The sequence below is a fragment of the Thunnus maccoyii genome, chromosome 12 (genome assembly GCF_910596095.1).
Source record: "Thunnus maccoyii chromosome 12, fThuMac1.1, whole genome shotgun sequence".
Classification (NCBI taxonomy): Eukaryota; Metazoa; Chordata; class Actinopteri; order Scombriformes; family Scombridae; genus Thunnus; species Thunnus maccoyii.
The window spans coordinates 21,528,729-21,588,254 of record NC_056544.1 but is presented as its reverse complement, the minus strand read 5'-3'; the positions used below and the strand labels follow the sequence as shown (position 1 = coordinate 21,588,254).

The window sequence follows — 59,526 nt, the reverse complement described above, 5'->3', positions numbered from 1 at the left end:
TCTCTGATGTTCTCTCTCCAAGCAGAGCTGAAATTTGCAGATAATTCTGATTATACAGATTCAGTCATATGCATTGATAGACTTTTGTTTTAGTAATATTAAATAATGTATAAACAGTTAATTCCTGACTAACTTTAGAACCACTTCAGATGCATGTGTTTGGCTGTTGATTCAGTTATCTACATGTGTAAAAATAGATGTGTTAAAAGGGGAAGAGGGCCTACTGGGAAATGTTGGCAATGCTTGTTTCCCTGTTTCTTATAGTAAGTACTACGGGTGTACCCAATACATTAGTCGGCACAAATAGTGGATTTTTTACAAATATTTGTTTCATACAAATATTTTAAAAATTATTTGTTTTCAGGGAAGAAAAAAAAAACTCATGTCAAATACCAGCACGCAGGTTGGCTACATCGCTATCTCAGTCTCTCTCCACTGCTCCGCTGTTACGTCTATCAACAGAAGTGCGCACGTGAAGTGCTCCCAAGGGACTTTCCATAACCTGTTGTTCCCTTTCTCTTTTCCACAAAGTTAAGTTGTAAAAAATAGGCAATAAATGAAAAGTGCAAAGCAATAATGACCTTTGAAGTTCTTCTTTACATATTATACGGTGTGCTGTCTCTGTATAGATAGGTCTGTCTGCAAGGAGGCAATGAGAAAAGTTTTAGTTCAGTAGTCAGCGCAGTCGTCTATGATCTGGGAGACTCGAGTTCGAGACCTGGTGTGGGAGCCTCTTCGTAAGGTAGTTTATTCATTAACACTTATTTTTCTATCTATCTATTTATCTTTAACTTTCTAAAATTAAAAGCGTAGTAAAAACAAAACCAGGATTTTTAAGCTTCTTTCCACTTTTATTTGAATACAAATACAAATATAAATAATTTTGCTGCCTCAACAAATACAAATACAAATACTTGGCTCTCTGCACATCCCTTGTAAGTACATTACTTGGAACTATATGTAATAATGTGTTATACAAGTATGTGGTGTATATTTAGATATACAGTATGGATGTACATTTGTTTGTGCATGAACAGTTCTTTCCATGGTGTTGATGCCATGCATGATGTGTTTGTATTGAAAGAGAAAGGCGTTATTTGACAAACAAGATACAAATACTTGATCAACAGCTTTTTAGGAAAAAAATTAAACTGTCCAAGTCTGTTATCCCATCCTTTTTGTTATTTGTTGTTATTAAGCACAAAGATTTCCTCAGCAGAACTTTTCGGGGGAACAACTTATGTATGAGTGTCTTCCACTCTAAATATTGAGTATTTCTCAATATTTACATGTCAGTGTAACAGGCCAGACTCCAATTACCCTGGGCAACGTGTCTGTTTCCTGTGTATTTCTGCATCAGAATGTAGATTAAGAGATATGATATTTGTAAGAAATGCTACCCCTCACTCCTACACATGCATGTTGTTCCTTTTTTCCCAGTTTCCTAAGATTATTACAGATTGTCATTGCACAACATTTCTGGCTCTAATTGCACTTGTTTTACTTTTGTTTTAGTATTCCCAGCTCTCTGTCAATGAAACTCCTATAGGGGGGAACATGGTAAAATGAATATTTAAATTCAGTAACACACTAATCTAGAGAGAAAAGGCTAAAAAAACAACAACCCTTCACCCCCCCCAAAAAACCCATCAATGTCTTGTTAAAAGAAAAAAGAAAGATGAGCTGAGGTGCAAAGGTGAGTAACATGAAACCTGGCAAAATGCCCATGAGTGCTTTATAAGAGTGCCGCGCCTGCACAGGTTGACAGACACAAGAAGAGAGCTTCACAATACATCTGGAGCATTAGAGGTGAGTAACCTGTAATGTCACAGTAACATGTTATCTGTTTTTACCTGGAGTTTCCTCAATAATTTGTCTTTATAGAAATAGATGCTGCTTTGTAATGGTCATTAGTGTTGTCATTAGTATTGGTATGGTCATTAGTTTATTTGCATCACCAAACAGCAATGAAATGAATTTTGGTTGTTTACCAAGAAAGTCCAAGAAAGCAGAAATACAGCAAACATCTGTGAACATCAACAAACAAATGTTTTAATGTTTTAGAACCATGATAGCTTGATTCAACAAGTGCAAAAATGGTCTGCAATGTAAAAGGCACTGAGATTCGTTCAAGAATGCATATAAATAACAAACAAAGGCACTGTAAAATATTTGCTCAAAGTTCAGACTTTCATGTGTGAATAGGGAAGGCGTGGGAGGAACTGAAGCACAATAATCACATCGCGATAAGGCTGATTGCAGGTAAACTTTCTTATTCTTTGCGTCCATCTTTTTTTTCAGAGCTGCAACTATACCTACTGCACCATGAGGTTCAACACGTTGTTCTTTTTGCTGATCCTATCCGGTCTCTGTCTTGCATTGGCACAAGGTAAGACATAGTAAAGCACTGTATCTGGCATTAGTGTCACATAGGCGGCATGTAATACAAAGCTGTGAACACACAGCAGAGATAAAATGAGGGTCTATGAGGCTTCTTTATTGGCTAAGTACCTGCTTGGGAGGATATGGCCTTTAAGAACTTCAGCATACCCTGATTGCATAAATTGCCTTTTATTAGCAGAGTTATTTTAATTAACTTTGAATACTGTATAAATTATATCATACATACTGTGGTGGCACTGGAACGTATACGTCTGACTGTACTGTACTGGATTTCTGATCCTTCAGTTTCCTATGATGACTGTTGTCTAAAGTATGTGAGAAGATTGAGCAAAGGCACTCAGAAACATGCAGTGAAATACAGAGAACAGAAAACAGATGGAGGTTGCAACATCCCTGCAATAATGTAAGTACACATGCAATAAAAGACAATAAAAGCCTTCCCGAAGACTTAATGTTTCTATTTAAAAACATTTTCTATTATTGCTATTGAAAATTAATATTTGTTTGCATCACTTATTGTTTAGCTTCACCATGAGGCGGGGCCGTATGATTTGCGCAAACCCAAAGGAGACATGGGTGATAGAACTGATGAAGAGAATGAAGACAAAACAGAATGACGATAAAACCCCCAACAAGGTGATTACTGAAGACAGTTTTTGGCCTGAGCATATAAATTCAAATAAATGAGTGTAAAGTGATGTTCAAACGGATGTCTTTGTTCTTCACAGCACCATCCACAAGGACAGAGAGGCTGAGGGTGATTGCCAGCTATGGTGGCCCCCATTCATATCTCCCTCCTCTGTAATATCTTATCATTAAGTGTCAAGAGGTTTTATGGGGGTGTTAGGACATCCCTCTGGAAGGCAATCAAGGAGGCTTGCCAAGGAAATCTTGTCGCATTACTTTTGCTTTCATTCTGAACTAAGATAAACATCAAGAGCTTTATCAAGATGATTGTTTAGGGTGGAACAGCTGATGCTGACCAGCCATCACACGTTGAAGTGCCTTTAATAGTATGGCTGCTACAATGAGAATATTTGTGCCCATTTTCTTGCCTTTTGAGACAATAATTAAGCTGTTTAATTATCTAAATGGTGATGATCTAAATAACTGAATGATATGTGTGTCATAGAAAGGGAGAAATCTAAACTTCTAAATTGTTTAAATGTCTGTCTTTTAATACATTTCTGTAAAGGTTTGTAATATGCATTCCCACAAAATATTATTACAATAAATCTGTTAATCACCTCCGGCTCTGTGTCATTTAACAGGATAAGATTATGTACACATAAATGTTTTTATCCATTCTTTGATAGTTTATTCTATGTGTCAACACTTTTTAAGCAGTCTCCTCTTAAACATGTTAGATTATGTAAAAAAAAAAAAAAAAAAAAAAAAGAATGAGCGACACCCCCTTAAAAAATTATGAGGAGAGTTCGAAAATTCCTGAAAATTGTATGGCATGGGGCACAGTTCAGAGATGTGAAGCATACAGCAATAACAGTCTAAATATTTATCTTCAGGCTGAGCTCCCTATACAGCTCTCACTTAACGCACTGGGTACCCCTTTAACGTCATTTTTTAACGTGCAGGGTAGTCCGATAGACTTCTGTTGAGCTCCCACATCGTCTGAAATAGACGCCATGAGACCGATGACATCTATATAAGGTGACAAATTTTAGCCTCGTCGCCAGAATAAAATGTTGGCATTGTACGTTTCTATACACCTGTAATACGGAGCATATTAACATTTCAACAATACGTATCATATCAAGATTTCTGAAGTGACGTACTACACATGACATCTTTATAAGCTGACTTGCTTTCTTATTATGAGGTGGAGGGGTCGGTGGATGGATGTACTGTTGTTGGCAGAAAGTTGGAAATCAGCACAGAGTCAGCACGGTTCGAGGCCACCTTAACATTTTTATTTTATTTTTTATTTTAACTCAAACCGTGATCTTTCCCTAACCCTAACCAAGTGGTTGTTGTGCCTAAACCTAACCAGACCTTAACCACCACATTGTCACACCATAAAATGTAATTATTTTTTAACAGTGACTACCTTGATAGTGCGCATTGAAAAACAACGCTAAAGGGGTACCCTGTGTGTTAAAAAGTGACGCCACGGGGTCCTGACCAAGTTTCGATATGTGACGAGTTGGGAGTGAGAATGTGTTGCCCTATATTGTCTGCACAATCTGGTCTCGAGTTTCCTTATTACTAGACTACTTTCATTCTTTCTCATCGCCTGATAATCTCATTAAACAATTTGGAGTTTTGATTGGTACTACACCTTAAATACAACAGGTGTGTAACTACTCACTTGTGCCGATTTTATTGGAGTGCAATAAAAAGAAATCAAATCAGAACTCTTGATATCTAGACAGTCATTAACAGTGAATTGCTGCAGTGACACATTCACTATTTACCGTAATGCTTCCACATATTCATGTATACGGATTTACTAAACATTTAGCATAAATTTGGCTTGCTTTTCACATGTTTCATGCCATAGTTTCGCACATTATTTCCCTTTTAAGATGATATTTTTATGCCTTTTATCTATACAATCATACATTTTCATGCTGTTGTATTGAAATTTTGTGTTGCTTTCTTTTGTTTCCCTGCTTCTTGGCAAATGCACAATCTCTATCACTTTCCCATGACCTTAAACAGAATAAGCTGATAAAGAAAATGTGTCAATGAATATTTAATTTATTTATTGCTATATTCTTGTTTTATCCTTTTGTATTAAAGATGAAAATGGGCGTGCAGTTATTTTTTAATGCCCTTATCTGAAGTTCACAAGTTAAATTATCTTGTTATCTCAAGAAAACAAAAGGCCGATTTCTCAAGATAACGAGAGATAATTTATTATGACATTTATCACGGGTGGAGCTCATTCTCATTTCTTCATTCCTGCCTCTCAAGGACATGGGTTCAAATCTGTCACATGTTAGCTCTTTTTCCCTCTCTCCACCCCACTTTTGTTTCTCTCATTAAGTCTAATAAAATAAAAATGCTTGAAAGGTATTGTTTGGTACCTCTCCTACATGAAACATCCCATCATATTATGAGCAGGAGTCAACTTGCCATTTGGCCACGACACAGATGTCTTAAAGTCGAGATGAAATGAAAAATGCCTTTTTAACCCTTTTAGATCACGTCCCTGGTTGTATTGTGCAACTATTTAATTTAATATATGACAAAAAAAGTACAAAAAAATCAATTTCTTTGTATTGTTATATTAAAATCCAATCATGTTTTCTTCCTGTAAAACAAAATATGACGTGTGCTTACGTAGGCTTGAACCAACCAATTTCAAACAATGATATCATGACATCCACCCATCCATCAACTTTTAGCAGCACGGAGCCCACTTTTCAACGTTCAAATCAAAGTCCTCCTAATGTTATGTCCCGCCTGTCTATCCTGTTTCACTCGGAAATATGTCATGATACGGAAGTTAGATATCCCCGAAATGCCGTTTCATCTGGACTTAAATGAAGGTGCTGTTAATAATAATGGGTACTCCTTGATCTGACATTTTCAGCTTAAATCAACTGCTACAGTTGTCAAGATGGCATCTATACATACTGATACGGCACTCCTGATCTTACTTGTATGACTCACATTATGAGTCATAAGAGTAAATGACCTTTTGTCTACCCGTGATGATGGGTTGATGATCACATTACCATGAGATAACGGCACTATAAAAAATTGCGAGCATGGTCGTTGTCGGCTTCTGTATGTTTCCTGTCATACAATGTAACTGTAAATTTTACAGCCTCCAGGATTTTGTCTGCAGTTAATTTCCATTACACAGAATGCAAAGCTAATTATATGTAACTAAATCAGCAAAATCACAAGATTCAAATGTTCCGCTTTAAAATGCAGATTGAAATACCTTCAGGGAGAGAGCGGACATATATAAAACACCAGTGAGTCCGATGCGATATGCTGATTTACAACCAACAGTATCTGATCTGATATGGTGCTGGATTTACTCAATGATCTATGTACTTTAATGTCTCATTTTCACCGGTATTCACAGGAACTGCTGAGACATGCAGCTGATGAAATCTTACTGTGAGGAACGCAGTGTGTTTGACAGTGTTGTCTTTGGAGATTGATGACTTCCACAAATTGGTGCCTGGCAGAGGCACTGCACCGCAAACCCTGTGTTAAAATATGCCTCAATAGCAACGTTATCAAACAATAGGGGCACTGCTATCTGATGACCTAATTATCTGATGTCTGCTAATTAAAGGAACATGTCCTCTGAGCTAATGTACATGTGACGAAAAGGTAAGAGTTATGTGATTATTGACAAAAAAGTGTTAAAGTATAAGGCAATCAACATTTAAAACCAGAGTCTTCTGTGTACGCAGTTGAAGTATGTGTTTGAATAGGCTGCCAACTTAGCCCCAAGGCAATGGTGATAGATAACCTGACAAATATATAATAATTACCTTTACATTAATGGCATATACATTATTGATGGACATCCAAAATTGCATTGAGTATCAGGGCGCCCTGGTGGGCTAATGGCTAAGGTGCATACCACACAACCATAACGGTCACGGCTTGACTCCTGGCTGGGGGACTTGTGCCATGTGTCATACCCCTCTGACAGACGGTGTAGACTAGTTTCCTGTCTACACTGTCTGTCAAATAAAGGCAAAAATCCTGAAAGAAACAGTCTGTATGACTAGTAAAGATGCACCACCTTTGAGGTCAAAGAATTGGGTTGCAACTTGAAGAAGATTGCAGTGCTGAGGCTTTGTTTCTTCTTGTTTATATCACAGCAATGCTGGCAAATGTGCTGCGCTCTTCACTTTGCATGCCGGGGCAAAAAGAAATGGCTGATTGGCATTGTGAGCAGAAACTTAACCTTTCTTTTATCAAAGGGGAAAACCATGAAAGGAAAGTATGAAACCGGAAAACAATATGTGGAAAAATCGCTTTACACTGAGACAAATGATGAATTACAAGGGTGTTTGAGTACAGATTAGGACACGAAGAAAAAAAAGCTATCAAATGTGACAGGAAGCTTTAAACAAGACTAAGAGGCTACAGCCTTGATAGCAGCTCTGTGAAACTGTACAGTGGTGCTTGGAGCTAAATGCATCAACTATCATACTTGTGAATGATTGTGAATGATTTATGTCCTTCTATATTTTGATCCTTACAATCCTATATCAGAGTGATCCTTTTATGTTTAGATTATTGTTTCAGAGTAAGTATTACTGTATATAAGTGGTGTATAGCTAAAAACTACAGTGCTCAGCTGTTTTAGGAAGTAATTTAGTTTTTCTTAAATATGAAAGTATATATTTTGGACCCATTTTTAAAAATATCTTCAGTAGGAACAAAGGTTTGAGAGCCACAGAGATGCTGGGGAAGTCTGGTCTGTTCTGATATGGACTATCCATATCTTATTCCCTAAACTTAAGAAGTAATCGCATTAAAAATTGTATTGTGTTTATTTATCGGGACAGTGTACAGATTTTAACATAAATGACGCACTGCACCAGAGTTAGCGCAAAGCTAATTTACATCTGTAGTCCCCCACAATCAAAACATACAACAGCACAACAACAAACAGTACAAAGCAAAAAACACACAGAACACAATGACAAAATACAAAGCTACACACAAAAGCATGTCACTTACACCCACAATGTCAACCGGAAAACAACAATACAAGCATGTCAAACTGAAAGCAAAATTATTTGAGAAGACCATGAGATCAAGCTGGGAGACACTTGAGGGATCTCAAGCTGAAACAGCTGTGGTGCTTCAAATATATTACTGGGGGGGGGAGTTGTTATATAAAGAGGTTGACCTTTATCTGACCAATGTAGCATTTCTTTGAAACTTTTATGGCAATGACTCTGTTGCATAATTAATTGCAGCCATTGCAGACCTTGCTTTATAAGAGCGCCTCGCCTGCAAAGGTTGACAGACACAAGAAGAGAGCTTCACTATACGTCTGGAGCAGAGGTGAGTAACTTGTAATGACACAGTACTCTGTTTTTACTTGAGGTTTCCTCAATAATTTGTCTTTTAAAGACATAAATGCTGCTTTGTAATGGCCATGATATTCCATCAGAACAAGATTTATTTAACTGGTAACACTTTCTTTTATTTTCCTTTATCAATGACAGGACACATTAAATCACATTAATTTTATGCACATGTATGGCATCCATATAAATGTGCCTGTTTTAGCCAAAAGGGTCATTTTTATGATGTTAAGGTTACAATTATATGCTTTAACTCATACAGATTTTTCAAGTATAGAGCAAGGACTCAGTGAACATTTTGATTTTTTTAAATTATTGTTTATTTGCATCAGCAAACAGCAATTGTATACAAGCATTAAATACATCATTTGAGCTTTAAATGGTCACTATGTCTAATAAAAAGTCTTGTAATATAGATTTTAATTTTGTCAGTAATTTTACCTTTATTTAATAGTTGCAAGGTGTACATATTTGTATTATTTTCATATTTTTATGCTGTTATCTTATATTTCATATTTAATATTAGGCTACACAGTATCCAAGGTAACGATGCAGCTATATAGCCCATCACCGGGGGAACAAGTCAGACCGGGCTTGTATCCCCCAGGTGAGTGTGTGACTGTTAAATGGAAACCTGTAAATAATAATGTATAGCTGATCTGAGAGAGACTTCATTACTAATTATAACTATATTGACATTCAGCGTGATTATCTATGTGAACTGATTCATCTGTATGAATAGTGTCTTTTATGTAATTTGTAATATAGTAAGTCTTTGATCCTGGTCAAGGTTAGACCGTTGGCCCTGTAATTTGTTATTTAACGGTTATTAAGCTTTGTCACAGAAATCATTTATTAGTATTGTAAGTTTCCTTTGATTATGATTTTTTTTATATTAAATAGTTTTACTGAGACCGGGCTTGTATCCCCCAGATCCCGAAGTGCTTGTAAGCAAGAACCAGTTATCATTGAATCGACATCATAGCTGTCTGTGTGTCTTCGTTGGAGTCGTCTACTAACTGTCAGCCATTAGTCTGCCATTATCATCATCACAACACAATGCAGAGACTGTAGGCTGTCACTATTATCAGCAATATAAAGGAGACTTAACGAGGGCGTTATGAACTGTGAGGATAATATAATCCCCCGTTACTCAATGAAATTAATTTTGGTTCTTTACCAAAAGACCAAGAAAGCAGAAATACAGCAAACATCTGTGAACATCAACAAACAAGTGTTTTAATGTTTTAGAACCATGATAGCTTGATTCAACAAGTGCAAAAATGGTCCGCAATGTAAAAGAGACTGAGATTCATTCAAGAATGCATATAGATAACAAATGAAGTCACCATAAAATATTTGTTCAAAGTTCAGACTTTCATGTGTGAATAGGGAAGGCGTGGGAGGAACTGAAGCACAATAATCACATCGCGATAAGGTTGATTGCAGGTAAACTTTCTTATTTTTTGCATCCATCTTTTTTTTTCAGAGCTGCAACTATACCTACTGCACCATGAGGTTCAACACGTTGTTCTTTTTGCTGATCCTATCCGGTCTCTGTCTTGCATTGGCACAAGGTAAGACATAGTAAAGCACTGTATCTGGCATTAGTGTCACATAGGCGGCATGTAATACATAGCTGTGAACACACAGCAAAGATAAAGTGAGGGTCTATGAGGCTTCTTTATTGCCTAAGTACCTGCTTGGGAGGATATGGCCTTTAAGAACTTCAGCATACCCTGATTGCATAAATTGCCTTTTATTAGGCAATTAACTTTGAATACTGTATAAATTATATCATACATACTGTGGTGGCACTGGAACATATATGTCTGACTGTACTGTACTGGATTTCTGATCCTTCAGTTTCCTATGATGACTGTTGTCTAAAGTATGTGAGAAGATTGAGCAAAGGCACTCAGAAACATGCAGTGAAATACAGAGAACAGAAAACAGATGGAGGTTGCAACATCCCTGCAATAATGTAAGTACACATGCAATAAAAGACAATAAAAGCCTTTCCGAAGTCTTAATGTTTCTATTTAAAAACATTTTCTATTATTGCTATTGAAAATTAATATTTGTTTGCATCACTTATTCTTTAGCTTCACCATGAGGAGGGGCCGTATGATTTGCGCAAACCCAAAGGATACATGGGTGATAGAACTGATGGAGAGAATTGACAACAAAAAACCCCACAACAAGGTGATTACTGAAGACAGTTTTTGGCCTGAGCATATAAATTCAAATTAATAAGTGTAAAGTGATGTTCAAACGGATGTCTTTGTTCTTCACAGCACCATCTACAAGGACAGAAAAGCTGAGGGTGATTGTAATATCTTATCATTAAGTATCAAGAGGTTTTATGGGGAAGTTAGCGCATCCTTCTGGAAGGCAATCAAGGAAGTTTGCCAAGGAAATCTTTTAGCATTGCTTTTGCTTTCATTCTGCTTTATCACAATAATGACATTGTTTAGGGTGGAACAGCTGATGCTGACCAGCCACCACACATTAAAGTGCCTTTAATAGTATGGCTGCTACAATGAGAATATTTGTGCCCATTTTCTTGCTTTTTAAGACAATAATTAAGCTGTTTAATCATCTAAATGGTGATGGAGTGTAAAAGATAATTATGCATAAATATAATATTTAGAGTATTTTTTGCATGTGTCCATGTGATATCCATCAAATAGTTGTATAACTGCAAACATAAATTGTTGAATGTAAATGACTGAATGATATGTGTGTCATAGTAAAGGAAAAATCTTAATTTCTAAATTGTTTAAATGTCTGTCTTTTAATACATTTCTGTAAAGGTTTGTAATATGCATCTCCACAAAATATTATTACAATAAATCTGTTAATCACCTCCAGCTCTGTGTCATTTAAAAGGACAAGATTATGTACACATAAATGTTTTTATCCATTCTTTGATAGTTTATTATACGTGTTATTTGATCTTTGACAGTTTTTACGCAGTCTCTGAGGATGAGGGACACCCCCTTTCTTTTCTTAAAAACTTATGAAGAGTTGTGGAAAATAAGCTTCCTGAAAATTGTATGGTGTGAGGCAAAGTTCAGAAATGTGTAGCATATAGCAATAACAGTCTAAATATTTATCTTAAGGCTGAGCTCCCTATAATGTTTGCACAATCTGGTCTTAAGTTTCCTTATTACTAGGCTGCTTTCTTTCTTCCTCATCAGTGTATAATCTCATTAAACAGTTTGGACACACCTTCAAGTGTGTCTTAACTCCAAACATCATACAGATTTTAGGCAGGTATAATATTTACCATTTTCACCATCTTAGTTTAGCATGTTAGCATGCTAGCATTTGCTAAATAACGCTTAACACAAAGTACAGCTGAGGAAGTCATAGATTTTGTTTGTATTTGGTTATAAACCAAAGTATTGGATGAACTGAAATTTTAACCAGATATTGATGAAAGATCAAACTTAGTACAATTCATCCTGTGGGGACCATGAATGTCTGCACTAAATTTAATGGCAATCCATCCAGTAGTTGTGGAGATATTTCAATAACATCCAAAAGCATCAACCTGCAGGTGGCGCTACAGGAAAAGTCAAGGAATCACCAAAGTCATTAGGACACATCGTCCGGGAACCATGAAATTCTGTACAATATTGTGTGCCAATCCATGAAGTAGATGTTGGGATATTTAATCAAATAAGTGACACTAAAGGAAAAGTCAGAGGATCACCAAAGTCATGAGAATGTGTCCTCTAAGGAGTTTGAATATCTGTAGGAAATTTAATGACAGTTTACCCAATAGTTGTTAAGATAGTTCACTCTGAACCACAAATAACAACCGCAAGAGGAAAAGTCAGGTGATCACCAAAGTAAGTACAATTCATCTTCTGGGGAACATGAATGCTTTCACAAGATTTCATGGCAATCCATCCAATAATTGTTGAGTTATTTCAGTCTAGACCAAAGTGGTGGACCAACATCATTATCCCTAGAGTCATGCTGCTAGCATAGCTAAAAACAGAAATGAAAACATTAAAAGTGCAGAGCACAGACTTGTTCCCTATTTTTGTATCTCTGCCACCTTAAAAAAAAAAAAAACCCTTTGAGATTCATGTTAACAGAAGTCTTGTGCAAGTTCTAACACACGTGCTGGAATCATAAATCATAACTCCTTTCAGAGTGTGCGATGGGAAATGAAACAGAAAGATGAAAGCAGTCATAAAACACGGCATACCACAAAGTAATTTGATAATGACATTATATTTATTGCCATAATACTTTGTACCGTTCACATTTGACCAAAAAGCTGTCATAACAGCTACCTTCTTGCACCACAAGCAGTGAAATATGCTCTCATGATTGTAAATTATTGTTTGCCTGTCAACATTATTTAAATATATGACACATCAATTTTGCAGCACCATAAATGTAGTGATTTAATAATTGTCTATTCTTTATCAGTAAAGGTCAATTTTCTATTGCAGGCTAAGTGAAATCTGTGAACTGATTCAGGAAGCCTCTTGAGATGCTTTAAAAATAAATATCACTACAATTACACAAATACACATACTGTTTCAACTATTTTAATATAATGAAAGATACACACAGTATGAAACACAAGGAGATACAAGAGTTGAAAGTTCAGAAATAGAGAGTCCCTTTTAGTTTTACAGAAATAAAAAAACAACCTAATTTCATCATTTACTGACTCCTCATCCTCCTTTAAATATAAGGTCAGTATGTAATTTCTGGGGCAGTTACACATTGTTAAGCCCACGTTATTAACCCTGTCTTTCCTTTTAAACAAATAGCCTGTAACCTATTGGCCTGCTAATTTATTTGTTTGATTATTTCTATTAATAAGTCTATTATTAAGTTTTTTCCTGTTTCTCATCGAAAAATTATTATGGAGTATAAATAACAAGGAAGAAAAGGATATCAGTATCTCAAAAACACATTAATAACCCGGAAAAGTCATGGAAATGTGATTGAAATGTTTCACAAGTCCAAGCTCTTGAATATCAAAGAAATCTGGATCTGGAAAGAAAACTGAAATGAAATCGATCCTTTCTGGCCGTTGCTATTGCTCACTTTTCTTTGACATTTCACTCATTTATTTAAAAAAAAATGGATGTGGTTTTGTTATTGTCATGTTCCTGTTGCCTTACTGGAAGAGGGATCATTTCTTCTTTTTCAGCCCCCATGTGAAATTTCTTTCATGCTCAGTTAGTTTAAATGTAGCTCACACTATAAAAACTTTAGATGTTATGCTAGTGGACAGAAGAGTGCCAAGTCTGGTCACAGAATCTGCCACTAGGTCTATACTTTTATCCACAGTGACTTCCAGTAATATGAGAGCATGTATTCATAGACAAAGTCAAATCTGAAGCCAAGGTCTGCCCTTTTTAGCTTTGCTACAACAATAGGAATACTATTAAAGGAATAATTTACATTTTGTTTGACATTACAGTTTGACATTTTGCAAATGCTTATTTGCTTTGTTTATTCTAAGAGTTGGATGAGGAGACCAACATAAATCTCATGTCTGACAGTTGCACCAATGTTCTCATTTAATTCTCGGAAAGAAGGCAAAAATATATGATCTAATTCTGTTAAGAAAAAAACTACATAATGATACAGACCACAGAGTGGCGTTTATTCAGCAGGCCATCTGAGCCTGCTCTCCATCTGAGTCTGTTCTGGGACTCTTTGGTGCACGTCTGATTGTAGCCCACAGCTTCCACAGACCTTCTCTTCTGGATGCGATGTAACAAAATCCGGTAAGCCCCAGTAACGGGGCTTCTCAAATCTAAGCCATTGTTGATGAGATGGACCTTTGTGATACCAAGATCCTCCAAAGCTGCCTTAACATTTAGTTCATCTGAGCTGAGGTTGTAGGAGGGCTCGGCCAGGTGGGAGGGTGTAGTGCTACAAGTAGGGTAGGCCTGAGGGTACTCAATGCCTCTCATCCAGTCACTGGCCATGATCTGTTTCACAGTGAGGCGATCCACAGGCACGGGCCTCAGGAGGCCTTTAATGATCTCCTGGCAGGATGCGGGTACATAAGAGGGAATGGCATAGGAACCCTGCAGGATACAACACTTAAGCCTGCCTGTGTTGGTAGCTTTGAATGGCATAGTGGCAGTCACCATGAAGTAAAGTAAGATACCCAGAGCCCAAATATCTGCATATTGACCGATGTAGCCTTTCTCTTTGAACAGCTCGGGGGCTGCGTAAGGTGGAGAGCCACAGGAAGTGTGAAGGACATCGTTAGGTTGGCAGCAGAATGTGCTGAAACCAAAGTCACCCACTTTAATGCAGTAGGTGCTGGTGTAGAAGACATTCTCTGCTTTCAGGTCCCTGTGGACGATATTACTATCATGCTGGGAAAAGAGAAAGGAGGTAAATGTTTAAAGAGGAATTAGAAAGTTAAAAAGATCTTCTGCACAGCTGGTTTAAGGTACGAGAACTTTAAAAAGCAAAGCCAACTGAAAAGCTGTATTCTTAAGTGTTATCATTGCCTGGATTCATTACACAACAGCTCTAAAATATTAGATACAAAAAATAAAAAGTATTATTAAATGATGTGTTATCATTTTACTGTGCTAGGTATCACTTCTTTGATTTTTCTCACTGTGTTTACCTGAAGGCTACTGCTGACTTACCATGTGTTTGACTGCAGACAAGACCTGAGAAAACACAAGCTTGCTCTCCAGGTCAGAGAGGCGCCCCCTGGTGCTGATCCGACAGAACAGCTCTCCCCCACTGGCATACTCCATCACCAGATAGAGCCTCTTGAACGTCTCCACCACCTCATACAGACGCACTATGTTGGGGTGGGCAAGCTTCTCCATGCAAGATATTTCAGAGGCAAAAAGTGCCTGTGATTGCTTGTTCAGACGCACCTTATCCAGGATTTTAACTGCCACTCTCTCTATCAGGGCGAGACAGATATGGACAGTGAGTCATCAAGAATTAAACACATCTTATTCCTAAGTTGTGAATGATTTATGTCCTTCTATATTTTCATACTTACAATTCTGTGCCAGAGTGATCCTTTCATGTTTAGATTATTGTTTCAGAGTAAGTAGTAGTGTACATAAGTAGTGTTGTTTGACAGTTATTACATTTTTTATAGCACATTAATACATTTGCATTTTGAATACATCTGATGATAATGTTTTATTATTATTATTATTATTATTATTATTATTATTATTATTATTATTATTATTATTATTATTATTATTATTGTCAACAAATCCAATGAAAAGATAAAAACATAAAGATAAAAATGAACTCATCCAACAGGTATTATTTCTGTAGCAAAGGCCTGCTATATCATATTCCCATACAACTCAATTTTTGTGTAAAATGTTTTTAAACACACATTAAAATCACAGTTACACTGGATGACATCTTCCTTCATGAATATGAACATGAGCACTGCAGTTTATTTTTAGTCAATCCTACATGAATCATCCTGCTGCTGGAAATACTCACTGAAGTTCCCAATAAACACAAATACTCCTTTTTGAGAAATGTTTGCCAAAAACTACAGTGCCCAGCTGTTTGAGGAAATTATTAAGTTTCCCTTAATATGAAAGTATATATTTCTGACCCATTTTTAAACATATCTTAAGTAGTAGTAAGGAGGTAGGTAGTACGAACAAAGGTTTGAGAGTCACAGAGATGCTGGGAAAGTCTGAAAGTGTTTAGAGATGAACACTGCTGGTTTTGGTCTCTTTGTGGGATTTTTTGACAGTTAGAAAAATAGAAACTATATCCAGCATTATTCCTCAAACTTAAGAAGTAATTGTTCTAAAAAGTGGGAGGTATTGGGGGAGTCCCAAACTGAAACAGCAGTGGTGCTTCAGATGTTTTACTGGGGAGGGATATAAAGGGGTGTGACCTTTTCTGGCCAACGTAACATTTCTTTGGAACATTTATGGCAATAACTCTTGTACAGGCCTTGAAACCAACTAGATTGATATATTTATGTTAGTAAACACTGATCACACATTTTCTGTGATCAATTTCAATAAGTCGTATAACTAAAAAAGAGCATCAACTGTCCATTTACAGCCTGTGTTCTGCCTGCTTACTGTTGCTGTGAAAATGGGGGTAAAAGGCAAAGCATGGAATATCTCACCTTTGGTCAGGTCATGTATTCCCAATCTAACCTGGGAGAAGTTGCCGGAGCCGATCTCCCCTCTCAGCTCGTAGAGCCCAACCCGCCGTCCAAATATCAGATCATTCATCACCTTCTCTGAATGGCTCAGATCATAGAGGGCCTTCCCAAACGTGGTACGCTGCATCGCCTCCTGCTCCTCCGTCATGTTCTCCTTTGTCTCCACATTTTTATTCCTTTCCCTAACTTTTGGAGAAGTCAGGGTGATGAATTCCTGATGTGGAGTTGATTTCAGCTGAGCCCCTGAGAAGGAAAGAAGAATCAGACTGGTGTTAAACTTTGGGATGCAACAGGAATGTTTATGTATTTAAATATTTACAGCATCATAATATGTTTAACCAAAGTCTATCCAAATCATTAAATGCGAACATTTAAATTTAGCTCTGCGTCTGTACTCACATGTTTTCCCTTTTACGTTCTTCTTACTCCTTTCTGTGTTGATGGCATTATTTCTGTTGTTCAAATACATGATTCCTATCCCAGGCACTGGAAGAAACTCTGTTTTTCTTTGTTATATGAGTTCTTGAGAAGTTTAAAAAACAAGAAGGTGGTAAATTACAGAGAAAACTAATTTCCACAAACCAAAAACTGAAGGAAAAGAGTAACCTGAAAAGACATGAGCTGCATGATGTGAATTCAAAAGCATCTGTATGCATCAGGAAAATATTCCTCAGAAAACCAACTGCGTGTCCAGATGCTGCTGTAGTGCCACTGCTCTTTGTCCCCAGCTCTGTCCCTCTGCTATGGTATTGTCTCCTGTTGTATAATCCAGAATATGTCACCCTGTAATCCCTGAGTGTTGGACTCCTCCCACACAGACAAGACAACAGACAGGCTTTACAGAGGCTACTTTAACCCCTAGACATGAATCTCCAGCCGGATGCAGGTGCTTGTAAAGGACACTGATAGGATTACCTTTACAATGCGACCATCATTATTGTTCGGGGTCAAGGGGCTGGGACAAGGTTATAATGGAAGTAAGAGTGGTTCAGTTCCCTCTCAACAGCATTAGCCAATTATTTATTCTACTTTGTCAGATGTATTGTGTTGCTGCACTGGTCTGAAATAATTCAAATTCTCATCATTTAGATAAGTTAACAATTTTTCAAGTCTGTTTTAAAACAACAGTCAGGTGCCCATATGAACACTGAAACAATTTTTGCTTGCTGTAATCTTTCCTCCAGTTTGTTCTGGCCATTAAAATGTCCCCTTTAAATGCGCTTACAATGTAAGTGAAGAGGGACAAAATCCTTGTTTTGAGGAAAAAAGTATTTAAAATTTTTACCTGAAGCTTATATGAGGCTTCAGCCATCTGAGTTAGTCAAATAAAGTGGATATCTGCCACATTTACAGTCTTTTTAGTTTCAAATGACCTCTTTGTGTTTCATCAGACAGTGTTTCCCTGTTGAGCTGCGGTGGAAGAATAATAACAGAGGGAATTTGGCACTAAAAAGACTGTAATCTTGAAAGCTATCTACTTGATTTGACTGATTTGGACATATTAGCATCAGATAAACTTTCACTTACATCGTAAGTGCATTATGAAGGGATCTCATGGCCAGTATGAACAAGAAAAATTATTACTGCTATTTTGTTATAAAGACAGACTTGAAACATTGTGAACCTATACTTTAGGCTACTTTGTCAAAAGCTAAAAGATGTGAACACACAGGGTAGCTTGTGTTACTGTGGCCCTTTGAACCGGCTACATAGTGACCCAGACAGTGGCCATGACACTAGACAGACACAAGGCCAGAAGGTTTGCACAGACACACTGTCTGCTACTCGTCACTCAGGTCAACCTCTGCTGCCCAGACTAAACACAGGGATTGTCTAGCATTCATCATGCATAAGCTGCATGTTCATGTTACGAGTATAATCCAATCAACGCCTCAGTGATCATCTCAGCATGTGCGGTATTGAACTGAATCTAATGAGGAGAGGTTTACTGGAATGGGAAGAGAGGCTGCATTCGAACAGTTGGGATTGTAAATGTTAAATGACTGTCAAATAAGGAGCATTTTCATTATTTTTCAGGACAAAAAACTATGCTGTGACATCAGTTGTAGGTTCTGAAAAGTTTCATCCAGTACAGAAAGAAAAAGAGAAAGAAAACCTTATTTCCTATAGTTTTGTCCCTGGGTCTCTTACCTCATTGGTTAAATCCTCCGTAAGAAATCTAATCATCACTTTGGACCAGGATCTGACTCTGGTCCAACATGTCAAGGGTCTGATTCACTCTTGTTTTTTCCAGCTGGGACACATTGCAAAGCTCAGGCCTAATGTGTCTCAAGTAGAGATGGAAATGTTAATCCATGTTTTTATACTGACCCGTCTTGACTACTGTATCTCTCTTTTCTCCAGCGTGAGAATTTACAAGTGGTCCAAAGTGCTACTGCTAAACTCTTGACCAGGTCTTCCGAAAGGTCTCGTGTTGACACTGATTCTGATTGCTCTTCACAGGCTCCCTGTCAAATTCAGAATCCGATTCTTCTTCTTCTTGTGATCTCCTTTAGAGCGCTGCATAGTCAGGTACCTGCCCTGTATGTCACCAGCAGGTCTTTAAGGTCCTCTGATCAGAGTTTGCTGACTGTTCCTCAATCTAGGCTTAAAACTAAAGGAGACGATGCTTTTGAGGTTGTGGCTCCCAAACTTTGGAACTATCTCCGTTTGGATTTAAGATCTGCGGACTCTGTGGACACCTTCAAAAAGCAGCTCAAGACCCATTTTTTTAAACTTACCTTTGTGTAATTTTTCTATTTTCTATCTATTTCTGTTTTTTATAGTTTCATGTTTGTATGTATGTTTATGCTTTATTTCCTCTGTGAAGCACTTTGTGACATCTCTGCTCTTGAAAGGTGCTATATAAATAAAGTTACTTACTTACTTTATCATCTGAGATTTTGAGAGATGAGAATAGACAAAAATAGGCATTAAAGCTGTCTAAAGGAAAGACACAATGGGCCTATACTCTAAGACAGTTGAATGGCTGGGAGAGATTCACAAGCAAAATCATTTTGTGGACCATATGTGACACCACTATCACATGGCCAATAAATAAAATAAAGAAATAAATTTGTGTTTTTTTCATGTCCCCAAAATCATGCTGAATAATCCTTTTAAAAATCACCTTTGTAGATTCTTAAGAATTTCCAAAAGTGGAAAACATACACAGCAATTGATTGAAAGTTCATTCTTGACCTTGGCAACAGCAGTTGGCACAACCTCACCATAAGGTCCATTAGTAGCTGTTCTGGAGCTTTCAATCACATCACATGGTCTTTGGTTAGATTGTTTTTCTATCTGCTGTTTCCAATTTCAAGAAAACACTTTCAGCAATCTCAGCTTTAAAGCTTATGTGGGAGAAAAGTCATTAAAGTGCTCAGAAAATGAAAATTTAAACATCCACAATTCATCTGATGAGGAAGGTCATGTGATGTGATCAAAAGCTACAGAAAATGGACTTTACAGTGAGATCGCTTTGCCAACATAACAGCGTTTAATTTGTTAATAAGTTGTGAGTCATATTATCAAACTCACACTGTTTTTTTTTTAGTTGTGAGTCTCAAACTTAATAGCCTGTTTCCACTGATAGCCTCTAAAATAAGGCTGCAAACAGACAGAAACAAAACAAAACACAACATTATATTCACATTACAAATAATATCACAGTTTCATAACCCCCTTAACGGCCTGAAACTCAAGCCAACTTTATGGGGTTTTTACCGGGGTTTTTTCATATTGTATTATCTAGATAATTAAATCAACTAATTACTAAGAATCTGGGTTTTACCAGGATTATGATAGAATTTCAGTGTGATTTGTTTGCACTTAAAGAAAGGAATCAACAATTGAAACTGCAGCGAGGCGTCACCTTAATCAAGGTGTCTGAGTGCTGATGACTATCCTGACGATGATCCGTTGATCCTGGTGAAAATGAGGGGATCACATCAGCACATCAAAGACGGACTAACACCTTATTAAGATATGAATGGGAAATCAGTAAAATACTGAGATTATTATGCAGGCAAACTTTTTTTTTTCCTGTGATTAAAGTTAAGATTTTTAAAAACATGATATAAGATGTCTGGGAAAGGATTAAAGCAGAGGGTTTCTCCTTTTAGATGTTTAATTGGCAAAACATAAGGTGTATTCTTGGACTTTTTCCTATTATACTGTGTTTTTTCTTATATTTTAGAAAGTTACATGTGTGGAAGCATTTTCAATATATAGTATTTTACTCTTAATCTTTCCCCTTCCTCTGAGGAGAAAAACAGGCAGAGATTTGAAGGGCAGTTCTGCGAGGTCTGGCCATTTGGTGTCATGTTGAATAAACACAAAGGTGCTGGGAGTTTTCTGAAGGGGAGGCTCAGGCCCCCACGCTGATCCTGTTTATGAGTTTGGGTCAGGTTTTGTTTTAAGTCAGAGGTGCTAAACACCTTCCCCCTGAGATAAAAGATGATTAATGCCTTTGAATGAGCGCCGCTTTAATGGCTCAAGGCTACTTAAGCACTTCATTAGGGTGAGCTCGGGCCTGGTTGACACACTCGAGCCACTGGATCCTCTCTGCTGCAGAAACAGACAAGAGGTGAAAACTCAATGCTTTATTTTGGAGGTCGCCTTTGAAGTGGCCCCTGGCTGTAAGAACACCATCACCACAAAGCATTCAGCATGGAAATTTGATTAGCTCTCCCCTTTTTTTTTTTTTTTTTTTGACTCCACACCACTTTGAGACCTTGTTTTCAGGTGACATCTGGGGTTGAATCTTGATCCTGTATAAATATCAGAGGCGTCAGCGAGAAGAGGGACACTCAGGATCTGGCAGCTGACGAGCAGATTTGAACTAAAGCCATGGATGTACTCAGACTGTGCCTTCTTCTCCTGTGTGCCCTCCACCTGACCTGTAAGTACTGTTTGCTCTATTCTACTGCTGCTGTGACATTGATATAGAAACATGCTCTAACTGGTCTGACATCTGTCTTCTCAAATGTACTTGCAAATCCCTATTTATTTGGCTGGTAAGCATAAGTATTAGAAGGGTTTCTCATGTATAACTGCATCTGCAGAGCGAGGTGGGTCAAATTACTTTAAAACTGTTTTTTTTTCTTGCACATCCAAAACATATTAGATGTGATATTAAGATTTTTTGAAATTATGTAATTGAGAGTAAACACTTTTTAAAAATCTTTTCTCTAGAAATATTTTGTATTTGGGCTAAAATAATCCTGATGAATGTTTTTTATTGTCAACCAATGATGTGAAAGTACTTAGATCCTTGCACTGTTGTGTTCAAGTGTTTAACTTGTTGTAAAAAAATACTGTGATAGCATCTTACAAAAAAAGAATGCTGACTCCTTCTCAAGTAATATTATAACAATGTCAAGACACTGAATAGTGTTTGTGTTATGTTTTCCAGCAACGGGAGTGTTGAGCAAACACATCACAGATCACAGAAACCTGTTCTCACAGAGAGTGTGCTGTAAAAGACAGAGCCACTTTGTCTATATCGGCCAAGGTAAAGCCCCACATTTCTCCACATGGTCATGATCATCTTTGGCCATCAGTAAAACACATGAGTTTTAATTTGCAATCTAATGCATGTGTGATGGAAATTTAAAAGCAAAGAATTAAATAATAACCACTGTAATAATAATCATTCCTGTCTAAAACCGAATATCTTTTGCTTTTTTTCTCTCCTCAGACATCTCTGGGAGTCCTGTCAGTGTGGATGTGGGAATGTGCAGGTCTCACTGTGGGGGGGCACCTAGGCCATCACATGAAGCAGGACAGCAGGAATCCTCAAAACATTCCTCAATGCTGGAATTTCTCAGGAGCAAAAAAGTAAGTGATGGGCAGTTCCCCAGATGCAGTTCCCCAAAACCACCACAGGGGTGCGCTGCAACTTTGTGATTATCTGTCAAGGCTACTTTATTGACTTACATGTTGTCAGTGTATCATAAAACATATAAGATTTATGCGAAATATCAGTACTAATGCAAATAAATTACCAAAATACACGGAATCTTATTTTGCAAGGTCTATATAAACTGTTGGGGAGCTCTGTATAAACCATGCAATAAAAATATACCAACTTAGAACATTTGCACTATTTAAAGGCACAAAAACATGTTTCGACTTGCCTAACAAATAATTTCTCTCCCCTCACAAAAGTTGCGGACGCGCGGAGCTGCTGCTGCAGAGAGCTCAGAGCCGCTGAAGCAGCTGCCCTCCTGCGGGCTGAACCAGGTGTGTGAGCCGACCGGGATGCGCGTGGACCGGGTGCTTCTGTTCGAGGGGCCCCGGGAGGTGGAGGTCATCGAGGAGTGCCACTGTGAGATCAAGCTGACCCAGTGCATCCGCGTCCCCGCACTGAGGACTTATTACTCCGAGACGCCGTATGAGACAGTCATCGACGTGGGAGGATGCTCCCGGTCCAAGGGCTCTCCAGGTGTGTGTGTGTGTGTGTGTGTGTGTGTGTGTGTGTGTGTGTGTGTGTGTCTTTACCTGTCCGCCTAAAACAACAACCCAAACAGGAAGGGATGCTCAACAGAAGATCAGCTCATCACATGTAAAACGCTTGACTGAGAGACAGGAAGTTCCCATAAAATATAGAAATATGGTTTCAGTGGTTTTAATGTAGTTTCAACAATGCAGGTTTCATTGGAAAAGACAAAACTTTACACCCAAATTAAATGAATTTCAACTTTTTGTTTTAGTGCATTTCCACCAACAAAACTACCCTGATAAAAAGGGTACAGTGTCACTGTGTTAATGCATTATTACACATTGAGTTCAACACAGTCTACACTGGATTCACCACTATTTACTGAACTGATAGGGTTCATCATTCATACATTTTAACCAAATTCAAATTCATCATTGAATAGTTTTATGTAGCAATGAATCATTTTTATGCCTAATTGAACAAATAGGCCACTTTTTCTGCTGGGTGTTGAGACGTGACTGATGTAAACAAACATTTAACAGCATCAGGGGAAAAACAGTCAAGAGCTTATCCTGTGGTTTGAATTTTCCTGAGGCGGGACAATGTTTTTGTTTACGTTTGGATTATAATTTGGATCATCTTCCTCCTCGTTTGGCTCTAACTTTTCACTTATCACTCAATCACAGAGGGATTTTCCTGTGTTCCCACAAAGTTTGACTCAGCCTTGGTGGAAACTCCCAACAAAGTGGATCTCATCCAGACAGTTGCGGCCTGTGAGCTGAAGGAGAGCTGCTACAGGGTCCCATATGTGGAGTATTACTATGAAATAGTCCACCATGCGGACGGAGTCAAAGAGGAGAGACTCAAAGTAAGTCACTAAAACATAGACTCTTCTTTTTTTCCACATTTATTCCCAACATACCCTACTTCAGATTTATATTTGAATCCAGCCTTTAAAGTTTTTTTTTATCTTTGATTAGCATGGCATAAGTAACACTAGCAGAGTGATTCACTGGTGATGCTGCTTTCACACTATCCTTTGTGATCAAGATGAGAGGAAATGGGGGGAGTACTTGGGTGCCAGACAGTAATGAAGTATTTTTATTCATCAGACGCATGTGTGGAAGACAGCACTTAATCAAGCTAATCCACTGGCTGGCACCACACATCCTGGTGTGAAGGAACTTCAGGATGTGAAGTTCGTACACAATATACAACAATACACATGATAGATTGGGAGATTTAAGAAGAGTCACAGCTGTGTTTTTTCTGCAGGAAAACAAGATTAAAACCTTGATGTAAACCATTTTGTGGGTCATAGTGTTATACTGTGGGTCACGCCATGAAGCAAATGGGGAAACAAAAGGATTAATCTCCTCTCAGCAGCTCAGAACAGTCAACAAACTCACGTTAAATGAACTTCCTACGAAGTGCATTCGCAACCCTCTCAGTACCACAAAAATGTAAAGTCATTGTTTGTGATTTTAAAGGAAGATTTCCTATAAATGAAAGGCTTGATGAAGACAACTAAGGTTGAATTCTTGGAGAAGCTATTTAGTCTCGGTCGTCTGCTCTGCTTCAGCAGCAAAGGTGCAAACACAAATGGCTCCTGCAGGTGTTGAATCAAAGCAGTTGACATGCTAAACAGCAGCTGGCCACCAACTCTACTGGGTCAATATTTGTGACCAGCTGTGAGCTGATTGCTCTCTCTCTGTGTTGCTAATTTTCCACAGGAAATAGATGTGGGCAGATGTATGGGAGGTTGCACTACAGGAAACCGATGCCTTCTCAGGTAAGTATGAACACAGCTGCTACACACACACACACACACACACACACACACACACACACACCTCCTCTGCCCCTCTCATAACAATTGCCTGTGAGCTCTAACACCTTCTGCACTCAGCATGTTGGCCTTTTAAGGTTAATTCCTACACCAAATGTCCCTTTTATACCTTCTGCTTTACTGATTGTAGCAGACTTCCAACAGTGTTAATGCCACTTTATCTTAAGTATATGAAAATAATAAGAAGTCCACATTCAAAATATAGCTTATAGTTCCTTCATCATGTAATTATAGTTACATTCTAAGGAGGAAAAGTGTTGCACTTTGAATTTATTACTGCTGGTCTAGTTGGGACTAATTCAAATATCTAATGTATTGCTCAGTTGTAGGTTATTGTCGACATATTATTGAACGAATCATAATAAGTTTAAGTTTAAACAGGAATCCTCCTATTTGAGACAGACAATAAAAACTTAAAATATCAGTAGACAAACTCACAGGACAAAATAACTTCACATACTAAGTTGAAAGTCACAGTTTAACTGGAGATACTGACAGTAAGCTATATGTTAAGTGATGTTTTTGTGAAAGATCAATGTATTGGGAGACAGACATACAAAACACAAAGTAGTTGTTTTAAGTATTGCATAAAGTGATTTTAAATGTTTTTTTTTCTGCTGCAGGAGTCCATCTGATCCAGAAATTTGCCACTTGTGGACTGAAAGACAGTCCAATTCCTGCGTTCCTCAGGGCTATGAGAGTAACAGCTTCCTCAACCAGCATGGACAGATACGCACCGTCCTCTCCATTACTTCCTGCCTTTGCCAAAACTGAAGATAGCTCCCCCTACTGGAAAACAACTCCCAAGATCTACTCAGCTCCAAAGCTTTGACCCACAGTGGCTGCATAACTCCAGCAAACAACTGGGACATTTGTTCAAGAATTTGCTACCCTAAAGTATTATTGTATTATATGTAATATATGTAAAATCCTAATTTTGTAAATAAATTTAATACCATAACAATCTGTGAGGACTTGTTATTGTACAACACATTTTGCACAAACTGCAAATAAAACATTTTGGAAAGTTATCCCTGGAATATTACTAAGAAAATTACACTGGTCCACCTTCAGATTACTATAGGAATGTAATTAATGTAATTAATATATAAAATTCTGGTTTGAGGGTAGAAAACAAGTTCATTCAAAAGAAACACAAGCAAGTATCGACAGGCCTGAAAAGATCATCATTTAAACTTTGAAGACAAGAATTTATGAAATCTGAATCTAAATCTAAATTTTAATCAGTATCAGACTCTTAAGTTTGAAAGAGCCAGGATGAAGCTTTGAAGAAACACTAGGAAGGACAACATGAAAAGCCAACCAATTTAGCAAATGTCCCTTTGAAAAAACACACGTGCAAAGAGTCAATAGGTCCTTATTTTGATATAAACGTGTGAAACAACACGTTTGTGTCACAGTTTTCTGTGTCTTCTAAAGACAAGAAGTTTTATGGCCTGCTTGCAAGGTGTCATGTACAAAAATACTTTGATGCCTTAAACGTTTACTACAGTGGGGGAACTTTTTTGCAGTCCCAATCTGTCTTTTGCTCGTGCGTAATTGTGCGTAAGGATCAAAAGCACCAAATGGCACAGTGCGCCACTCCCGAGTTCCCTAGAAATAAATTGAGTTGGCTTTAAAGAATAAGTGAAAACAAGCAGGTTTAAAGAATAAAAGGTGGACTTCTGAAGTCAGAATTGATGTAAAATTTTGAGAAGCACTTAATTATTTGATATTTCTGCACGTAGAGAGGTGATGGCGATAAACTCTGCATCTAGACTCACAGTTTATAGTTTACCTCCCACAGTCAGTATGAGACACAGTGCCTACATCTCTAGGAGATGTAAATCTGCTCCAAAGTGTGCGAAGAAAATGATGTCAGTTGAAATTTCTTTCAGGTTTAATAACATTTTTACCACCGCCACGCACGAGGTCAGACCAGATGGAGTTTGGATGCTTTTACAAATAGAAAACTTCAAATTTGATGATTATCCAGCTGTAACTGAATAAGCAGTTATGTAAATCTCAAGACGTGTAGCCAGCGACACCCTTCTCTTTATCGAAGTAATTGGTTTCCACCTAAGACACTGTGCCCATTATTCTAAATTAATGGATTCATTTGGGCGCAGTTAACCTCCCATGGCGAGAGCACTTCCTCATGAGATCAGCTCAAAGTTTATTCCCTCCACTGTATCACATTTTCTTCCACTATAAATTGATAAATCAGACAAAACCTATGTTCCAAAAACAATACACTCTCTCGTCGTTAAGTGTCGAGCTGAATTTAGTTTATTTGAGGCTTTATTGCCAGACGTGGAGACAATGGGCTTGAATAAAATCTACAATCGGGTTCACACCTTGTTAACACCGCCATTAGTCTCCCTTTACATTCGCTGATTGGTGATTTACATTTGCGACCAAATAGCATCTTTACTGCTGTTTACCAAGGGTTTGGGGGGCACTGAAGAGGGAATGGGGGTATTTGATATAAAAAGTCGAGCTTCCTGGACACTGCAGTCACTCCAACTCCAAGTTGCTGGCTGGCTGTGTGGTTTGAAGACACCGATGCACCAGGAAACTACTCGCGGCTCAGATATGTTGATGTTTGTGATCAGCTTTGCCATTTTGGTGTGCACTGCTGCACGGCCTTCGCTCAACTACCTGGAGAATCATTTCACCGCCGAGAATGAGCCAGAGGAAGTCCGCTCAGCTGCCATAAAGAGACTTCTGGAGGTTTTTGGGATGGAGGACCCCCCTGCTATCCATGGACACAAGCAGCCACCTCAGTATATGCTCGATCTGTACAACACGGTAGCTGATGTGGACGGTGTGACCAAGGATCCTTATCTTCTCGAGGGGAATACTGTCCGCAGTTTCTTTGACAAATGTAAGATCAGATTCGAGCATGCATGCGTTTGAAACTGGCAGCTGAAGACAAATGAAATGTAGTCACGTTTGTTCTGGTCTCTAATGATGTGTAATTTCCATTGCAGTGCGCAGTGAACAGGTGGAGTTCAGGTTCAATTTGTCCACTGTTGCAAGAACCGAGAAGATTCTCACTGCAGAGCTCCATCTTTTCAAGCTGCGACCTCAGGCAACACTGACATTCAACAGACATCATTTCTGCCAGGTATGTAAAGCATAAAGTAAAATGATTAAAAATCTGGATAACTGAATGATCTGATGCACATTTCAACCTTGGATATGACTAATTTTGTCTACATTAACTCTGTTTTACTCAGGTGAGTGTTTATCAGCTGCTTGACACCACCAAAAACAACAACACACAGGAGAGGAAGCTGCTGTCTTCTCGACTCATCCCAGTCCACTCTACTGGTTGGGAAGTGTTCACCATTACACAAGCTGTAAGTATCCACTTCTCTACAAGGCCTGCATTAACTACTGTAGTTGAATTCTGATCACAGCTGCCTAAATGTCTTTTAATTGACCTATGTGAACTTCTTTATGAAGGTCCGCTCCTGGATGGTAGATGAGGGCAGTAACCTGGGGCTTCATGTGGTGGTTCGGACCCTGGGAGGAAGCCCGATGGAAATGAAACTGATCCGCTTTGCTTCAGGACGCAACCACCACCAGAGCAAGCAGCCCATGCTGGTCCTCTTCACTGATGATGGCCGCCGCGCCACCACTCTCGAGAGCACAGGTGAGACTTGTTGATTGTGTTATCTGTAGTGCCGCTCTGTTGATTGATCAAGTCATGCCCAGTGATAGTAAAATAACAAGTGCAGGCATTTTGCTGATAAGCAGGGGTGTAGATAAGAATTATGGGGGCTTAGGGAAACTCCTCATCCTCCATCTCCTCTCTCTAACTTATCACCATCATTCCATCTGTGACAAGAATTTCCCTTTTCCCATTTACAACTCGAAAATGTCTTTACCTACTTTGCAAACCTATTCATTTACAGATCAATTATCACATGCATTTCTAAAGTAAAGTCAAGTGTCTAATGCTCAAAACCACACTTTCATTGGGTGTTTGCTGTTCAAAATCTGCCTGGTGAGAACATTTTTAACCAAACCCGGTATTAGAATAAGATCAATGTAGGAAGACAGAGCTCAGAATGTTTAGGAATATCAATGACAGTTTCCTCCAAACTCTTTAAAGGACCTGCTGTCCCCCTACTCACCCACTACATTGCTTAACTTTGCATTTTGGGAACCTGCTGTAACTCTTAGAATATATAAAATAATGTGTTTTCTAACAAATTCTCTCCTTTCCTTCACCAGACCCGAACGACACCGCAGCCACTTCCAGCCTGCCCCAGGCCCCCATATCCGGTCCGTCCTCCCGCAGCGCCCGCTCCCTGGACTACAGCGAGGAGGAAAGTGTGTCTATGCCCTGCCAGCGCCTGCCCCTCTACGTGGACTTTGAGGAAATCGGCTGGTCAGGCTGGATTGTGTCTCCCCGTGGTTACAATGCATACCACTGCAAAGGCTCCTGCCCCTTCCCTCTGGGTCAGAACATGAGGCCGACCAACCACGCCACCGTCCAGTCCATCATCAACGCCCTGAAGCTGATCAAAGGCATCGAGACACCGTGCTGCGTGCCTGACAAGCTCTTCTCCATCAACTTGCTATACTTCGATGATGATGAGAATGTTGTGCTGAAACAGTATAACGACATGGTGGCTGGAAGCTGCGGCTGCCACTGACATCTCTTAACTGGTCACTGGTGTCGGGCTGCACAGATTAAAAATGTAAATCGGGTTTTGGTACAAGCTGCCCTTTAAAACTCAACTAACGTGTGCTGAGTCCCACATGTGGCATTGTAATATATGTAAATAAGCAAAAATTATAATATATGACAGTGATAGAAGTGATATCATGTGAAAGATGTAAATGTGTATATTTTATGTTTTCTGTTGTGAATGATTATGCAGTCAGAATAAATGGTGTAAAAAAAAATATTTTCAAAATCGTTTTCACTGAAAAATATGACATTATTCTTGATTTTTATGTCAGGGCAGCTAAATATTTAGCTGCCAAAATCATCCAACAATTAGTCAAAAATGTCCTTCATTTAGTTTGAGTCAAATGCTCAACAACATGTGCTGGAACAATACGGCCCAATCTTGCAGTATTTCCATTAAGAAACAATGAAAGCTGAAATGAAAAAAAACATTTAAAATGCCAGTATTTTCTGCAACCAGCCCATTTCAAACTAAATCCCTTGCAGATAAGATGTTGAGATTATTATGTTATTGCATATAAGGGACTTCATGGCCGCATAGGGATACACAGGATGTATTCCCTCCACAAGAACTCTACTAAACAATTAATTTTCTGTCCCTGTGGCCCAAATTTTCTTTTTTTACAAAAATGCTGTATAAATGTAAATTGAATCTGTAATTTCAGTCTTTTTTTGGCTGAAATTATGATAGAAACTCAACATTCGTTAATGAAGTTGTGTAATGTATAATGTAGAGTGTAGTGAAACATTATCACAACATTTTAGTTCCTTTACATTAGGTCAGATCTTTTCCTGACATTGTTTTCATTTTCTGTAAAGGGATGGATTTTATCACACAAAATATACCCATTGCCCAATAAAAATTCTCCTTAATTGATTGAATATATAAATTTTACTGGGACGTTTGTGATGAGGAGGGCAGTCAAATAACATAGGATACAATAACTACTGTATATCAAGACGAGCTACATATGTTTTTCATGTAAATAAAGTGTTTGTAGTTGTACATTAGGAATCGTATATTGATAGTAGTTACTGATTCCATCATATGTTTCCTTAACATGAATTGTGCTTGAATCAAAAACTAAGACCTGTTGTATGAAGAACATGAAGTTCGGCATCATGGCTCGGCTCAGTCAGCAGGTATCACTCAGTTTTCTTTCACCAAACATTCTTCTGCAGGACTTGAACTCATGTCACTCATGAACGCAACTCATGTCTGCACAGATGCTGCACTATACCCACACCAATACCCAGTGCCAGCACTTTGGCGGTCATCCTCAAATGATCTCTGTCGACAAGCATCCAGGAAAAGCTGAGGTTAGGAACTTGTAAGCATGACTTGACTGCAACCAAGTCTAATGTGTTTGAAAATGCAATCAGGCTGAAAACTGAACAAGTTTGATCGTAATTAATTGCATTGTGTAAAGTCAGTGAGATTTGGGCTATGAATATGGAGGCAGAGTGCTGTACCATCCATGGTCATGGTGGGCTCCTATAGGAAGCATGAAGCGTGTCGTCTGTTTATCTATGTTGAGATTCCTCTGCAGACAGCGACAGGTGATGGTAGTGTTACAGAACTATGAAAAAATCCCATTTTCAAATCTGCAATCTGACTTCTGCAGTGTTTGTTTTGTATTGTCTCACAACCAGAAAAGCTTGGAGCTTGTTGGCCTGGTCGCCCACTTGATATTTTTATTTCTCTTTGTAAATGAAGAATGGAAGACCGACCACAGATCTGAAGGGATTCTTACATGTCACAATAACATAGATGAGGGGAAGGGTGAAGAAGCTGTGGATTAGCAGGCCAGTGATCACAGTGAAAGTATATATGACAACTTGCTGACATGTCACTTCAGCTTTAAAATCTGCCCTCCAACAAGGAGGAGAATTCCTACTGGAGAAAACCTGTTGGAGAGAAGTGAGAAACAGAGAAGGCGCTTTAGTAAAGTAAATTCACTGTATGGGGCAACAGTAAGGGCATATTTTAACTTCATTGACATTTCAAACTTTAAAATGCCACATGTTAGTTTTCTTGCTCTTACCAGATGACGATGTTCACCAGATGCATGGTAGCTTTATTCAGGCAGTCAAAGAAGTCCCTCAGAGGTTTTCCCTTATTCTCCATACCGCCCAGGATGAGGCTGAAGGTGATGCAGAAGTCAGTAAACCCAAAATAATGACCCTATCTGAAGTGCCTGGCATCAGCACTGTGTAATCTATAGCGGTCCTAGTAATGCCTTTACAAGTCATGATACTCTCTCAGCATACCTGATGAGATGCAGAAATGCATCCACAGTCTGCACAGACCCCACTTTACCACCAGAGGACACTGAGGTGTTCCCAGTTGATCTCCCCGGCTGGATAAGAACAAGCCGGGGGGGGGGGGGGGGGCATCAAGTAATAGCCTTTCTGTCTACAGATAACATAACTGAAATAATAAGATGTTATAATTTATAAATGTAATCCCATGTTGAATTACTATCATTTTACACTATAAGTACGGTGGCCCAGAGGTGCAAAACAACATTTCAGAAAACACAACAAAACTTAAAACATCATTCATTTTGATGTTGTGTTTTCTGATTTGTTAATAATAAATGTGTTCCCTGAAATGATGTTTTAAAAATGGAGCAAGATTTTCAGTTTTACCTGTAATTATTTTTTACAGTATATAACAACAAGCATGCAAATACAAGGAAAACATTTTGACATGGTAAACACACTCTTACTTGAACATTTTGTACAGTGGTTTAGACTGCATTTTATTAGGATGGTTTCTAATATTTTGTCCCCCTTAGCAAATAGGCTTGGACACAGGCAGATAATGTTAAACTGCGGATCTGACATCACAAGATCAAACATTTTATTGGCAAGGTTTGATTAACAATGTGGGTTATCTGGGAGGTGCGATTGCCTTTTTTAATTAACTGTAAAGTAATGCTTTTTGTGGCACATGTGTTAACATTCAGGGATCTATCCTGTAATTTTGCTTTAATATAAAAGTCCAACCTGCCATCAGACTAGAAGCATCAACATCTCCAGCATCCTCATCAGCAGCTCTCCAGGAAAAGTGAAGTATTTAATGACTCTGGCTGTCATGTTACTGGACCGCAGAGCTTCTTCTGTGTCTTCTGTCTCTTTCATGAAATGTCAAACATCAAACCTGCACACCCTTAAAGTCCACCTCGCTTCATGCAGGGTACGCTACTTCCTGCAATGTCACTAAACATCGGCATGTGACATAAATTGAAAGATGCAGAATTATCCAATATGGATGTAATTCCTGGGGATATTGGACAAAACATTTCAATAAAAACAAAAAAACAAAAAATCAGAATAAAACATTATTTTGTGTAATAAAAGTATCTGGTGACCCCTGACCTCTTGAGTGGTCCTGAACACCAGGTCGGGTTGTACTGACAAAACTAATTCACATAGGATTTTCTAAAGGAAATGTATAAATTGATAAGCAAATTTAAGCTGTCTTTGTGTCACTATAAAGCATTGATAGTGCTGCTTAATGTCTTCCTTGTCTCTTATGCAAAGCACAAGAAAGTAAGGAAAAGTTGAAATACATACATGTGTCCTGGAGTGCAACTGTACTTCTGCTATCATAATTTATAATTGAACAATCAAAGGCAGTGTTTTATTTTAGTGCCTCGGGTCTGGTTGCCTAAGTATTGTGCAAAGTGAATACATTTTCAAGTTTGGTCAGATAAGATCAGATATTCAATGTCTGTTCTAAAACTGAACTTGAAAATGTATTAAATTATAGGATAAATGTCCAAAAATAAAGATCCCAGCCGAAAACCGAACTTGTGTCCCATCAAAAACTCTATTTGCCCACGACAAAAACCCTGTCTCTAAAGAGTGTAACCTGAGCAGTGACCAAGGCGTTGGCCATAGAGTAGCACTAAAGAGGGTTGATACCACTTGGCATGATGCTGGACGACAGCCCTTGTTCATTGTCAAAGGGGCTGCTATTCACAATGGAGAAAACGATGAAATGCTGCCATTATAATGGGGACCAAAGGGCCCTGTGGCAGCCCGACACCTGATCTCCTCTTTGGCTCTGGCTTCCTTTTGTCCCAGTATTTCATATCTGACATATCCACACACCCTAAAAAAGCACTTGATGCTGGAGCAGCGATGGACCTGAGGCTCGGTGTTTGCGTGCTCAGACATGGGAAATAAACAGACCACCTTTACAGCGCAGCAGCTTGATGCTTATCAGGTTGGTGTTACTCCTGTTTCTTACTGCAAGAGAACATTATCCTCCGTCAGTTTAAATGGTGCTTCTCTTATCAATAACTACTGGTCATCTGTAAACAAAGTCAAATACACAAAAGAGGCTCTAACAAACTTCTTTGTTTGAAATGATGATCCAGGGTCATGTGGTGCCTCCTTCAGGATGGTTTTGAACTAGCTCAAACGTTTCCTGACTTTAATTGTTGACATCATATTTTGAGGAAATTTGAAGTCCAAAGTTTGTGAGAAGATGCATAGAATTTCTTCTTTTTGTTTAAATGTTAAAATGTTTAATTATGAAATATGTTTGCATGTAAAACCAGTGGTAGAAGATAAAGTTGTACATTTACTCAAACACTGGATTTGAGTATTTCCATTTGATGCCACTAATATTCATTTCAAACATAGAAACAAAGCAGAGAATAGAAAGCATAGAAAGTATGATTAAACATTAAAGTACTTCTTACATGTTAATTCATCAGTAATAATAAACCAAAGATATAACACAACACTGACATTCTGCATAATTACTACTATTACTTTGTATACTTAAAGTACATTTTGTTACCATTTCTTGTGTACTTTTACTATACATATAGGTATTTTTATTTGCATGATAGACCAGCAGCTGCACCGTGACCTGTGCTCCTGGTCTTTTTGCGATTTTATTACAAGTTAAACAAATCCAAGCTGTCAACGGAAATGTTCCCATTAGAGACAAGATAATTCTACTGTTAAACAAAACTGGGTGATAAATGTCTGAAACTTGGAATATTATTATATTGGAATATGAAATGTTTTTATAGTTCAGCTACTACATGATGTGAATAATTCTTCCGCTACTGTGCTAAACAGATAGTTTATCATCATACTGTATAAGAACAGCTGCATCTTAACAGTCTTGGTAATAACTGCACTTTCCCACCATGATCTGATTGTATTTGCAGGACTGTACATATTTTACAAGAAAGGAAATTCTCAGGTGAGAAGATTATTTTGTTTACACTGATATGGAAATAGTACTAAATCATGAGTCATTGTTGGTGTATTTTGTTCTGATCTGCACAATACCAAACTGTAACTCTAAACTACAGTATCAGGAGACCTGTCCTACTGTGGGGGCTACCACTGAGATCACATGGTATTTAAATTATTACTTGTAAAATATTGCTTTTATAAAACACTGAGGGAACTTTATTGTAGTGAAATTTATCAAATTTCTTCCGTATTTTCAGAAAAACAAGCTTCTATATCAGATGGATAATACTAACACAACTTTTCTTTAATACCAATTGCTCCTCATTAATACACAACTACATAATATCTTGTAATTCAACATTGAAAGTAAATTTTTTAAACCTTTCCCTACTCCAGACTGTTCTATCGGTATCGGGATTTGGCACCGCAGCTCGTTCCCCTTGACTACACCAACCACCCAGATGTGAAGTTACCATATGAACTGATTGGCAGCATGCCAGAGCTGAAGGTAGACCCACCGCTCCACGCACACCCTGCAGACCCGCTCTCCCTGTGTTCCCAATCCATAATTAATGGCCAACTAATCGACAGAATTCTTTGAAAGGTTATATGTTACCCGACTCCTTTAAACTTGAAGAATGCTAGTGGGTCCCTCAGGGCACATTTGCTGGAAATGGGTCAATTATATGCCTCTTTACACAATGACAGTACGGTAAACAGGTGTGTTAACACAGCGGTCACTGACATGTCTTGAGAAAGGGAGAGTGAGACCATGAGGATTATACTTCCCCCTTATCGTCATTCCTTATTCCAAATTGTGACATAATTACAATTTATCTTAAGTAAGATAGAGAACTTTCTATGCTTGTGGGGTTCACTGCACAGAAAAACAAAAAATAAGACAAAAATATGAGATATAAATCAAAATGAGTGACAGGAAGCCATCAAATCCTGCAGTATCTCACCGAGCAGCAGTTCACAAGTCTGTATGAAATGTTCACAGAAGTTTTGTCAGACTTTCTTAAAAGTTCTGGTTCCATGCTGTCCAGGACAATCCATTTCGTCAGAGGATCGCTGAGGTTTTCTCCGAGGACGGAGAAGGAAACATGACTTTGGACGACTTCTTGGACATGTTCTCAGTCCTGAGTGAGATGGCCCCGCGTGACCTCAAGGCCTACTACGCTTTCAAGATTTATGGTAACGTATCTGAAGAAACGGTAGTTTTTAAAATCAAATCAAGGAGATCCAAACTAGTTTTCTAGCTTTATTCTATAACACATGTAAAAAACACACAAACCAACCAAAAAAGACCACATTTTGAGCAACAAAATCATTCAATTCCTTGTATAAATTTTTACTGTCAATATTTCCCCAATACGTTTATGAAACAAGGGTTTTAATATGGTGTAAGCATCTGAAAGAGGGACACGGTGAAGCATTATGGAGCTTTAAGCATGACGGATGGTCTATAGGATGTTATAAATGATTAACCAGCCCATTATGGAGGCAAAGAGCTTGTCAAAGACCAGTATCTGCTCAGCCCCCTCAGTGCCCCTAATTAACAAATGCTGACAGATGAAGAAGTTACATACACATCGCCGTGGTCATCATGGGTCAAGGAAACTTTTCATTCATTATTCAGGTCAACGGCGGAGGGTGACATACTGTAAACGTATAGCCGCATAATGGTGAACAAGACTCAGATACTTGAAAATGACCTTTCTAATGATGCATGAATATGTAACCCATGACAAATACATTTAATCAATGTCTAAACATTAACTTACAATTAAATTAGGAGGGAAACATATTCTTTATGATTTCTTTTATATTTTAAATTTAAATACACTGAATATTGTCACAAAATGTCAGCTGCAAAAACAGATATTTAGAGATGTAAACAAAAGTAACCCAAACTGAGAATTAGTTCACTTTATGTGATGGATATCTCTAGAGCTACAACACATCTAGATTACTTGTTTGATTATCAATCAATCTTTACAATTTTAGGATTATTTTCTTGATTAATCATTTAGTTCATTACATGTCCATCAAAGCCCATGTGGACATGTTCAAATTGCTTGTTTTGTCCTATCAACATTAATTTAAACACCCAAAGATATTTAGTTTAACATCATATAAGAAAACCAACCGAATTTTTGCTATTTTTGTCTAAAACAATTATCAAATTGTTGCAGATTAATTTGTTTTATCAATCATTTCACCTCTAGATATATCCTAATTGTCCTTTTTTTTTTTTTGGTTGCAAGATTTCAACAATGACGACTTCATCTGCAAGTCTGACTTGGAGAAGACGCTCAACAAGCTGACACGTAACGAGCTGACAGAGGACGAGGTGAGGATGGTGTGTGAGAAGGTGATAGATGAAGCCGACCTGGACAATGACGGACGTCTGTCACTGGAGGACTTCCAGCACATGATAGTCCGAGCCCCAGACTTCCTCAGGTAGCAACCATTTATCATGCCATAAAGGTTTAACTCACACAATACATGAAAAATATAGTGATATTTTTTGTGCATTTACCCATTTTGTTTTTCACAGCACCTTCCACATAAGGATATAAGGAAATAAAGCAATGTGCCTTTCTTAATTAGAAGAGCACCTAAGGATGGACTTATAATAACAAACTGTCTGGGAAGTGGAAGAATCCTGATGTCTCAGCTAAAAAACAACAGTTGCATACAGTATAATGAACGTCTTGTCATGGGAACATTAACATTTCTGCTCATCTGTATTTTGTAAAAACAAAACCTCTTCTTCCAAGTTTATCAGACTTTGACATTTATCACCCAGAATTATCTTGTCTCTAATGGGAACATTTCTGTTGACAGCTTGGATTTGTTTAACTTGTAATAAAATCACAAAAAGACCCAACATTTCGACGGAGCATTACTCCATAACCGGCCCACATCCGATTTGTCTTCTATCGTGGCAGCTGCAGAAATAACACAGGTCACACTGCAGCTGCTGGTCTATCATCGGGTGGCTGCGCCAGCCAATCCATCAAAGTCAGGGCTCATTAGTTGTGACCATCAGCAGTAGATTTGTGTTTTGAATCTAAAGGGATTCAGTTACACCACACTATAAAAGAAACACATGCCAGAATATTCCAGTGGGTCATAGCGGGCCAATAAAGGGAGAGGCATTTATCATGAAGCTCCATTGTGGGACTGTGGGCTCAACTGACAGCTGAGTTTTCCTCTTACAGTCAGCCAATAAACACACTGAAGCTGAGTTTTATAATCTTATTTTATTAAATCAAAAGTACACATATCTACAAATTGTAGATACATTTTCATATGGGTTTAGAAAGTACAGTACAATTTAAGTAGATCTCTTTGTTCAATGTGATATTTACAATGTTTTTTTTCCACTTTTTTTCCCCAAAATGCATTATTTATTACTCTCCCTGTGTATGTCACAATCGATGGAATGAAAATATGGCTGTAAAAAGGGATGTACAGTATATGACATGTGATAGGTGTCTTAAGAAAAAAAGGATATGATTTAAAAACAAAGAGTAAACACTTTACCTCAAGTCCTCCTATTTAGCATTTATAAGCAGTATCTAGACATTTAATATATGTTTATAACACACTACAATATAGTTGTAAGCAGATATAAGTGTTATAATGTGTTTGGCAACAACTGTAACTCTGGTGTATAAACAGATAATGAATGACAATATAGTTAAACAGCTGTGGCAGTATAGAATATGTCAAAATACACCTAATTATGTACTTGTATCTGCTTATAACTACATTATAGTGTGTTATAAATTGTTTATTAAGTATTGTATGCCGCTTATGAAACGCTAAATAAGGGGCCTTAAAGTGTTACCAACAAAAACAAAACAGGAGTATCATTTCGGCTGAAAATGACACAGCTTGAGTCCCACAAAAGTCTGCTCCCAATGTTTTCTGTACATGACTTAAAGCTACAGAAAAGCTACAGTATCACTCGCATGAGACTACAGCACTTTCTCCACGTTTCCCAACCTCCTGCTACTCAACAATCTTCCATCATGCTAAAAAATTTTTTTTCCTGCATTGATGTAGCAATGCCATTTCTACAAAACAGATTATGTCCTGTTTTTGGCTCAGTGAACAAAAAAAAAAAGAAAAGAAAAGAAAAGAAAGAAAGAAAACACTTAACAAAAGCCCATACATTCAACTGTATGGGTCTAAAAATATGTCTGAAAATTACACACATATGCACAGGTCCAAGATTCACAATGCATAGCTCACCTATGACAGAACAGAGTATTAGCGGTTAAGACAAATGGTCATGGTAGTCATGAGGTCCCAAATTATTAGTTATTTAAAAGCTGTGCAGGCAAGCAAAGTAACAGATTCCCCCCCTTCGATGTTGTGCATATAGGAGTTTGATTTTCAGACTAGCAAACAAATGTAGGAAAACATGAGGAACAATGGAAACAGATCGAGACTCAACATCAACGTTCAATACGAGCAGACGGTATACGTTTGCATCACAAATGTCTATTCAACTGTGTTCTTAAAATACTGATTAAAATTTGGAGTTTGGGTGGGCATCCAAAATGCATACCGAGCCTCTGGCGCCACCTAGCTGTCAAACTAAAGAGCCACAATGACACACGTAACAAGAAAATGTACAATACTACTAATGGGACCACTGTTAAGCTTAAGTCAAGCCTGTTTTCATGTATTAAGCCAAGAAAATATCACTATTAAACTACATTTTGGCAGGGCAGTAGCATAGAAACAGAGCTTTTTTTTTTTTCTTCTCATAAATATATACGGCTGTTGAAGTAAATCAGGGCAATGTTTGTCAGTGAACTAATACCAGGACAGTGGATCACTAGCAGTGAAATATCAAAGGAGATACAGTCATTTATGAGTAGGTGTAGTAAAATTTAGGAATTATGCCCATTATATTACCAAGACTCAATAAATCAAATGTTGTTTTTTTTTTTATAACTAAGTAATTGTATTGTTGTATTGCAAAACTATCACTTGGCACAGACTACACACAAAACACAAGTTACTGGTAAAGTGCAAGGAGAGCTGCATTATAGCAGTGGGGGGGGGGGGGTTTAAGGGGCTTACAGTGATTTTAATTGCTGATCAAATGACCAGAAACATCATTTAGCTTGACAGTGAATCAGAGCTGCTGCAAAACTTTCACTCAAGTCAAATCAAAGGCAACAATTTAAAGTAATTCGAGACGATTGATTAATCTACTGACAGAAACTTCATCGCCGACTACTTCCATAATTGATTTTTTTTTTTTTCAAGCAAAAATACCAAACATTTGCTAGTTCCAGCTACTCAAATGTGAGCATTTGTTGCTTTTCTTACTCTTATCTGATAGTGAATTGAATATTTGGCGGTTTTGAGCTGTTGGTTGGATAAAATGAGACACGTCAAAGACGTCACTTTAGACTTTTGGAAATTTTTCTCTATTTTCTAAGGTTTTATAGACCAAACAATCAAGAAAACAAGTGGCAGATTGATCAATATTAAAAATAATTGTTCTTTTTTTTTTTTATACTGTACTTAGCTGTGGAGGTTTATTGAAATTATACAGCGAGTACTTCCTAAGATGTGTATTTACAAATAAATGCTTAACATGAAATGTCAAGAAGTTTTCAGTTTCAGTAAGTTACTAACGGAGAAAGTCTAAGCAGAGACATGTCACCAAATCAAAGCTCTGCTGATCTTTTGAGAGCAAAAGTGCTCTTGAAAGCTTTGGGGAAAAGGATAAAAAAAGAGTTGGAGGCAGTCTGTCTGTGACACAGAAAGTAGGAGCAATGATTGGGGCAAGATGAAACGCCCGTTTTATGTCACATCAAATGATTGTCAAGGACTACATGTAAACCAAAGAGCAGAAAACCTTCCTCTCTGATCCCTTGACTGCATTATGCTCATTAGACTTGGTATGATTCTAAACTGCTGAAATGAAAATGAAAAGAAAGCGTGTGCAACTCTGTTTAACTGGAGTTCAAGCCTATCAGTCTCTGGCTGACATTTATCACATAAAAAGGGAAAGATCACTAATAAAAATAGATCTAAATATCACATTTGTGTTTCAATCCCAAACTCTTGACATTAATTAAGTGATTTCTCCCTCCGAGTGGAACTTTTAACAGTTGTGCTACCGGCTGTGTGAAGTATGAGTGTGTAATACAAAGAGACTAACATCAGAAGTACGAGCCTGTTATCTGTGTGATATGGAACATCTGAAGAATGCTCCTGGTCGCGTCCTCCACCAGTCGAGTGGTCTGACCCCTGAAGATAACGTGTCTCCTTAAGATGGAAGAGATGCACCACTGGAAGCTTTAAGAAGAGGGAGAAAGGAGGGAGTGTCCTCCACTTACTGGGAGTATAATGGTTTGTGTGGACTGGGAGGACTGGCCATGGATGGGAGAAAGAGGAAAAAGGGGGAGGAAGTGCTAGAAGCAAGCACAGTCCATTTATGTCCAGCCAGCTGGCAGCCAGTATCGAAGGCCTCTGTCCTCAGAGTAGGCTGCAGCGGAAGAAGCTGGTCTTTTTCTGCGGCTCTGAGATCTTGACTCCGTGACTGCTCCCCTGCGGCGTGTTGCCCTCCTGGAGTGAAACAGCAAACACATAAGTGACGGCTCTGTCATTTAGAACAGTTTATGCAGAAGATATTTATATCTGGTTCAATGCTCATGTACTTTTCTACAACCAGAGGCGCCTTGCTGTTGATTTTCTGAAGTTTGGAACTCAAAAAAGTCAATTTCTCACAGTACACAATATTAATTTGTATAATCAAGGCATTCATCTTACCAATTTTGTGTCCATTTTTGATTTGATGTCTCTGGCGAGTGTCAAAAATGCCTGTGAGCAGAGCAAATACACGTTGTCACATTTCTGAGGCATCTATTAGGCATATAATATGTCAAGGAAGAATGGCTGCTTACGTTTTCCACATTGATGTTTGCCTTTGCACTGGTCTCCATGAACTTGATGCCATACTCTAAAGCAAGCTAAAAGACAGAGAGTCAGAGAAAATTACAACAATGTACATTTTTACCAAGTTTGTTGAAATCCAAATTAGAAAAATAGCGCACCAATACTATCTACCAAGGAATATATTGAACAATATATCCCTCTGACCAGACTTCTCACCTTCTCCCCCCTGTCTTTGGACACCTGCCGCTTGTCGTTGATGTCACACTTGTTGCCAAGGACCATCTTCTCAACATCAGATGACGCATGCTGGATCAGGAGAGGAGAATTTTAATTTTAAAACAAAAAACAAAAAAAACATGCTACATGGTGCCATTCAGATATTTGAACATATAGCCATCAAATAAAGATTATATTGGGGCCTGTTTATATACTGTACCTCCTCTATGTTCCTTATCCAGTTCTTGATATTATCAAAAGACTTCTCGTTCGTGATGTCGTAGACGAGCATGATTCCCTGTAAAGGACAGTAAATCAAATGCCTTGAAGTTAATAGAGCTCAATAGCAATGGCTACCATGGAAAGTAGATTTTTCTTAACATTTGTGTGGTACCCTGAGAAGACACCCACCATTGCCCCTCTGTAGTAGGCTGTCGTGATTGTTCGGAAGCGCTCCTGACCAGCTGTATCCCTGAAAAACACCAACAAAGTGACATCTCAAGGTGACTGTACATATCGACAAGCTACAGAACAACCATGAAAGACCCCTAAAGATTGATTTTTGGCATGTGGGAAGGTTTTCCCCAATTCCTCTTTTTGAAAAGTAAGTATGAAAGGCAGGTAAGGGATGTTGGGTTAGCTTTGTCCAACAGGCTAGTGTAGAGCGAAGCTTAGCTGTGAATCTAATTATGGGTCAGTGCTGATCTGATGTGAAGCATTAGGTTGATGAGTTTCAGACAATAAAATTACATGATTTAGCTGTTGAAAAACTGAAACTAAATTGAGAAAAAGAGATTAAAAGGATAGGTTCACAGTTTATCAAGTCTGTCTTAAAACAACAGTCAGGTCCCCATATGAATACTGACAGAGGTTTTTCTTGCTGTCATCATTCCTCCTGTTCATACTGGATATTAAAATATCCCCTCTAAACACGTTTTCAATGTAAGTGATAGAGGCCAAAATCCACAGTGTGTCCACATAGTCATTTTGTGCAAAAATGCATTTAAAAGTTCATCTGAAGCTTATATGAGGCTTCAGCAGTCTGAGTTTGTCATATCAAGTGGATATCTGACATATTTACAGTCTTTTTAGTATCAAATTCCCTCTTTGTGTTTCCTGTTAAGTACAGTAACAAAAAGAGGGACTTCAGCACTAAAAGGACTAACATTGAAAGATATTTACTTAATTTGACTAATGTGGACAGCTGAAGCTTGATACTAGTTTCAGATTCAGTTTTAAAATACATTTTTGTGTATTTTGACCCCCATCACTTACATTGTAAGTGCATTATGAAGGGATCTTAAAATGGTCAGTATGAACAGGAGGAATCATTACAGCAAGAAAAACCTATTTCAATGTTAATTTGGGCATCTTTTAAGACAGACTTAAAAAAAAAAAAAATGTGAGCCTGTCCTTTCAGTGCTAGTATTTCTAATACTAAATTTAAGATGTGTGGATATTTATTTCTTGATTACTACCATTACCTAACGTTACTAATGTTACATCTGTAAGAACCCTTGAGTAAAAATGTGTGCTATCCATGTTGTATTAGCAAAAACACAGCTATAACGTCACATGTGCTGCTGCATGAGAGATATTAACATAAACTTACCATATCTGTAACTTTATCTTCTTGCCGTCAAGCTCTATTGTCCTAATCTTGAAATCGATGCCTGGAGGGATAAAGGAGGATCATACATGTCAATCATAACGTTAGCTTCCTAGCTTAGTATGACACAATAATGACACTTATGTGCTGGAAATATGCGGCGGTTCACTTGCATGTCACGGTAGACAGCAGTAATAAATTCATAAAAGAACAACGGCGCTTTTTTAATGCATAAATTAATCAGCAATTACGTGCTACATATGACTTTCCGGTTCTTTCCCAGGCTGTAGACGGGGCCTAACGGCTGACGTTAGCGCTATTTAGCTAGCCGCTAATGCTACCGGCATGACTTTCAATCGTAACCACTTCCTACTCATACATTATTAGCCTCATGCAAAACACACAAGTAACAACGATTCCTTGTTTAATCCACGATATGTTCGTTTTATATTACCGATACTCTAAAGCATAACAAACTGTATTATTAATAAAGAGAAAATACTTTTTTAAAAAATCAACGTAGCATAGCATTTCCAGCAATTAGCCCGCACCGCAGAGTCCATTGGCGTACTGTAAACAGACAGAAAAGACACATTTTACATCAGATAAAAAAAACCGTACCTATAGTGGAGATAAACGTTGAGTTGAAGGCGTCCTCTGAAAACCTGAACAGGACACATGTCTTCCCGACACCGGAGTCCCCGATTAACAGTAATTTAAACAAATAGTCGTATGTCTTCGCCATACTTGATATTATTGCGGAAATCCCGCCCGGCGAAGCAGCGAGCTGGTGTTCAGAGAGGCGCCGCCTGTCGGCCCGCAACAGCCCGCAAGTTTATGTCTGACTGAGACCAGAGGGCGTGTACTTCCTTTACCAGCTACATAGAAACAGCAGTGGACCTAAATCCAGACCATTTACCTAAATAAAAGTATCAATACAGCAATGTAAAAGTACTTAAGTATTAGCAGTAAAAGTAGGCCTAGTGGTTTGGTCCCTCTGACTGATATTATTATTATTTATTATTATATATGACATCATTAGAGTATTTATACTGAAGCATCAGTGTGTAAGCAGCATGTGTAGCTGCTGGAGGTGGAGCTGGTTTCAACTACTTTATATACAGTTAGTTTAGTCAAGTGGTTCCCAACATAAGGGGCAGGCCCCTCCAAAGGGTCACTAGATAAATCTGAGGGGTTGTGAGATGATTAATGGGAGAGGAAAGAAGAAAAAACAAAGTTCTGATAGTCTGATGCCCAAATAAACATTGAAACAAGTTTTTCTTGCTGTAATCATTCCTCCTGTTCACACTGACCATTAGCAGATCCCTTCATAATGCACTCACATTGTAAGTGATGGAGGCCAAAATCCACAAGCCTCCTTCTGTACAAAAATGTATTTAAAAGTGTATCTTAAACTAATCTGAAACTTCCGCCGTCCAAATTAGCCAAATCAAGTGGATATCTTTCAACATTAGTCTTTTTAGTGCCAAAGTCCCTCTTTTTGTTACCATACTTCCACTGCAGCTCAACAGGGAAACACAAAAACGGAATTTAATGCTAAAAAGACTGTAAATGTGGCAGATATTCATTTGATATGACTAACTCAGACTGTTGAAGCCTCATATAAGTTTCAGATAAACTTTTAAATGTATTTTTGCATAAAATGACTGTGTGGACACACTGTGGATTTTGGCCCCCCATCACTGAAAGTGCATTTGAAGGGGATCAGTATGAACAGGAGGAACGATTACAGCGAGGAAAACCTCTTTCACTGTTCATATGGACACCTGACTGTTGATTTTAGACAGACTTCAAAGATTGTGAACCTATCCTTCAGTTTCCTCATTTGTCACGACCTTGCTCGTAACAAGACTATTTTTACATTGTGGTCTAAATTCTCTTTCCTGTGTGGCGCTTATGTGTGAAACGGAAACCAGAAAAAGTTGATGAACATTCATTGTTACCCTATAAGGAGAATTCATAAGTTCTACTTAATGACATAAATTAAAGATCAGTTGTAAGCCATTAATAAGAACAACGTTTTGGTTGCTAGGTTGTATGAAAAACCTTCTGGCCGCCGGATTGTCTGCAGGTTTTCTGAGAACATAAGTGATCTATTAGAAGGTTTTTCTGATGAATCTGATGAATCCAGCACACAGAGAGATTTTTTACAACTTGGCAACTGAAAATGCTATTTATATTACTGTTTTCTCTGATTAATAAAGTAATAGATAATGATTTATTAAGCATTACTACAGCCATTACTTACACCTAAGTATTTATAGTTGGTGACTTACTAGGAAGTGGTACCAAAAATCTTCACTCAAGGTCCACTTGAAGTCTTAAGACTTAACTTTGTGAAGATGCATTCAATTGCTGGTTAATAAGGAGACTGAAATTATAATTTACATATATCTTAACTCCAGAAAACATTAAATTACTGTATTCTTTGACAATACTGTTGTGTGCGACCCAGGGGCCGGCAGCTGAGCCTTATCTCTGGTCTTGCGTTTGGAGAATTTGCTTTCTTTGCAGAGCAGAAAACACTGTGCATGTTAGCACATGTAAACTGAGGGAGGAGCTCTTCCTCAGGTTACAATTGATAGCTATGTTTTGAAACGGCCTCACTGACATACACAAACACATATAGTACACAGCTGCACATATTAACACACACAGTCGACATAACACATCAAATTAACTGCATGAACGCTGTCATCATCATCAGTTTTATTTGTGCTCAGAATTTAGTTGACAACACAATTTCTAGCACCGAAACTGAAAATCATATGGACCCAAAAATGTTATAAAAAGGGGAAAGGAACAAAAGAAACATAAATATATAAAAGGGGTACACGTGTTTTATCAACCAGGGAAAAGAGTGACATTACAGAGGATGGATGGCATTTAGAAAATATCTTTTAACAAAAGAATGTATTTTTTTTTATTGGTTTGATGTTCTTCTTGGCATTTTACAAGCTACTGAGCTCTTGCAGTGTTTGGTCCAGGACTTGGTGCATTCCTATGTTTTCCTCTTTCGCGTGTGATAGGTTCTCTGCAATAAAAGAAGTGGCAGCAGATATAAAATGCAGTGTCACAAGAGCAATAATAGCTAATAAAGATAATAATGAAAGCTAATAAAATACAGATCATTTTAGAGAAGGCAAGGCAAAAGGAAAACACTTGTATACAATATGTAAACCTAAAACTCTGACTTTTCTACTGTGGTCAATAAATATGGAAACTTTATTATATGACTGTATTACTGACTGTTTAACTAAGGCATAAGTGTAATATAACTTTCAACCATAAGTGGGGAAAAGCGCAGTGGTAGAGTTGTGGAAAGCAGGCTTACTTGAAAAGACAGAAGACAAGGTAAAAGAGAAAATATCTTTATTGAGCTTCAGTTTAATGGAAAAGGAGAAATGAGAGGTAAGGGAGAAAAGACAAAGTGCTTCCAATCAGACGAGGAGATAAAGAGAAATGAAAACACCATGAGCTAGATACAAGGTTTACAAGGTGTTCATATCATTGAGGGCATGATCCAGCTCCTCACTGATAGCCTTGTATTTCAGCTTCTGAGTGTACAGTTCGTCTGCAGGTCAAAGATCAGGCAGGGCGGAGAGGAAAGCAGGATCAGAGGAAAATGCAGAGTTGTGCGGGGAAATGCGGAGGAGAAAGAGAGAAATCGGCGAGGTCAGATCAGAGAAAAAGACGAAGGAAATTAACGACAAAGATTTGAAAAGTTGAGTAAAGAAACGATCACTGCAGCTACTAAAGGAAGGATTAAAAGCGTACCTTCTAAGTCATCTATGGACTTTTCCAGCTTAGCCACTGTCCTTTCTGCAAATTCTGCACGGGTCTCCGCCTTTGGAAAGAGAATAAACATATTAATCATACAGAAACAGCTTCACACACCTCCGAAAATAAAGCTTGAGCAGATAGACACTCACCTCCTTAAGTCTGTCATTCAGGACTTTGATCTCCTCCTCGTATTTGTCTTCTTTCTCAGAGTACTATACGGACAGAGAAATAGTTGAAGGAAATCAGTTAATTGCAAACACAATAACATCATGTTTACTTTTCATTAATACACACTTTACATGATGTTTGTCTGTTTTTAAGAAAATTTGATGTTAGTTTTACAGGACAGGGTGTGGGACATAAAGGCAGGTGAAATATCCAAGTGAGCTGCTGAGTGGTTGTAATGGGTCATAACTATTATATGAGTGTTAAAGTGTGACATCATTTTCAGGTCAAGCAACTAGCATAGATAAACAACTTGCCTTATCAGACTGAGCCTCTAGAGACTTCAGGTTGTTGGTGACATTCTTCAGCTCTTCCTCCAGGTCTCCACACTTACTGTAGGAATAAAGCAAAACATTTAAAAACTCTCTTCAGTAACTGTTTCTGGCATTTAGTATGTTTGAAGTCGACCTGTTAGCTTGTCTGTAAACATGCATATAACTTTTTTTGATGTATTTGTACTTACAGTTCTGCAATTTCTGCCCTCTCTTCTGCTCTCTCCAGCTCACCCTCCAGGATGACCAGTTTACGGGCGACCTGGTATTAAAGAGACATAAAATCACAGTCAGGCAAAAACAAAAAACGGCATCAGCTTCATCTAAAATCTGGAAGTCAGCTGAAATGTGATCTATGTGCGCCCCCTACCTCCTCATATTTGCGGTCGGCCTCCTCGGCGATGTGCTTGGCTTCTTTGAGCTGCATCTCCTGGATCTCCATCTTCTCCTCGTCTTTCATGGCTCTGTTCTCAATCACCTTCATGCCTCTGATGACGGGAAATATACACACAACTTTTAGCACAGCGAGACTACAAGGAGACCTCACGTTTATAGACGTTACTGATGCAACAGAGTATTGTCAGACACTTACATAACTTGTCAGTTTGAGGTGTCATTTTCAATTCAACATATCATTTATTCGATAACGTACACATAGACAATTTATGTGGTTAATCACTCTGCTTCAGTCCAAACATTATGAAGATGCTTCAACTCTGTTTTTGCATTTCTTTTCTGGTTTGCTTTCCATGATGAGTTTTTCTGAGAAAAAAAAAATCCCTTTGAATTTCTTACACTAAACTAAATATTTTCAGAATCAGAAGCTCCAAAAACTTGTCAACTAAAATATTTGTCATTGACCCTGGTTGATGGATTACATTTCACATTTTTTTCCTTAAATATCTCACAACTTAAACTAAATAAAACACTAAAAAAAACATCATGAAGGCTAAGATAAAACTGTGAATGAATGCTGGCAATGAATGAGCTTCTTATCTCTAAAAGATCAAGATGTCGCAAGCATTTTACAAACAGAGATAATTTTAAAAATATGCTACAGTCATTAAAGGGAACTATATTACTTTGTTCTTTTCTCACTGTTGTGAAAATTTAGGGCGGTTAAACTCTACATGGTAACAACTATGTCTCTCATTTGTGTGTTTTATTTTACGTAGACAAAGTATTAATTATTAGCTTCCAGTCATAAGAACCATTTTCCTGTTTTGTAGTTGATGACATGTTGATCTACATTTTATAGTTACTATATTATGACTTCTAATGAAAATACCTATGGTGACAATAATTTCTACTTTAAACTTTTATCTCTATTGCTGAACATAGAAATCCTCTCATGTGGCCTGTGTTGACAGTCACCTTTCACTCTCATCCGCAGCCTTCTCAGCCTCCTCCAGTTTCTGCAGGGCTGTGGCCAGTCTCTCCTGAGCACGGTCCAACTCCTCCTCCACCAGCTGGATCCTGCGGTTCAAGGATGCCACATCGCCCTCGGCCTATAGATGTACGGCAAGAGGGAGAGAGAGAGAGGTCATAGGTCAGACAGGAAACATGTTTTTGCCTCAGGAGGAAGGACGTGGTTTGGGAATGTTTAAGCTGTGGAAATGTTCTGTTTTTGTCATTTTGTAGGATTTTGAGCAGATGTCAGTTCCTTGTTCAGTCATATATACTTATATATATATATATATAAATGCTGTTATTTATCCCTCCTTACTCTCTGGAATCATGTGCAATACTCTGATATTGCATGTGTTCCTGTTTTCTTTTCCCTCTGCCACAGATTTCTTAAGTGTAATCCATTTCACTCTTAACTACTGTGATGAATTTGATGATGTTCTGAACTTTGCAGCTTGACCAGACACTGTACTTTGACCAGATGGCCTGAAAAAAAAACATGCTGATGTAGACTCACGGTCTGGCAAAGTTTAAACCCTGTGACACATCTCAAGTGGCACAGCTGGCTTGACTTTTGTAATGTGGACCCATGTATGTCTGAGGAGACAACAGATTGCTTCTTGTCAGCCTGTTTCCTGTGGGACTGATGTCACAGATAACCACCTCTGCTCTCTTCTTCCTGTGTAGCGACAGGCCGAGGAGGAGCAAGGAGGATTGCAGCTCCTCATTTCAGATATGTGTCAAACATTATTCTGCCAAACAGCTCAAAGGGCGAGCAGAACAAAGACTTTTGAATGTTTGACAAAAAAACCCATTTCCATAGTCCGAAACAGCTGATGGAAAGAATCCAAGCTTATAAAATGTTATAAATCTGTATTCATACAACCACACTAACATTATATCAGATACTCAGGGTGTTGGAAGTATTTCTGGGTGTTTTACACGGATGGTTCTCAAACTTTTTCACATTAAGGACCCCAAACTGACACAAATTAGACCACGGACCCCCATTTGATAAGATTCTGTCTCAGTGTCCCCCGTCTGATTTGCTTTTAGATGTCCTGTGGCAGAAAGCGTATGAAACCCATGACCAACATGCTCATACATTCTGTCATTTGGTTAATTATGGACGTAATTATGGTGAAAATGAATTAGACTTTTCCCCTTTTTGCTGGGGACCCCCTGAAACCCACTCAAGGACCATTGAGAGTCCCCCGGACCCCACTTTGACAACTGTTTTACACGGTATAGGGCGGGTTTCAATTAGATAACGCAACCCGAACAAAAGTCTGCGAAGGAATGTCGCCACAATGATGACTCACTTTTCCGATAAGCCTCTAAAATGACTTTATGGAAACATTAGAGGATATGAGTATCAAATGTACTTCTGGAATACGCAGGTTGGGTTTTGTAGTTGTTATAGGAGTGTTATATGAGTATTATTATCGCTACCGGCAGTCCAACACTGACGGTGTTCGCGTCAGCTATTTACAATCATCAATAAAGATGAGCAAGAGGTTAAAGATAAACCCTAATAATGTGTCTTTCATTGGATAAATGTTCAATAATCTCACTTTTTCGCGCAGTTCCCGTTCAGTGTCCAAGTCCCTTTGTACTGCCAGTGCTCGATCTTCTGCCTCATCAACTTGCTGCTGGAGGGCTTGGATTTTCTTCTTAACCACCTCCATAATCTCGACTACTTTGTTTTCTCAAAAAAAGGCAAAAATAAAAATGTAAACCCGAATAGAGGAGTGTGTATCCCAAAATAAAAAGGTAGTTGCAAGCACCGAGGAAAAACTTTTTCTCGGGCAGGAAATAAGGGACGTGCAGTGTTGGGATGGGGAAAAAAAGGGCTGGGAGTTTTCAGGAAATTTATGGCGAGATCCTCCAATCCTGTGAAGAAGCCTGTCTCAGATGACATCACAGGATTTAGGAGGGGGAAGGCATTGCTCTTTTCCTTCACAAAAGAGGTGTGTATGTGTGTGTGGAAGTCTGGATTTGCTATTGTGGACTTATATGGCAAATAAGGTGTTGCTTAGGCTGCATTTTTCTGCTCTGATTAGAGAGAACAGTTGTCTCATGTGAGTCATCTATCTGATTCAGATGTGCAGGTATGAGCCGTATCTAATGTGGATCGTAATTTATGATCGCTGGTGTGAAGAGGAGGAAGGAAAATGAAAAGTTTGAGCGAGAAAGGCTTGTTGTAAACTTTATAGAAATCAAAAGTCCAAAGATCTGCTTTTACACGAGGAGGAGGGAGGGTGAAGGGTGGGGTGGGGCGGTAATAATCCTCTCCAACAAGGGTTGTTGACCTGCAGTGGCTTGGAATGTAAATTGATTTGGTTGCATACATGACCCGCAGCCATCGGGTGGCGACACATTCCTTTCAGCGCCCCCCTTCTCCTCCTCCTCCTCCTCCTCCTCCTCACTTTTCAGAGCAAAGCCTGGGTTTATTTTCTCTTTCTGTCCCTGTATGACATATATATGTATCAGTATCCTGCATGAGCGGTGTTGAAACACATTGGAAGAAGAAGTAGATACAAAAAGCAGATTTGTCGGCGTCTCCAAGACAGATATCATCTGTGATCTGACCTTTAACCTTTCTTATCTTAACCTGATTTCACTGGTAGTTTAAGAGCTACAATGACTTCACTGAGTACTTTCATGGGATGCTTTATATTCGATTCAGTTTTACTGCAGTCATTAGAGCTGAAAGGGTGAGTTGATGAATGGATTATTAGAAAGCTCATCAGCAACTATTTTGATAATCGGTTAATCGTTTTAATAATTTAATTAGGCATTTACATTTGCTGATTCCAGCTTCTCGATTATGAGAATTTGCTGCTTTTCTTGATCTTACGTGATAATAAACTGAATATCTTTAAGTTTTGACTGTTGGGCAGACAAAATACATCATACTAGGCTTTAAAAAGCTGTAATTGTGAGGCTTTTTTTTCACTATTTTCTGACATTTTCCAGACCAAATGATTAATCAAGAAAGATAATGAAAATAATCATTAGTTGTAGCCCTTTGGTAGTTATATGTGTGTACAACAAAACACAGTCTTGTTACACCTATATAATGCATCTTCCTAAAAGTTAAAGAGAATTTTTGTGCGTCCATGTTGAAACCATTGTTTCTCGGGTGTCGTGTCAATAATATTGGTCATGGCTGCCCAAAAAAAAAAAAGCAATCTGAAGTGAGTCTGTGTCTGTCTCCACATTTCTTTTGCTTTTACTGCTTTTACTGCTCTAAGCCAACTGAGATATCACAGGAAAAGAAAAGATCATGGCATAAATCAAATAAGTGCTCTTTAAAGGTGAGTGGTCATCCTGTTATACACCGACAAGGTATGTACTGTACGGCCAGACAGAGGGAAGTGTAATGTCTCCGCCCCAAAAAAGGCCAGAGCATTGATTTCATTAGACACTGCAGTATGGGGTTCTCTGTTTGCTTAAGCTGCATTCCTGAGATTCCAGGTCGACTACAGGCTGGCCAAGTTTTGTCTGTGCTTGAGAAATAGCTCTGCTTCAGACCTCAGTGAGCCACCAATAACTCAGTAGCTCCCGATACTAACTGAATAGGTTAGAAGATGCAAGTTATTCACACTGTATGTGGATGATTGTTAGTTTCCTTCACGAGGTGATCCTAAGGTGTTGAGTAGGAGCTTGAAAGTTAAGTGTGGGTAGTTAGTGACTGATATGCTGTACGGCGCCGCTGTGTTTGGTACACAAAAGGGGATTCAGGCTTGAATGACTTGGCCTCTTTAACTTCAATATAATGACAAACCTTTGACATAAAGGTCATATTAGTTTGTCTTTTTTATTCCTTTGTTTCATTGCGATCAAAGAAGATTAAAAGGTAATGCCTTTCATTTCAGTAATTACAACTTCCATCATAGTGTTCCATTATTTCTGAATGTTAATGTTTTATTCATTCTGCTGCTATGTGTCATCACTCTAGAAACAACCAAACTGAACTATTAAAGGCGAGTCCAGACATGGCCTTTTCTGGGAATGCAAGCAGTAAAACAACACTCATGTCTGAGTGTACTGAACACTGTTTTTTTTTACTCTAATTTGATAGAAAAGAACTTATCTTTGCTTATTTTGGTTTTACTCATGCAGTGATATTTCAGTCCATCTGAAAAAAGGATATTGATAGTTTATACGACCGAAACTTTGGTTGTGGTGTTCCACTGTAATGTGGATAATTTGTTTCAGATGGCGTCTTTGTGGTGAACTCACATCTGTGGCCTTCTTCTCCGACAGTTCCAGTTTCTCCTGAGCATCCTTCAGGGCCTCCGAGTACTTGTCCAGCTCATCTTCTGTTCCCTTCAGTTTCTTCTGCAGAGCTAGCAGCTCATCCTCAAGCTGTAAGAAGACAAAGATGAAGGATAGTCAGAAAGAGTACAGCAAAGCCAAACCAACTTTGTACTGTGGAAAAGTAAGAATGTAAAGTAAGAATCAGCATGCTGACATGCTTACTATGGCAAGGAGGTATAATGTTTACACTGTTCATCATCTGTGTTTAGCATGTTAAATGCTAAATTTTGCTAATTACTGTAGCACGTAACACAAACTACAGCTCAGGCTGACATGAATGTCATTAGTTTTGCAGTTATTTGGTCAGACACCAAAATATTGGAGAAGTTAAAATTTGGACCTGACGATGACGCTGGATGTGAGGTTAACAGATCACCAAAGTTATAATAATTCATCCTGAGAGGAACATGAATGTCTGCACGAAATGTCAAAACAAACCAATCAATAGTTGAGACATTTCACTTAAAATCACAAATATTAACCTTGTGGTGGCACTAGAGGATACATCAGGAGATCACCAAAGTCTTTAGGTTTTATCATCTGGGGACCATGAATGTTTGTACAAAATTTCACAGCAATCCATCCAATAGTTGAGATATTTCAGTCTGGACCAAACTGGTAGACCAATGTTCATTGTCATCCTTGGAGCAACACCTCTAGTGTGACTAAAACTTAATTGCTCTTGATAATCCACAGAACATGCTGTCAACAGCTTTCATCAGGATTATTTCTTGTATAAAAAGTAGTTCCAAAGTAAATCCTTCGTGATGAGGACTGTGGGTTGTTGAGACTAACCGGGATGCCGTTTGCCAGTGAATGTTTAAAATTCTTTTATAATTTGGGTGAACCAATCCTTTAATTGCTGCTTTAGTCTGTGCCTGTTTTGTATAATAGATGTTGATACTTGAGTATTAGTTTTGTGTATTTTCAGTGTCTTCCGTCAGTCTAACTACACTCTGACGTTCATCTCGTCGTGCCAAGAATAGCAAAGAAAGAAAACATCTCTTAGCACAGCTTGTGTCTCCGCCATCCAAACAAACTAAAGAGCTCTGAATAATCTTCTAGGATTTCATGCTGACTGTTCCTTGATGTGTAAGACATGCTGGGGGTCCATATGTGCGGTGCCAATGACAACTGTCACTCCTTGTGCTCTCTGAGGGTATGATTAGGGCATTAGCCACCAGAGAGAGGATTCTTTCCACTTGCTTTAATGTAGATCCTGGCTTTGTCCGTTCCTCTCCAACTCACTGCTCTCTAGCATTCCACTCGTACCGCCACGATGAAGACACCGCCTCCCACTGTGCAATAATTGCCTCTTTTTAGAAACCTCAAATATCCTATTACATCCCTAGATCCTACTTTGCTTGTATCAAGTGGTACAAGAATGCTATCATCAAGTTGGCCCTTGAAATATCAAGCTGCCAGAGGCTCTTGCACTCCAACACCAAATATGGATGTACAGATATTTGGAATTTGTGAGGTTTTGACATGGTAGACTTAAAATCAGATAAGGATGCTGGGTAATGCAGTCCCCTTGATTCAGAGCAACAGCTGCTATAGATGGGTTGTTTTACCTCCTGCAGCACAGTTCTTGGTTGCTTCAATGAATCCCTCAGGTTCACTGTGGATAATATGTCCAGTAGTCTTCACTCTGGTATTCTGTTTGTGCCTCCCTGTGGACATAAACTACCTTCTCCACCAGAAGACAGGACCCTGGGGCTCAGGATCAGCTGCTCTCTGTATTTCAGCAGTTGGTACTTTGGGAAATACTTGACATTTTGTGTTGAGCCTTTCGACAGTCTGCACAAGTGTTTTTGTTTTAGAGCATTCAATTATCATTGGAATAAAAAAAGAACACCAATATGTTAATCTTTTATTGGCTTTTTTTCTCCCCAACATAAATTCAATTTGGGTTGTTGTTGGACTACAAAACACTGCAAATTAAATCACTTTAACGGACAGGTCACTATTTCCAATCTAATTCTGAAAGAACAACTAGATGTCACAATAACTTTGATATTTTTATTGCTCCAGATAGTGCTGGAATACTTTTACATTCTGATATATATTATGATATGGAAAATGTACATAAATCTACATATACAATAATCCAGTAGAGTTTCCATATGCATACATCGTACAAAAAGTCTTGACCGTAAAACAAAAAAAAAGATAATTTTGTTACTTTAAAAATTACAGTTTGTTACGATTCATTTATTTGGACAACAGACTTTAACTATATTGTTGTAGTATCTTTCCTTTTGTGCTTATTAATGTATTTTCAGTCAGTGCTTCATCTTGTATATATTAGATGCTCATAATAGTATTCTAGTCTTTTTAAACATAACTTTTCTACACTATGCATCTTCTTATACTTTCGTTTTCTGTTATGACACTTCAACTTCCATGTGTGGGATCAATAAAGTTATCTTGTCTTATCTTATATATGAAATGATAGTATTGAAATGTTGCCTAGCTAACTCCAGATTCAGTATGACTTGTGTTATACAAGAGCACATATTGTCATCCATCACATCCATCCTTTGTTCCCCTTAAATCGCATCAGCCATGTCTCACCTGCTTGCATTTATCCTCTGCTGCCTTCTGGTCGGACTCAGCTTGTTCCGCCCTGTCGATGGCATTCTCCTTATCCAACTTCAGCATCTGCATCTTCTTCTTGATGGCCTCCATGTTGACAGTTAGGTTTCAGTGACTTGCAGGTTTCAGAGAGAAAAAAAAAAGTTTTTATTTCTTTTTAGGTGAAAAGCTGTTGCAGATGTTTAAAGGAAGACCCGTCACAAGAGCCCTCGCAAGGTTGACAGAGAGAGAAACTGGTAGATGCAGAGAGGAGGAGAGAGAGACAGAGGGAGCTGAGAGTGCGAGTGAGCAAAAGAGAGGAGGATGCAAACTGAGAGTCGGTAGAGCTCTGTGTGATTTAAACTTGACTAGAGGTTTGGAGACAGCCCCAGTCCCAAGTGACAGCCCTTTCCCACCGTTTACCCTTTCCGCCACTCCCCGCCTTGGCTACTCTAGAGCTCACTGTGCCCCCCTCCCTAATCTAAACTTCACCGCTCAAAGGCTCCTGCAGGAACGATGTGGTGACGATGTTTTGGCAGTATCCAGCCTGTCTCCTTATTTGGATCACAGCCGTTTTGTTTTGGACGGAACAGGAGAGGAATAGCAGATAAGAAGAAAGATCAAGCTCTCAGACATCAAAAGGACATTGTTCACATTAGTAATATGAGTTAGTGAAGGTTCACTTTTTCCCCTTTGGGCTGCGTATCTATATGCCTGTGTTCTTACTTAGGAATGCTCAAATTGATGTTAATACCAGAGTTGGTTAGAAAGGACATAGTTTTCATTCTACTGCCGAAATGAAAAAAGGCTGTATGGAAAATGATCCAGCCAAAGAAAATGTGGGGAAAGAGCTGTCGGCATGTGATCTACACCAGGCAGCAAGAGCTTTATAGTAGAGTTGCACAGACATAAACCATAGGTCTACTGCAATTAAGATCCTCTTAATTACTACTGGTTTGACAGACCTTTATTTAGATCTGTTTTCCACAATTTGTAAGGCACACAATATAAAAAGCATGAAGAATACAACTTGTGTTACTGAGATGGTTTCCAGAAATATGATTTTATGCTGCCTTTGAGATGTTTGGAAAATAGGTCATGCACAGTTTCAGCTTCAGGCTCTTTAGTATATTTGCTCAGTAAAGTTTGTATCAGAAACCAAATGACAGAAAAAGTGAAGAAATGAAGACAAAATAGAATTGGATATTAAAATTAATGTTTTCATTTTTGTATTTTACAATTAATCTTGTTACAAACAGTGATAAAAGTGTAATTGTCGTAGTGAGTGGGAGGTGCACCAGTGCGCGCGTGTGTTTGTGTGTGTGTATGTGTGTGTTTACGTGCTGGTGACATCAGCACCGATGGACCTGTCTACTTGCTCTCAACTCTCATGTGCCAGCTGCCCCGGCTAAAAATAAAAATTACAAGGAAAGTCAAAGAACAGTGAGGCGTATTTAAGAAACATCTAAAGATAAACTTGAACTAATGCATTTATTTTCAATTTTATGTTGCATTGCCACAGATTCTGTTGACATTCCCTCGGTTGATTTTCTTCTTGATACACACATTTTACTTTAAAAACACATTTTCCATGTGGCACAGAGAACACTGTGTACGAAGAGTCAATTGACACCAAACCTGAGGATATGTGCCAGTTTTCTGCAGTTTTGAGGAGAATGTCTTCTGTAGTCTAGTGGTAACTGTGCATATCCAATGTTGGTGATCATTTGTATTTTTCCAGGTAAACTGAAGGATTAAATTTTCCTTTATATGTAGAGAAAATTAGCCTACTCTTTAAGACAAATGAACCATGGGTTATCTGAAAAATGCATTGTCACAAAGCTTTTTACTTTATGTAAAGCTGATGTTTTGAAGACACTAAATGTCAAATTGTTTGGAGATCATTAAATGTGACATTGGATCCAGCTCTGCTTCATATCACATCCCAGTTATGTAAAGAATTGCAAGTTACACCGTGTGTAACATTAATGCTATTATCTCCTGAAAAAACAATGCTCGTTAACTGCCTTTTGAGTATGGAGTAGAAGTTTTTGAGGAAACTAAACTAAGCATTGAACCAGAAATCTTCACTCTTCCCTTTGAGAGAAAGACACCAACAGCACAGAAAACAGGATAGAGAAACTTTAGCCTTTTTTGAATATGTTTATGAAAGTTAGCACAAACTTACATCATGACCTGTTACGAGAAGAGCAATGTGTGCCTTATTTGGTCTGTCAAGATGCTGGCTGCTCAAAATGTTATGATAACAGATTGCTTAGATACCGTTCTGAAGATTTAACGCAGCAAATGTTGATTTAGGGTAAAGATATTTTCATTTGATGAAACGATTTTATTTGTGCAGGTTGTATAGTAAACAGAAATGAGTTTTGAAGCCAGGAGAGGAGAACAGACAGAGAAAGAGAGAACGGGAGAAAGACAGTGGAGGTAAGAGAGAGAGAAATAGAGGCAGAGTGAATCAGATGCAGAGTGAGAGAAATCAGAACCCTCCCACAGGAAACCGAGCTAAACTCCTCTTCTCCTTGTATGGTAAAAACTCCCCCAAAAGCCACAGGATCGCCTTGGGAGTAGAGTCAAAGTCCTGCTAAGTATAAATCACAAAGCCATGGGAATGGCAGAACAGATTAGAGTGTATATGAATGCTACCATGAAGAATACAAATTTGTACAATTTTAGTCTTAAGTGCTTGATATCATGCAAGGGAAATGTGGACACTGATAGTAGAGTTGGGTCAACACTGTATGAAAAGAGCATCAATTTCCTTGCAGCTGCATACAGCAGTTTTATCACTACAGTGAAACAGCAGTGAACATCTCATATCCCCATGTTTGCTGTGGCAATACCTGAACGTCTGACTAATCAAATATGTAACACTGGTGTGATGCAATGACTCATAGTGTACCGAGACAAACCCATTTGTCAACCAAAGTAAACACGTCAGCACTGCTAAGCTCCAAAGCTTCTGCACAAACATGTCCGCTCACTACGCAATAGCATCCAGTGAACTACAGTCCTACACACAAACATAGTGCATAGTGTATGGAAGTGGCTGAGGGAAGTGGTAATCTGTTATATTTGGCTCTGTAACTCAGTCCAGTTGTATCTGTGACTTCTAACAATGTCTAGGCTCCATCTTACCAGCCAAGGGATCAGAGATCCGTCACTTCAATGAGGCACAGTTGTCTCACACAAGCCTGGTGCTGAAAGGCTTTTCACACCAAAAGGGGTCTTCAAGAAGAAGACTTGCATGGTCATCGCATTTTAATTTATAAAAGTCATTTT

The 59,526-nt window shown here is 38.3% G+C and overlaps 7 protein-coding genes across 11 annotated transcripts; 4 read left to right on the top strand and 3 right to left on the bottom strand.

The window, feature by feature from the left end:
• The first annotated feature begins 8,340 nt into the window (after positions 1-8,340).
• On the top strand, positions 8,341-11,010 carry ccl25a (chemokine (C-C motif) ligand 25a). The gene is made up of 5 exons (XM_042429134.1): positions 8,341-8,415; positions 9,928-10,015; positions 10,305-10,422; positions 10,544-10,643; positions 10,736-11,010. Exons 2-5 carry the CDS (start codon positions 9,952-9,954, stop codon positions 10,760-10,762), a joined length of 309 nt encoding a protein of 102 aa, XP_042285068.1. The 5' UTR covers positions 8,341-8,415; positions 9,928-9,951; the 3' UTR covers positions 10,763-11,010.
• Positions 11,011-12,786: 1,776 nt separating this feature from the next.
• On the bottom strand, positions 12,787-17,932 carry LOC121908824 (serine/threonine-protein kinase NIM1). Its single transcript, XM_042429133.1, has 4 exons — positions 17,020-17,932; positions 16,582-16,863; positions 15,095-15,363; positions 12,787-14,812 (listed from the first exon to the last, which is right to left on the bottom strand). The coding sequence occupies exons 1-4, from the start codon at positions 17,087-17,089 to the stop codon at positions 14,054-14,056; spliced, it is 1,380 nt and encodes a 459-aa protein (XP_042285067.1). The 5' UTR covers positions 17,090-17,932; the 3' UTR covers positions 12,787-14,053.
• A 2,985-nt stretch (positions 17,933-20,917) lies between these two features.
• On the top strand, positions 20,918-25,862 carry pnhd (pinhead). The gene is made up of 7 exons (XM_042429282.1): positions 20,918-21,523; positions 22,037-22,135; positions 22,322-22,461; positions 22,792-23,068; positions 23,752-23,933; positions 24,799-24,857; positions 25,538-25,862. Exons 1-7 carry the CDS (start codon positions 21,472-21,474, stop codon positions 25,686-25,688), a joined length of 960 nt encoding a protein of 319 aa, XP_042285216.1. The 5' UTR covers positions 20,918-21,471; the 3' UTR covers positions 25,689-25,862.
• Positions 25,863-26,974: 1,112 nt separating this feature from the next.
• LOC121909003 (anti-dorsalizing morphogenic protein) lies at positions 26,975-29,810 on the top strand. The gene is made up of 5 exons (XM_042429352.1): positions 26,975-27,801; positions 27,908-28,044; positions 28,157-28,279; positions 28,386-28,575; positions 29,160-29,810. Exons 1-5 carry the CDS (start codon positions 27,387-27,389, stop codon positions 29,582-29,584), a joined length of 1,290 nt encoding a protein of 429 aa, XP_042285286.1. The 5' UTR covers positions 26,975-27,386; the 3' UTR covers positions 29,585-29,810.
• Positions 29,811-33,789: 3,979 nt separating this feature from the next.
• On the top strand, positions 33,790-37,838 carry cib3 (calcium and integrin binding family member 3). 2 transcript variants are annotated; one of them, XM_042429185.1, is made up of 6 exons: positions 33,790-33,859; positions 34,821-34,855; positions 35,248-35,359; positions 35,901-36,048; positions 37,122-37,317; positions 37,415-37,838. In XM_042429185.1, the coding sequence occupies exons 1-6, from the start codon at positions 33,809-33,811 to the stop codon at positions 37,434-37,436; spliced, it is 564 nt and encodes a 187-aa protein (XP_042285119.1). In that variant the 5' UTR covers positions 33,790-33,808; the 3' UTR covers positions 37,437-37,838. The 2 variants fall into 2 exon arrangements, with proteins under 2 accessions (XP_042285119.1, XP_042285121.1); XM_042429187.1 differs by lacking the exons at positions 34,821-34,855; positions 35,248-35,359 and having other exon boundaries at positions 33,809-33,859.
• Positions 37,839-38,104: 266 nt separating this feature from the next.
• On the bottom strand, positions 38,105-44,446 carry LOC121908890 (ras-related protein Rab-8A-like). Its single transcript, XM_042429184.1, has 8 exons — positions 44,237-44,446; positions 43,619-43,679; positions 42,418-42,478; positions 42,227-42,304; positions 42,007-42,096; positions 41,799-41,864; positions 41,665-41,715; positions 38,105-41,460 (listed from the first exon to the last, which is right to left on the bottom strand). Exons 1-8 carry the CDS (start codon positions 44,358-44,360, stop codon positions 41,371-41,373), a joined length of 621 nt encoding a protein of 206 aa, XP_042285118.1. The 5' UTR covers positions 44,361-44,446; the 3' UTR covers positions 38,105-41,370.
• Positions 44,447-46,330: 1,884 nt separating this feature from the next.
• On the bottom strand, positions 46,331-56,614 carry LOC121908798 (tropomyosin alpha-1 chain-like). 4 transcript variants are annotated; one of them, XM_042429084.1, is made up of 9 exons: positions 56,227-56,603; positions 53,572-53,697; positions 49,291-49,424; positions 48,287-48,404; positions 48,108-48,178; positions 47,902-47,977; positions 47,569-47,631; positions 47,414-47,483; positions 46,331-46,670 (listed from the first exon to the last, which is right to left on the bottom strand). In XM_042429084.1, the coding sequence occupies exons 1-9, from the start codon at positions 56,338-56,340 to the stop codon at positions 46,588-46,590; spliced, it is 855 nt and encodes a 284-aa protein (XP_042285018.1). In that variant the 5' UTR covers positions 56,341-56,603; the 3' UTR covers positions 46,331-46,587. The 4 variants fall into 4 exon arrangements, with proteins under 4 accessions (XP_042285018.1, XP_042285019.1, XP_042285020.1 ...); XM_042429086.1 differs by lacking the exon at positions 46,331-46,670 and adding an exon at positions 46,739-47,210 and having other exon boundaries at positions 56,227-56,614; XM_042429085.1 differs by lacking the exons at positions 53,572-53,697; positions 56,227-56,603 and adding an exon at positions 50,898-51,198.
• Between the last annotated feature and the right edge of the window lie 2,912 nt (positions 56,615-59,526).

Coding starts and splice junctions, on each gene's coding strand:
- ccl25a (XM_042429134.1), top strand. CDS start 9,952: ATGAGGTTCAACACGTTGTTCTTTTTGCTGATCCTATCCGGTCTCTGT. Junction 10,016..10,304: donor CTGTCTTGCATTGGCACAAG/GTAAGACATAGT, acceptor CTGATCCTTCAG/TTTCCTATGATGACTGTTGT. Junction 10,644..10,735: donor ACAAAAAACCCCACAACAAG/GTGATTACTGAA, acceptor TGTTCTTCACAG/CACCATCTACAAGGACAGAA.
- LOC121908824 (XM_042429133.1), bottom strand. CDS start 17,089: ATGTATTTGAACAACAGAAATAATGCCATCAACACAGAAAGGAGTAAG. Junction 16,864..17,019: donor GAACGTAAAAGGGAAAACAT/GTGAGTACAGAC, acceptor TTTCCTTCTCAG/GGGCTCAGCTGAAATCAACT. Junction 14,813..15,094: donor TGTCTGCAGTCAAACACATG/GTAAGTCAGCAG, acceptor CTCTTTTCCCAG/CATGATAGTAATATCGTCCA.
- pnhd (XM_042429282.1), top strand. CDS start 21,472: ATGGATGTACTCAGACTGTGCCTTCTTCTCCTGTGTGCCCTCCACCTG. Junction 22,136..22,321: donor CTTTGTCTATATCGGCCAAG/GTAAAGCCCCAC, acceptor TTCTCTCCTCAG/ACATCTCTGGGAGTCCTGTC. Junction 24,858..25,537: donor GGAAACCGATGCCTTCTCAG/GTAAGTATGAAC, acceptor TTTCTGCTGCAG/GAGTCCATCTGATCCAGAAA.
- LOC121909003 (XM_042429352.1), top strand. CDS start 27,387: ATGGGGGTATTTGATATAAAAAGTCGAGCTTCCTGGACACTGCAGTCA. Junction 27,802..27,907: donor CCGCAGTTTCTTTGACAAAT/GTAAGATCAGAT, acceptor TTTCCATTGCAG/TGCGCAGTGAACAGGTGGAG. Junction 28,280..28,385: donor TGTTCACCATTACACAAGCT/GTAAGTATCCAC, acceptor TTCTTTATGAAG/GTCCGCTCCTGGATGGTAGA.
- cib3 (XM_042429185.1), top strand. CDS start 33,809: ATGGGAAATAAACAGACCACCTTTACAGCGCAGCAGCTTGATGCTTAT. Junction 34,856..35,247: donor ACAAGAAAGGAAATTCTCAG/GTGAGAAGATTA, acceptor TCCCTACTCCAG/ACTGTTCTATCGGTATCGGG. Junction 37,318..37,414: donor CGAGCCCCAGACTTCCTCAG/GTAGCAACCATT, acceptor TGTTTTTCACAG/CACCTTCCACATAAGGATAT.
- LOC121908890 (XM_042429184.1), bottom strand. CDS start 44,360: ATGGCGAAGACATACGACTATTTGTTTAAATTACTGTTAATCGGGGAC. Junction 43,680..44,236: donor AACGTTTATCTCCACTATAG/GTACGGTTTTTT, acceptor TTATCCCTCCAG/GCATCGATTTCAAGATTAGG. Junction 41,461..41,664: donor CAAAAATGGACACAAAATTG/GTAAGATGAATG, acceptor GTTTCACTCCAG/GAGGGCAACACGCCGCAGGG.
- LOC121908798 (XM_042429086.1), bottom strand. CDS start 56,340: ATGGAGGCCATCAAGAAGAAGATGCAGATGCTGAAGTTGGATAAGGAG. Junction 48,405..49,290: donor GCTGCGGATGAGAGTGAAAG/GTGACTGTCAAC, acceptor TCCCGTCATCAG/AGGCATGAAGGTGATTGAGA. Junction 47,211..47,413: donor GTCCATAGATGACTTAGAAG/GTACGCTTTTAA, acceptor TTTGACCTGCAG/ACGAACTGTACACTCAGAAG.